A 72,089-nucleotide genomic window follows, 5' to 3' on the forward strand; every position below is an offset into this window, starting at 1 on the left:
GATGTTTATGTTATAAATATCTTCTTTGTATTATTATAATTGTTTTTTTTTATATAAAATCTCAGGAGTTTGACAGTATGACAAGGGAAGGCTCTGCATAAAAAAATGTTCTCTAATTATGATGTATCGTGGTGATTTTACCTGGGGCATGCATTTTGTCCTATGCACGACGTGCCTACCTGACAATTTTGCCAAACACTTTTAAATAATGCTACTGTGACTGGATGTGCCCTCGCTGCCTGTGCCAAGTGATCACAGATTTGGTTTGGGTTTCATGGGACCTGGCCAATAGGGGATTCCTTCTTACCACCAGTAACCACCTGTTACTGACCGCACCCACTGTGCAGTGGGCAGGTGTTTTGCTGCCACCACCAGGCTCCTGCCATCAGCACCTGGAAGCGCGTTTCTGCTCAGACTCCTACCATCAGTGGCACTTCCTGCTTTGTATGCGTGGACACACTGCTGACCACCTCCTGACTGGCGTCTGTTGCCCCCACTGCCTGCTGACCATTGACCAGGCTCTGTATCGATAGCTGGCAGAGGACAGAGCTTGGAGATGCTGGGTTCACTCCAGGACAGGCAGAGAATCAGCATGCATTTGTCACATTCCTGGTAGTCGCACGATAAAGGCAGTTGTCTTGAGACCCCATGTTTGTTGATCACAGTCTTAAAAAAGACCCTTCCCTTTTGGAAGAGGAATACAAGATACAATATGTTATAGCAGTTCCACACTTCAAGATGTCACAGAAGATGTTCACATTCTGAGGCTCGCAGGCCTCCTTTTATCCTCATCCAACACACAGTACCACAGGGGGTAGTTCCGTCTTTACCCAATCAAGTTAAGTGCATGTTCCATGCATGCGCAAAGCATAATCACCTTTAACATTGTCCCTTACGGACAGTGGGGGGTGGTCATTCCTCTGTGCCTTGGCCCACCTGGGGTGTTAGGCACAACCTGGTGCCGTCAGGTCTAGAATGAGGAAAAAAGGTTCCCTCCAAAAATACTTCCAGGAACCTGCTCAGAGACCAAGCCTGCTACCTCTAGCATGAACCTGAGCTCCAACATGGGTAGACAAGATCTCCAGGCCACCAAGTGGGAGCTCTTTGGAGCTGGCTGGGATGCTGAGCTGTTCCTCTGGCTAGGGATGGCCATTCACCATCGATGATTCAAAATCATTGGTGGTCTATGGCCGATGTCAAATACTTTAGCCATCGATGGCAGAGAACCACATGGTTTCCTGCCATCGATGGTAAAGACCAACCAAATCGTTTTTTTTTCCTCTTTACAATGTGTCTGGTCACGGAGCATAGCTCCACCCCCTGACACCACCGATGCCATCCCTACTTCTGGGGGCTGGGAAATCCAGTAACCCACACAGAGCTCTGGATTTCCCCAAGCAAAGAAGTAAGTGCACTTTTTCTTTACGTTTAAATACTTACAGTCACATATTTAAACATACACCATACCTCCCAACTTTCCCGATTTTGGTGGGACAGTCCCGTTTTTCTGGGACTGTCCCACCCACAGGTCGCAGTGTCCCGCAGTGGGAAGGGGGCAGTTGGAAGACCCTCTCTCACTCGCTGTGCGGTGTGCTGAATAGACACTGTGCGCATGTGTCTGTTCACTGGAAGAGAGTGACAGAGGGCATTCCAGCAGCTCAGAGAGCGAAAACAGGCGTGACCCTCAATCTCGGCACTTCTGCGAGACCACACCCTCTACACGTGAGGCCATGCCCCCTATTTTCAGGCGCGCACCTTCAGCGCACATCTGTGCCCCTCATCCCAACTTTCTAAAGTAGGGAGGTATGATACACTGAGCCTGTGCCCTGCAACATGCTTTTCACGGACCACAGAACAACAGGACTACTTTCCTGTCTGAAACATTGAAACATTTTTTATTATATTCGCTGCCCAGCGCTTACCGCTGAGCTTCCCTAGACCTGCAGTTTAGGACTTTTGGGGCTCTTTCCCTGTGCGGCAGGGGTTAATAGTATGCTGCCCGAGCGCCCCAGCCCTTGGACTCCAGGCTGCGGGTGATCTATACTGTCCTCTCTCCATACAAGGAATGTGTGGTGCTGGTCCTCTCCATCCCCTAGTGTGCAGCTACCCAGCTCTGTGGTATTTTAGTGGTGGCCACGACAATCTGTACCGCCTTGCTGGGAGCCGGTTTTCCTGGGCTCCCAGTGGGTGGCTCTCTGCACCAGGGGTTAACTCACTGTCTTGCCGGAGGAGACCCAGGGCTGCAGCGCAATATACAGCCCTGCCATGCTCCACTCTTTAGTTAATACGCCTCCTTGCTGTGGCCGTAGGAGGTGGTCTGGGGCCGCGGCACATCAAAGTACATTTTTAAATCCAGTGCCTAGCACCGATAATACATTTTAAAAAATGTTGAATAGCGCCAATTACATATATAAAATTGTCGCCTAGCCCCCATTTGTCCTTTCAAAGTTGGCACCGCAGCACAGGGTTTAATCCCTTCCATCAGCCACATGGGTTAGCGGGCTCCAGCCACAATTACGCAGCGGCTGCATATGACGTCACGCAGCCGCTGTAGCCCGCCCCCCGTTCAGTCCGGCCATGCCTGCGTTGGCCGGCCCGCGCCTATGAAACAACTGCCGAATGCCGCTGTTTCGCCCCCGCTTGCCCATCGATCGCCTCTAGCAGCGAGCGAACGGGTCGGAATGACTCCCATAAACGGGTAGTTATGAACATAATAAACAACAATTGTTCTGTGCTGCCAGTTTTACAAAATTTATTTTTTGCTGTGTATTAGCGAGTACCATAGTCACAGGAGGTGCTATTCATGTAAAAGTGCATTAAATACTAAATACTGAAACAGTGTTAAATTGTTCTCTTTCAAAACAAAAAACATTGCTAAAACTTTTTACAATGGACAAAATACATTTTGCCAGGATGTAAGTATTTACCCACCCTATGGACCCTATGATTTGTAACTAGACATTTTGGTGCCCTGTACCAGAAAGGGAATTGGGCCTCCCCCATCCCCCATACTCAAAATAGGGACAATGCGCAACAAAGCCATGTAACAAAAATGTAGGGGCGTAGCTTCATGGGGAAGGAGCGTGGCCACATAATAGTACCAATTCACATTACACCACACAGTAGTGCCACTTGCACACATTGCGCCAGGTAGAGCACCTATATACATTGTGCCAGGTAGAGACCCTTAGGCACTTTGCACCAGGTAGAGCCTCTTAGGCAATCTGTACGAGGTAGAGCCCCTTAGACACACTGCGCCAGGTAGAGCCCCTTATACAATCTGCACCAGGTAGAGCCCCTTAGACACACTGAGGCAGGTAGGGCCCCTCAGCTTCACTGCCCCAGGTAGAGCCTCTTAGACAATCTGTACGAGGTAGAGCCCCTTAGACACACTGCGGCAGGTAGAGCCCTTAGACACCATACCAGTTAGAGGAGGGGCGGTGGTGTGTGCATGTTTGTTACCTTGCAGGGAGAGCCTAGAGCATAACAGCGGGGGAACCCGAATAGACTCAGCTGCACAGCAGGAGTGCCGCCACTTGTCGGGAAAAACCACCACCAGCTTCATGATGCAGTGGTCTGGTGCCTTAGCGGGGTCACACGCCACGCCAGTAACAGAGTGCCACAGCAGAGGAGACCAGCAGAGACTGAACGTGCAGCCAACAAGCCGCAGCGCTCATTTACCAATCTATGTGACACACTAACAAAGATGCCGGGCGCTGTAAAACTTGTGCTGTGCGGCCCTATGTGTGTAACAGCAGATGCGCCCCCAGTGTAGATGTGCTGTGTGCAACGCACCACTGGCACACACCTAATTACGGCTGTGCGTGTAACTAAAAGCAACACAGGATGGGACCTAATATGCATAATTATAGATTTTAACCAACAAGTAAAATGGTGGCTGAAATATTAAACCTATTTCTTTTATGGGACTCCTAAGGCAGTGACTTTATGGAAAAAAATCTGCTACAAAACAGTTGGCAACACTGCAATCGTGCAGCATCTCAGGCACATTGGGAGCAACAACGCAGAACATGTCCTGCACATCCACAGTCCACCCGCCATCGGGGTTGTACGCAATCGTGTTCGTGTGCAACTCTGAATCAAAGGAAGATTATAGCAAATTTAATTGTTTATAAAGGGACATTTTAACTTAATTTGTCTCGGTAATTAGGGCTCTTTTTTAGTAAATACAAACACCTCTTTTCTACAAAATTTCTGCTGGAGAAAATACGTTTCATCACTTCTCCCAACAGTATTTATAGAAGAGCATAGGGCAACGTGGGTGGGTTCCAGTTGCCCGGAAACCTCCCCCCTCCTTTTGGCAAGTTGCTCAAATTATGACAACAATAACAATGGTATATAGGTCCTAATTATGCGTCGCTCATTACTTACTCCTCCAGTGCGAAGAAATCAGGCTGATCGGGGCTGGAGCTGACGTCACACACCCTCCCTGAAAACGCTTGGGAAAGCCTGCATTTTTCCAGACACTCCCAGAAAATGCTCAGTTACCAACCTCAAAATCCTCTTCCTGTCAATCACCTTGCAAACACCTGTGCGATAGAAATTTTTGCACCATCCTTTCACTGTTTGGGGACGTGCGTGTGCATTGCGGTGCATATGCATGCGCAGTAGTTCGATAATCACCCACTGTGTGAAAAACGCCCAGCAGCAATTAGGTCTGAATCGGGCCCATAATACTATTACTAGAGCTACCGCTACATAATGCAGTTTAAGGTACAGAGCAGAGCTGTTGCACATGCCCAGCAGTAGCAGCTTCTTCTACCAAGTTTGCTGTGTGTGTGCTTCTGAGTCCTCAATCCGTGCACTGGACCAGAGAGTAGCTACCAGGAAGAAGAGACAGACTCCTTACCATGAGGTGGGAGAATGTGTGCTTAGAAATACAGTACTGGTTCTATTATGTTTGTGTATTTATATACAGGTTGAGTATCCCATATCCAAATATTCCGAAATACGGAATATTCCGATATACAGACTTTTTTGAACGAGAGTGAGATAGTGAAACCTTTGTTTTTTGATGACTCAATGTACACAAACTTTGTTTAATACACAAAGTTATTAAAAATATTGTATTAAATGACCTTCAGGTTGTGTGTATAAGTTGTATATGAAACATAAATTAATTGTGTGAATGTACACACACTTTGTTTAATGCACAAAGTTATAAAAAATAAGAATTTACTCACCGGTAATTCTATTTCTCGTAGTCCGTAGTGGATGCTGGGACTCCGTCAGGACCATGGGGAATAGCGGCTCCGCAGGAGACAGGGCACAAAAGTAAAGCTTTAGGATCAGGTGGTGTGTACTGGCTCCTCCCCCTATGACCCTCCTCCAAGCCTCAGTTAGGATACTGTGCCCGGACGAGCGTACACAATAAGGAAGGATTTTGAATCCCGGGTAAGACTCATACCAGCCACACCAATCACACCATATAACCTGTGATCTGAACCCAGTTAACAGTATGATAACAGAGGAGCCTCTGAAAAGACGGCTTCCAACAATAACAACCCGATTTTGTAACAATAATTATGTACAAGTATTGCAGACAATCCGCACTTGGGATGGGCGCCCAGCATCCACTACGGACTACGAGAAATAGAATTACCGGTGAGTAAATTCTTATTTTCTCTGACGTCCTAAGTGGATGCTGGGACTCCGTCAGGACCATGGGGATTATACCAAAGCTCCCAAACGGGCGGGAGAGTGCGGATGACTCTGCAGCACCGAATGAGAGAACTCCAGGTCCTCCTTAGCCAGGGTATCAAATTTGTAGAATTTTAAAAACGTGTTCTGCCCTGACCACGTAGCTGCTCGGCAAAGTTGTAACGCCGAGACCCCTCGGGCAGCCGCCCAAGATGAGCCCACCTTCCTGGTGGAATGGGCATTTACAGATTTAGGCTGTGGCAGGCCTGCCACAGAATGTGCAAGTTGAATAGTGCTACAAATCCAACGAGCAATCGTCTGCTTAGAAGCAGGAGCACCCAGCTTGTTGGGTGCATACAGTATAAACAGCGAGTCAGATTTTCTGACTCCAGCCGTCCTAGAAATATATATTTTTAGAGCTCTGACAACGTCTAGCAACTTGGAGTCCTCCAATTCGCTAGTAGCCGCAGGCACCACAATAGGCTGGTTCAAATGAAATGCTGAAACCACCTTAGGGAGAAATTGAGGACGCGTCCGCAGTTCTGCCCTGTCCAAATGGAAGATCAGATATGGGCTTTTGTACGACAAAGCCGCCAATTCTGATACTCTCCTGGCTGAAGCCAGCGCCAGTAACATGGTTACTTTCCATGTAAGATATTTTAAATCCACCGATTTGAGCGGCTCAAACCAATGGGATTTGAGAAACTCCAAAACTACATTGAGATCCCACGGTGCCACTGGAGGCACCACCGGGGGCTGTATATGTAGTACTCCTTTGACAAACGTCTGGACTTCAGGAACTGAAGCCAATTCTTTTTGGAAGAAAATCGACAGGGCCGAAATTTGAACCTTAATGGACCCCAATTTGAGGCCCATAGACAATCCTGTTTGCAGGAAATTCAGGAAACGACCCAGTTGAAATTCCTCCGTTGGGGCCTTTCTGGCCTCACACCACGCAACATCTTTTCTCCAAATGCGGTGATAATGTTGTGCGGTCACTTCCTTTCTGGCCTTAATTAGGGTAGGAATGACTTCCTCTGGAATGCCTTTTTCCCTTGGGATCCGGCGTTCAACCGCCATGCCGTCAAACGCAACCGCGGTAAGTCTTGAAATAGACAGGGTCCCTGCTGAAGCAGATCCCTTCTTCGAGGTAGAGGCCACGGATCTTCCGTGAGCATCTCCTGAAGTTCCGGGTACCAAGTTCTTCTTGGCCAATCCGGAGCCACTAGTATTGTTCTTACTCCCCTTTGCCGTATAATTCTCAGTACCTTTGGTATGAGAGGCAGAGGCGGAAACACATACACTGATTGGTACACCCACGGTGTCACCAGAGCGTCCACAGCTATTGCCTGAGGGTCTCTTGACCTGGCGCAATACCTGCTCAGTTTTTTGTTGAGGCGGGACGCCATCATGTCCACCTTTGGTTTTTCCCAACGGTTCACAATCGTGTGGAAGACTTCTGGATGAAGTCCCCACTCTCCCGGGTGTAGATCGTGTCTGCTGAGGAAGTCTGCTTCCCAGTTGTCCACTCCCGGAATGAACACTGCTGACAGTGCTATTACATGATCTTCCGCCCAGCGAAGAATCCTTGCAGCTTCTGCCATTGCCCTCCTGCTTCTTGTGCCGCCCTGTCTGTTTACGTGGGCGACTGCCGTGATGTTGTCCGACTGGATCAACACCGGCTGACCCTGAAGCAGGGGTTTTGCCAGGCTTAGAGCATTGTAAATCGCTCTTAGCTCCAGTATATTTATGTGAAGAGACATCTCCAGGGTTGACCACACACCCTGGAAGTTTCTTCCCTGTGTGACTGCTCCCCAGCCTCTCAGACTGGCATCCGTTGTCACCAGGACCCAATTCTGTATGCCGAATCTGCGTCCCTCTAACAGATGAGCACTCTGCAACCACCACAGAAGAGACACCCTTGTCCTTGGCGACAGGGTTATCCGCTGATGCATCTGCAGATGCGATCCGGACCATTTGTCCAGCAGATCCCACTGAAAAGTTCGTGCGTGGAATCTGCCGAATGGAATCGCTTCGTAAGAAGCCACCATCTTTCCCAGGACTCTTGTGCATTGATGCACAGACACTTTTCCTGGTTTTAGGAGGTTCCTGACAAGTTCGGATAACTCCCTGGCTTTCTCCTCCGGAAGAAACACCTTTTTCTGAACCATGTCCAGAATCATTCCCAGGAACAGCAGACGTGTCGTCGGGGTCAATTGAGATTTTGGAAAATTCAGAATCCACCCGTGCTGTTGCGGCACTACTTGAGTTAGTGCTACTCCGTCCTCCAGCTGTTCTCTGGACCTTGCCCTTATCAGGAGATCGTCCAAGTAAGGGATAATTAATACGCCTCTTCTTCGCAGAAGAATCATAATTTCGGCCATTACCTTGGTAAAGACCCGAGGTGCCGTGGACAATCCAAACGGCAGTGTCTGAAACTGATAATGACAGTTTTGCACCACGAACCTGAGGTACCCTTGATGTGAAGGGCAAATTGGGACATGCAGGTAAGCATCCTTTATGTCCAGGGACACCATAAAGTCCCCTTCTTCCAGATTCGCTATCACTGCTCTGAGTGACTCCATCTTGAACTTTAATTTTTGTATGTACAGGTTCAAAGATTTCAGATTTAGAATAGGTCTTACCGAGCCGTCCGGCTTCGGTACCACAAATAGCGTGGAGTAATACCCCTTTCCCTGTTGTAGGAGGGGTACCTTGACTATCACCTGCTGAGAAAACAGCTTGTGAATGGCTTCCAATACCGTCGCCCTGTCTGAGGGAGACGTTGGCAAAGCAGACTTTAGGAACCGGCGAGGGGGAGACTTCTCGAATTCCAACCTGTAACCCTGAGATTCTACCTGCAGGATCCAGGGGTCCACCTGTGAGCAAGCCCACTGCGCGCTGAAATTCTTGAGTCGACCCCCCACCGCTCCTGAGTCCGCTTGTAAAGCCCCAGCGTCATGCTGAGGGCTTTGCAGAACCTGGGGAGAGGGCTTCTGTTCCTGGGAAGGAGCTGCTTGCTGCCCTCTCTTACCCTTTCCTTTGCCTCGGGGCAGATATGACTGTCCTTTTGCCCGCTTGTTCTTATAGGACCGAAAGGACTGCGGCTGAAAAGACGGTGTCTTTTTCTGTTGGGAGGGGGCCTGAGGTAAAAAGGTGGATTTCCCGGCAGTTGCCGTGGCCACCAAATCCGATAGACCGACGCCAAATAATTCCTCCCCTTTATACGGCAATACTTCCATATGCCGTTTGGAATCCGCATCACCTGACCACTGTCGCGTCCATAAACTTCTTCTGGCAGATATGGACATCGCACTTACTCTCGATGCCAGAGTGCAAATATCCCTCTGCGCATCTCGCATATAAAGAAAAGCATCCTTTAATTGCTCTAAAGTCAATAAAATACTGTCCCTATCCAGGGTATCAATATTTTCAGTCAGGGAATCCGACCAGACCACCCCAGCACTGCACATCCAGGCTGAGGCGATGGCTGGTCGCAGTATAACACCAGTATGTGTGTATATACTTTTTAGGGTAGTTTCCAGCCTCCTATCAGCTGGATCCTTGAGGGCGGCCGTATCAGGAGACGGTAACGCCACTTGTTTTGATAAGCGTGTGAGCGCCTTATCCACCCTAGGGGGTGTTTCCCAGCGTGCCCTAACCTCTGGCGGGAAAGGGTATAATGCCAATAACTTTTTTGAAATTAGCACTTTTCTATCTGGGTTAACCCACGCTTCATCACATACATCATTCAATTCCTCTGATTCAGGAAAAACTACAGGTAGTTTTTTCACACCCCACATAATACCCTTTTTTGTGGTACTTGCAGTATCAGAGATATGTAAAGTCTCCTTCATTGCCGTGATCATATAACGTGTGGCCCTACTGGAAAATACGTTTGTTTCTTCACCGTCGACACTAGATTCAGTGTCCGTGTCTGGGTCTGTGTCGACCGACTGAGGTAAGGGGCGTTTTACAGCCCCTGACGGTGTCTGAGACGCCTGGGCAGGTACTAACTGGTTTGCCGGCCGTCTCATGTCGTCAACTGATTTTTGTAATGTGCTGACATTATCACGTAATTCCATAAACAAAGCCATCCATTCCGGTGTCGACTCCCTGGGGGGTGACATCACCATTACCGGCAATTGCTCCGCCTCCACACCAACATCGTCCTCATACATGTCGACACACACGTACCGACACACAGCAGACACACAGGGAATGCTCTATTGAAGACAGGACCCCACTAGCCCTTTGGGGAGACAGAGGGAGAGTTTGCCAGCACACACCCAAGCGCTATAATATATATGGGAACAACCCTATATAAGTGTTGTATCCTTATAGCAGCTCAAATATAGTAATATCGCCAAAAAAAGTGCCCCCCCTCTCTGTTTTACCCTGTTTCTGTAGTGCAGTGCAGGGTAGAGTCCTGGGAGCCTTCCTCACAGCGGAGCTGAGCAGGAAAATGGCGCTGTGTGCTGAGGAGAATAAGCCCCGCCCCCTATTTCGGCGGGCTCTTCTCCCGGAGTTTGTGAGATCTGGCAGGGGTTAAATACATCCATATAGCCTCAAGGGCTATATGTGATGTATTTTTCGCCATAAGAAAGGTATTATACATTGCTGCCTAGGGCGCCCCCCCCCAGCGCACTGCACCCTCAGTGACCGCTGTGTGAAGTGTGCTGACAACAATGGCGCACAGCTGCAGTGCTGTGCGCTACCTCATGAAGACTGAAAAGTCTTCTGCAGCCTGTTTCTGGACCTCTTCAATCTTCGGCATCTGCAAGGGGGGTCGGCGGCGCGGCTCCGGGACCGGAATCCATGGCTGGGCCTGTGTTCGATCCCTCTGGAGCTAATGGTGTCCAGTAGCCTAAGAAGCCAATCCATCCTGCACGCAGGTGAGTTCACTTCTCTCCCCTAAGTCCCTCGATGCAGTGAGCCTGTTGCCAGCAGGACTCACTGAAAATAAAAAACCTAAAAACTTTTTCTAAGCAACTCTTTAGGAGAGCCACCTAGATTGCACCCTGCTCGGACGGGCACAAAAACCTAACTGAGGCTTGGAGGAGGGTCATAGGGGGAGGAGCCAGTACACACCACCTGATCCTAAAGCTTTACTTTTGTGCCCTGTCTCCTGCAGAGCCGCTATTCCCCATGGTCCTGACGGAGTCCCAGCATCCACTTAGGACGTCAGAGAAAATATTGGCTAAAATTGCCTTCAGGCTGTGTGTATAAGGTGTATATGTAACATAAATACATTCTGTGCTTAGATTTATATCCCATCACCATGATATCTCATTATGGTATGCAATTATTCCAAAATACGGAAAAATCCGATATCCAAAATACGTCTGGTCCCAAGCATTTTGGATAAGGGCTACTCAACCTGTATACGGAATTTACCCTGTATTATGGAATGTTTAACCTTTTCCTGAGCACTTATATTATATTATTTAAATATGTTTACAGCTTATACAAGAGACCATCTACAGTGTTAAATATTAATACCGTATTACATACAGTATACTGTGTATAAAAAGACCATTATGTACATTAATGGGTTCCCCAGTGGGAGATTGGGGATTGCATTTGGAAAGCCCCCTCTAGAAATCCTGGGATGTAGTTATGTGACCGGCAGTCATAAGACTGCCGGTCACAATACCGACCACTACATCCTGACCCCTGAAAATCCTGACAGTCGGCATGCCGACTAACAGGGACTGTTCCCACTCGTGGGTGTCCACGACACCCATAGAGTAGGAGACCACCCAGCCTGCAAGGGGCTTCACTGTGCTCGCCCTCACTGTTGGCAATCTGCAGCTGGGATCCCAGCGTCGGGATGCTGATCGCCGTTAACGCAGCCCCAACCCGAAATCCTACGTTTGCCACTGAAGTGAAATCTGCAGTGAAGTCGACAATTCAGAATTTTCTCTTCTCTTTTCACTGACTCAAGTATCTTCCCCACAGCCAGAGCCATTTTAACAGTCTAGTACTGTAGGTACTGGGCAAAGCAATGCACTGGGACTCTTACACGTCCATTCACAGGAACTAATAAATAAAAAAAATAATACTGTAACTTACCCTTCCGGCGGTTCAGCGCCATCTCTCCACATGCATCCATGTAGTGACTGTCTCTCAGCTGCCAACAGCTATTCACTGTCTGCCCGCAATCTGTGAGGCAGGTTGACAATGCTGCCTGGTCGCTCTGATTGTGTGACCCCTGCTTGAAGACCCCTAGAATTGTGGTGCCCTGGGCAGCTGCCCAGTGTGCTTATACGTCATAAAGGCCCTGGCAAACTGTCCACAAATTCCTGGACAACAGCAGGCGGTATGTTTTGCTATTCTGCCTTACGTACAGTGACCAACTGCGACACTGAAAGAGGTTGAGTCAGTCTAAAGCGCCCCAGTCACTCCAGTTCATTCCAGAGGTTCTCAGTGGGGTTAAGATCTGGACTCTGAGCTGGTCAATCCATCCGGGTTTACTGAATTTCTCTGTATGCCAGTTCCGCGTCGCCCTGGAAACAGGACATCTTGCGGCCTTTGATGATCCCCTTCTCAAACTCTATTAGCTCCTACCAGCAGGCCATTTCGTTAGTAAATGATCTAATCAGTGCCCCTCTATCCATTTTATACCTTTACAAACACGTCTGCTGCAGGAGCACACCATTTTGCTTGCGTGGGGGGGCGGGGTGTCCAATAACTTTTATCTACAGTTTATATGGGTCAGGTTCGAAATCCCAACAGTTAGGAGGCTGACAGCTAGAACCCTGACATATCCTGGCAATTATTTATCCCTAATCCTAACCTTCCCTTCATGCAGCCTAACCCCACTGCTGCAGCTTTTATATATATATATATATATATATATATATACCTCGGCACTCCCGCAAATCCATCCGGTGCCCTCCTAAGGAAATTGCACCCCTGCATATGCACAATAGTGCTGAGATAGGGGGGGGAAAGGGTGCGAATAACCCGGGCCCAAGTCTGATGGAGGGGCCAAGTGAGGGTCTGGTAGGGGCCCGGGCACCCTCCACCTTACCTCTTCTCCTCAGCCTTGCACACACTGCTGTGTGTTAGCCTGCATTGTGGCCATGGAGGCGCTTAAAATAAAATAAATCAGTATTTTTTTCTAAGGGTGCATGACCATGCCGCCTGTGATTAGGTCACACCCCCTAAAAAGTACCTGGGCCCAGCCTGGCTCTCTACTGCCCTGCATATGCATAGACTGGGAGAAAGGCTGCACTCAAGAGGCTTGAAGAAGCATATAACAAACAAAACGTTCTGTAATCCAGGTCAACCTGGATTAAAGCACATTTTGTTTGTTATATGTTGTTTCAAGCCTCTTGAGTGCCATCTCTCCCCCAGTCTATGTATATTTACTATTTATTTATTTATTTATTAACAGTTTCTTATATAGCGCAGCATATTCCGTTGCGTTTTACAATTAGAACAACAATAATAGAACAAAACTGGGTTAAAACAGACAGACATACAGTAGGTAGTATTAGGAACGTTAGGGACCCATGTGATGAAGTCACCTGGCCGCAGTACATGGGCCCGCATATTTGCGCAAATGTGTGCTAAGAACTTCAATTATACTCCATGTTAATTGTGGGGGTTTATTTAAATTATTTTTACTATCAGTGTTCTTAGTGCTAAGAGTGTGCATCTGCATCTCTCTTCTTCCAGCATAGTATTAGAAGCCTCAGCATAATAGCACCTCTTGATATCTTTAGTAATAGGAAGTGCAGTCCAGGTGTCCCCCCCCCTTTTTTTTCCACTATAGAGGTAAGAAGGCCCTGCTCGCAAGCTTACAATCTATAGGGAAATAGGCATTGATACACAAGGATAGATGCTACCTATTGCATAATGGTCCACCAGATTGCTAGGTTCTTAATGGATTGTATGATATGATCACCCAGCAAAGTTGGCCAAGGGTCAGGAGGGAGTGAGAGTAAAGAAAGACAAGATATGTGAGGTTATGTATACTGTACAGAGAAGATGTAATTAGATAGGGAAGCACTGAAGGTTATGTGGGTGGGTCTGGAATTTGATAGGCTTCTGGGGCCTGGGACTCACAAATCATCAGCCTCACGCTCCTCCTGCGATACCTCCGGATGGCTCACAGTGTAAACGCTGTACGGCTGGTAGCAGCGGCGGCTGCTGCTCCAGGTCTCTCGCTAGCAGAACGCTTGTCTGCAGTGTATTAAAGCATTTCCCGGCCTCAGATCTTCGCTCTCCACGGACACAGACTATAACCTCTGTCAGCTTCAGTACACAGGCCACGTCCAACCGGTTTCGTCAGGATGCCGATACCGGAGGTATCGCAGGAGAAGCGTGAGACTGAGGATTTCTTTCTTAGATGTATGTGAACCTTTTACTGTGTCATTAAATCTTTGATACTTTTATACTCACCTGGTGCGCCCCTCACTGTCTGTCATTTACATGTGTCCGATGAACCTGTGGTAAGGTTCAAACCAGAGGAGGCAGCACTAAACATCTATATTGAGGACAAAGAACTTGCGTTGGAAGCTATAATAAGGACCTGAGTGGACTCTACGCAACATATTTCTTTGCATATATATATAGAGAGAGAGAGAGAGAGATTAATAAATATATATTTATTTATTAAGTTTCTTATATAGCACAGCAATTTCCGTTGTGTTTATATATATATATATATATATATATATATATATATATACACATATATACAGGGCCGAAACGAGGGTTTCTGTCACCCGGGGCAAGACAGTCATTTGGCGCCCCCCTCTTCAAATAAAATCTTTATCAAAAAATAAAACCCATTGCATCCAAAAATGTATAAAGTGCATGTAGAAAGAAACTTGGCAAAATCAGATTAGGTGGCATATACATACCAGCATCGTAGACTGTATTAAACCATAATTCCAACCCCTACCTGTTTAAAATTAGTTGTCATTATTATAGAACAAGTCATGCATGGAACAGACCAGCTGGAGAAGAAGACTACTCTGAGACAGACACAACTAGGTACAGTAAGTAATACAATAAGTAAGGGGCGGAGTGGGTAGGGGGCCCCATGGGGCAGAGTAGGTGATATGCCAGGTCCATTTACTAATAAATAAAAAATTCAAAGACTTGAAACAGGTACTGCAAAGCTGACACTGCCTGATGAGTCTACAAAGAGGTAGGGGAACACTTGATACATAAGGTGGACAAATGTGTGTTAAATATTATTATTTACGGTAAAATGATATCCCCAGATCTCAAATGACCATTGGTGGCCAAACAATCACAAATAATGTCACTATGCTTTTTGAAATAATTAACCTATACATTTTGATCTCCTCATATGTGTAAATGTATAGGAAGCACCACTGAATACCTATTTTACAGTATCCTTATCTCACAATATATTTTCAGTATATTATCCATTGAAATAGATAGAGTAATTTGATGTCAGATAGCACAGTATAAATATTGGCCATGCGCTGATGACGTCACATCTCCTGCTCTCAGTGCTGGCGCCATCACACATTCAGATATAATAGCCTCCATGGATGGACAACTTCAAACACAGTGTTACAAGTCAATGTCAACAGAAGGAGTAACATCACCAAAGATGGAGCAGTACGCCCCAGTCTACTTTCCTTCTCTGTATGACAAGAGTGTCTCCACATCTCCTGATAAACATTTTAACATCTGGAAGAGTCTTGGGATAACTTTGAAAGACCAGCCTGAGCCTGAACTTAAGAATCAAGCAGAGGAGATCTCCCATTGGCCATCAGTTCTGGCTGATATGTCAAATGAACCACTGTATTTTTACTCTACACCTCTCTGGGGAAACTTTAAACCCCAACCAAGCCCCTATGATGAGTTGTGTGAGCTGGAGATCCAAATCAAGGAGATGGAGCTGTTAATGATCTTAGGGAATGATCTTGATGCCCAAAAATGTGAGTAATTGTCATATATTTTTACCAGTTCTCACTAATATATAAATTAGAGTGGTACTACTTACGTATTAAAGGGACTACCTCATTGGACCACCTGACAACTTTCAACTGCCTCTTCTCCCTCATGGCTAACTGACCAGTTACCTGACCTTAGCATGAATACTGAATTTCTGGTTCCCAGGGTGGATGGTGTTAAGGGTAAGGCTTTAACAAAAGTCCACATTTTTCTTTACATCCAAGACTCATTTTCATATAGACAACCAACCTCGTCAGCTGCCAATTAGCTGAAACTGCCAGATTGGAGGCCCTAAAGCTGTATTTGGAAGATAGGGTGGTAAGCAATGTATACAACTTATTTGATTAGTAATGTGCACCTATTGGGAAAACATATAAGAGTAACGTTTTACACTTTTTAATGTCTTGATGTTTATTTTCATACTTCTGGAAGACATGTTAGTTGAAGTATTGGTATCCAATGTACTACAGGGTATTAGGGTATGGGACTAGCATAGAAAGTTGGGGAAGTCACATTAATCCAGGAATGATGGAAAGATTACTTGCCGGTGTCTTTTATATTTACTGTACACACATCCACTTCTGATACGCTGTTCCATACACCCAATAGTCTTGATGTTATTGGTGGCAGGGGCACGGCCTATCAAAAAAAGTCTCTGTCCTCTGGAACGTAGATTTGGTTTGCAGTTTAAGATGGGGGTTTGGGTGGATTGTGTATAGCGATTATTTAGATCCAGATTGGTAGATAATTTATATTGTTAATAATGATATATTAAGTTCTACTGTACATGTGCTTAATACTTACTGATTTTAATGTATCCATATACAGTCGATCATATAAATTTGCAATATTAATATATGTTACATAAAATTAGATTTCATGATTAAAAAAAAAATCACCTACTATGCAAATTTGCTGCATCCCAAAATATAATTATGTTGCATATCTGTAGTATACACATAATAGGCTTGTGAGGGTGAGTGGCAAGGGGCGTGGCCTATTGATCAGGCATGACCAGTACAGATCATATGTACCTACTTTTTCAGTCTCCTCACTGGGAGAAGCCTTGAGAGGAGATGCTGCTGGCAACTTCAGGGGGTTGAGCCAGGCTACCATGTCATTAGGATCCTCTCCCATCTCGGGAAAATGCAGCAATTTGCAGGTCTGCGGAGAGGGGAGGGGCTAAAATCCCACTACGTAGTGGGTGGGATGTGGGAGATATGCCTACTGTTGTGGAGGATGTGATTACACCAAAAATCGTGACTCTAACACAACTTCCAGGACAGCTGGCAAGTATGATACGGGTTGAGGGGGGATCCGGTCTGAAGATCGACACTGTCTAAGTCGACAATGTTTAGGTCGACCACTATCGGTCGACAGTCACTAGGTCGACAGGGTCTGAAGGTCGACAGGGTTTCTAGGTCGACATGTTCTAGGTCGGCAGGTCAAAAGATCGACATGAGTTTTTCACATTTTTTCTTTTTTTTAAACTTTTTCATACTTAACGATCCACGTGGACTATGATTGGAATGGTAATCCATGCGAAGCAGTAGCGGAGCGAGGCGCGTTGCCCGAAGCATGGCGAGCGAAGCGAGCCATGTGAGGGTATACGGTGCACTAATTGGGCTTCCCAGTCACTGTACAGAGAAAACGACAACAAAAAAACATGAAAAACTCATGTCGACCTTTTGACCTGTCGACCTAGCACATGTCGACCTAGAAACCCTGTCGACCTTCAGATCCTGTCGACCTAGTGACTGTCGACCTATAGTGGTCAACCTAAACATTGTCGACCTAGACACTGTCGATTTGATGATCCACACCCGGTTGAGGGTATGGATGGGCAGATTGAGTACTTGGTTATGGTGTATAGGGTGTGTGCAGCAGGGACAAGTTGGGGAGATGCTCTCATTATTAACTTACTACTGTTTCAGTTACATTCAGGGTATGGAAGACAGTTTTTAAAGCTGTTGCAGTAGTATGTCAAGAGAAAGAAATGTTGAAATTTATATTTGTGGGATATGACTGTACAATGCCTTATTGTTCTTACATTTATTAGGGCAGTGTGGAGGGAAATTGCAGTAGTTGGCTCATAGGAACATTCACTGCACGTGTATATACCAAACTCATTTATTATATGCAGTAACAAACATACCACCTTTCCCAAATAGCGATATGGGATTTATGGTAATTACCTCTAAAGTGTGAGGTCGGCCCCATATAAATCCTTTGCAGTTTGGAACAAATGGGTTAAGTTAGCATAACATTACAGCAGTTCAGTAAGTGTGTACAGATGATGCCCAATATACAGTATCTTCTGATATACAGATGGGTCCATATTTATCTTGACTTCTTTGCTGCACCTAGGCACACCATGGTTTATTAACATAAACTCTTCATCTATTGTTCTCAGCTCCAATACAAAACAGAGAACAATACATCAAGGGATTAAGTTATTACAGCAGGGGATTAAGTCTGATTGACCTGGCTCAATTAATCTTATTAAAGGCCAAGATAAACGTGGACCCATCTGTATGGGCGCATCTGGCTGTGCATACAGGCATGTCTGCAGGGACCGCTGGTGACTGACATCTCAACTGGACAGGCACATTTAAATGCCTGCCCAGTTATGACGGCAGGCACGACACATGAGGCGGATGATTGGTAAGTATATATGCACTCACCAATTATTAGATAGGTCGGTGGATGTGGGATCTGTCGGTCAGGTGTGCAACCAGAGACCTAACCGAAGCCTCCTTAATACTTTCAAGATCTTCTAGGGAACAACTGACCTCACTGAGACCTGCTGAAATTATTACCCAAGAGTTTTTATGCACCAGTGAACAGACTGAGACCTAGGTCATGTATTCCCCAAGGTCACCTAGTAGCCATTGACCTCACTGAGACATGCCTCCTTTATACCCCAAGGTCACCTAGAAACCCGTGAACTAATTCAGATATGCCTGTTGCATTTCCCAAGGTCACCTAGGAACCAGTGCCTCCTGTATTCTCACAGGGTTACCTAGGAGCCAGTGACCTCACTGAGACATGCCTCCTGTATTCCCACAGGGTCACCTTGGAACCAGTGACCTTCTCTGAGACATGGGTCATGTATTCCCCAAGGTCATCTAGGAACTAATTGTTAGAAGTGGAGTGCGCTCAATGGATGCTTCAATTCTCTTACCAAGATGTTCAGAAGCAAATGTGTCCAACTTTAACATATTTTTACATTAACCTAATGTATATGCAGTTAACAGTTTTACTCTTTATGTTGAAAGAGGAGTGCACTACTGTGTAGACTTCAGTCTTCCTGTTCTCCAGGGAGGCTTCATGCTCTATCCCAAGATGGTTAGTGAGACCTCTACTGAGCAAGTGCAAGACTATGTAATGTGATAAGGTGGGCGACAGATGTCTCCTGCCTAGCTCTTATGAGAGACCTGATTAATACCTGCTATTAAGTTGTTTCCGCATCCCTGCACAACTGCCTGATTGCAGTATATATTCACTGGCTGGTGAGCTGTATAAAACTCCACTCCACACCAGGGCCGGTGCTAGGGTGTTCGGCGCCCCCCTGCAAACTATAAATTTGCGTCCTCCCATATTCCTTTGTCACGCGCCGGGAAAAGGGGTGTGGTCTCACAAGTAAGGGGCATAGCCACACAATAGTACCCCCATTCAAAATTACGCCACAATGTAGCACAATCTTATTCATCTTATACGTAATGCCCCACCCGTAGTAGTAGCGTCCTTATATGTAATGCCCCCCAGTAGTAGTAGCGTCCTTATACATAGTGCACCCCCAGTAGTAGTAGCATCCTTATGCATAATGCCCCCCCAGTAGTAGTAGCATTCTTATGCATAATGCCCCCCAATAGTAGAGGCATCCTTATGCATAATGCCCCCCAGTAGTAGTAGCATCCTTATGCATAATGCCCCCCCAGTAGGAGTAGCATCCTTATGCATAATGCCCCCCCAGTAGGAGTAGCATCCTTATACATAATGCCCCCCCCAGTAGTAGTAGCATCCTTATACATAATGCCCCCCAGTAGTAGTAGCATCCTTATACGTAATGCCCCCTCCAGTTGTAGTAGCGTCCTTATACGTAGTGCACCCCCAGTAGTAGAAGCGTCCTTATACGTAATTCCCCCTAGTAGTAGTAGCGTTCTTATACGTAATGCCCCCTCCAGTTGTAGTAGCGTCCTTATACGTAGTGCACCCCCAGTAGTAGAAGCGTCCTTATACGTAATGCGCTCCCAGTAGTAGTACCGTCCTTATAGATAATGCCCCCCCCCCAGTAGTAGCATCCTTATACGTAATGCCCTCCCCCCAGTAGTAGTATTGTTATACGTAATGCCCCCCCAGTAATAGTAGCATCCTATGCATAATGCCCCCAAGTAGTAGTATCGTCCTTATACGTAATGACCCCCCAGTAGTGGCGTCGTTACACGCAATTGCCCCCATTAGTAGCGTCATTACATGTAATGCCCCCACTGTAGTAGTAGCATCCTTAAAGCACACATAAACGCACACAGACATACCACACACACACACACACAATACACTAAGACACAATACACACACACACACACACACACACACACACATTTCCCTCTCACACTTCACTTACCTAAGCCAGTCTCCCTACACTACAGCAGCCTGGTCCGTGTAGCTCCGCCCCTTCTGTCCCATTTAGACCGCCCCTTCCGCCCGCTTAGCCCCACCCCCTTCTGTCCCGTACACAGCGCTGTCCTGTCACATAGGGGAGGGGAGGGGAGGGAGGAGGATTTTTATGCTGCAGGCGCGGCAGCCAGTGCCTGTCATACAGTGACAGGCACAGCAGTAGCAGGGGGGACAGGACGGCGCAGCAGGGAAGGAATGCAGAGCAGGGGGAGCGCCTCTCAGTCCCAGCGCCTCCCTGCACTGCATCCCTTCGCTGAGCGGGTAGCGCCGGGCCTGCTCCGCACCATCACCAGTGTACATGTAACAGTGAGTATGGCTGTACCTGCTATCCATCAATAAACCAACACCACTGGTTAAGTAACTGGGCTGTTCATAGCTGAGTCATCCGCTGATGTGTGCTTATGTAACTCTGCAATATCAACACCTGAACACAGGGGCGTAACTAGAACTTTGTGGGCCACATAGCAGAATTTTGAAAGGAGCCCCCTTCTACAGAGAAGGGAGGTACAGGGTGACACACACACAGGTAAAGTGTGTTTGTGATGTCTTATACCCCATAAGACATCACAAACACACACACACACACACACACACACACACACACACACACACACACACAGGTATAGGGGGGTACAAGGTGTCACACACACAGTGGTAAAGGGTGTACAGTTTGTCATACATGGTGGTAGGGGGGTACTGGATGTGTCACACACACACACACACACACACACACACACTGGTAGGGGGGTGTATACTGTGTCACACACGGAGGGGAGGGGGTTACAGGGTGTCACACACACAGATATGGGGTGTACATTGTGTTATTCATGGGGGGAATAGGGTGTCACTAATACACAGGGGTAGTGTGTGTACACTGTCATACACATGGGGGGTATAGGGTGTCACACACACAGGGACAGGGGATGTACAGGGAGTCACAAACACACAGTGGTAGGGGGTGTACCAGGGTTTAAAGTGGTGGAACTCATTAAAACTGCCAGCCCCAGTACCTGAGGAAGGGGGAGGTGGCTGCAGCTCATAAGTAACACTAGCGCTGCCTGCATCATTGATTGACGTGGGTGATGGGGCTGGTTTTTCTGTTGGACTTACTGTATAGGGCAATGGAGGAGGTGGAACTAGTTCCCCCTACCATTAGAGGTGGTGGAAATCAGTAGTTCCACCCTGTTCTCCCCCCTCCCCCCCCCCCTCACACACACACACACACACACACACACACACACACACACACACACACACACACACACACACACACACACTTTAACCCCTGGGGTGTACACTGTGTCACACACAGATAAGGAGTGTGTAGTATGCATAGTTGCCTACTCTCCCTCATTCTGCAGGAGACTCCCTGAAATAGCAGCAATCTCCCTCACTCCCTGAAAAGTCCATCAATCTCCCTCATTCTTGGGGGAAAAATAAATCAGAGATACAAACATTCAAATGGGATCCTTAGTGCCATTTCCCTGCATTGGTTATAAGGCACAATGATCCCTATGGCCACTTACAGTATATTGAACCTCTTGTAAGACACAATACACAAACAAATCCTGCAAAATATCAGTGTCTTTTCTTCAACAAATAGATCTTACTAACTTTGGGGCTCATTTACATTTGGATGTAAGTCATTTTCATGACACGCCTCCACGATGTAGTAGTACTCGCCTGCGCTGATAGGTGTTACTTTCACAATCTCCCTGAAATGCTTTTTCAAAAGTAGGCAAGTATGGTAGTATGTCATACATGGGGTACAGGGTGTCACACATATGGCAGGGGATGTACAGTGTGTCATACACAGCTGTGTCACTGCCTATGCGAGCAGCAGGGATGTATTGCGATGCCTTATTTGGAAGTAATTATGGACTTACATGACTTCTGTAGCGCTGTAGAACAATGTAAAATAAAGAAGTGCAGTGAGATCATGTGACCGTGGCTGTGAATAGTAACAGACTGCAGACAAACACATGTACCACCAAGGCACTTCCTACAGTCTGAGGAGGCGGCCCTGGACACTCAATAACAGAGTGGCCCGGGGGGCACATGCCACTTTGCCTCCTAGCTCAGCCCGCCACTGCTCACACCTCACCGCTTTGTGAAGCCAGCAGGAAGACGGGAGGGGCAGCACTCCAATTTCCAGAGTGGGTCAGGAGCAGGTCGGGTGTGGGGAAGGTGCTGAAGGACCCGGTGAGTGTTAGGTGGCGGGAGTTCGCAGCACAGCTGGTGGGAGTTCACAGCATAGCTCCCGGATCCTGTGGCAGCAAGATCTGAGCCACTCTGGTGGCTTTGGGTCTGCAGTGGCAGCATCTCTGGCTGGTTTCGGGGAGCTGGTCCTCGAGAAACACTGGGCCCCCCAAGTGGAGTCTTGCACTGTGCTGCAGCTTGATTGGGTGCAGGGAAGCAGGTGCAGCAGCTTGATTGGGTGCTGGGAAGCAGGCCCTACAGGCATCCAGGGCCCCATTGCAGCCGCATCCTCTGCATCTATGGTAGTTACGCCACTCCCTGCACACACATCATTCCCAACACTTTATTTAACAAAACAGATACTGTAACTCTACCACTTTATTTTGAATACATATATTGTTCAGATTAAAAAACAAAATGGGTTTCAACTATTTCCCTTTAATTATAGTTTCAGGTTAAAACTACTGTAGACCTTAGTTAAATACTTTTTGATTAGGAAGAAACATGATCTCTGACAATGTCAAATAGGGATTTCCAAATGCAGGGCCGGTGCAAGGTTTCCCAGCACCCTAGGCAAATCATCAGCAACCTCCCCCCCCCCCCCAAAAAAAAATAAATAATTATATATATATATATATATATATATATATATACAAAAAAAGTCCTGGACTCGCATCATAATTTTCAGGGTGGGTGCTATCCCAACAGAACAAGTCCGCTGAATCTATAGGTGTCCACGAAGGTGGCGGGCGCACTCTCACACATATAAATGTTCACAAACTTTGTTTAATATCCAATGATCTTTATGACAGCCTTCATATATCGACGTTTCGATCCTTCCACAGGATCTTTTTCAAGAAAGGCGGTACGATATTATATTTCACAATGTACAATCGTTAAACAATGCCTAAAAAATACAAAAGAGAGAAAAGACTCAGCCTCCCAGGCCCCTTAATAATGGCAGGTGAACTATGTAGACCGGGCTTCAATTACCCAGTGCACATAGTGACTCTAGTCAATCTGATTCAAAAATGCTAGATGTAATGCCTCCAACCAAAGTTTAAAACACCCATGTGTTGAAGACAGCCATATTAGTCCCAAAAGATACTAGGATTAGTGTGACCACAAATATCTCAATCCACCCTGTGACACACCAGTGTAAATGTTATACACAAAACTTGCATAGTAGACTCACATGGAACCAGCGGTTATAGTGGGTGCAGCTTTAAACGGATTAACAATGTTCAAAGAAGACATGCCAGCTTCATAGATGATCCAAAAGTTACTGCATATATGTGATAACAATAATTAAACAATGATGGAACAACTCCCTCGTTCCAAGCAAAAACGTGGGCAACATAAACATCAATGAAGCTGTTACCTATAACATCACACTCAAGATGTACTGTATCCTGAGGTCATGGAAGTCAGCTGCTCAGCTGCTCAGCCCGACCTGCTGGAACAATGATAACTTTTAAGAGTGTGGACTCTCAACATCAAAACAAAGTGTGTCCAGAGGATATGCAAAAAGTGTGAACAAACGGGTATGAGCATGGAGATGCACAACCCAAAAACGAGGCTTACCATGTGTGGAAATCTACCGCATGTTCCCAGGATGCATGTTCAACCTAGCTCTGTCCCAGAGCCTTATGAACCCCTTAACCGGAAGTGCGCCCGTTCTAAGTGCACCAACTCACGGATGTCAAAAATCAAATTTCAGCATCCACTCTCCACTGATACTCTGCTAGGCTGATCCGCGCCGCTGACACTTAGAAAAGCCTGTGGTACGGGCCCAAACAGTTCATGTGAAGCCACTGTATGCCGATCCGGACATGGAACGCAATGCGTTCCATCATACCGGAAGAGGAAGTGATGCGCGGTGGAACGAGGCCAAGCGTGGAACGCTCTGCGTTTCAAAACTCCGGAAGTAGAGCGCATACCATACATTGGAGCCAAAGGAGGAGTGCCACCTCGTTCAGTGATCCGGACAGGGAACGCAAATGCGTTCCAAAGAACGGAAATCGGGGTGCTCGAGGTCCACAGTGCAAGCCTGAGAAGTTAAATAGAATCAAATACCATCTGGCGTTACTATCACCCACAGAGAGTACTGAAAGCTACAAGGAAGGGCACAACTTCTCACAGATATTAGTGCTTCTGATTCAACTGGCATGTCTCAGGTGGCCAGTGTGTGATCCTAATGTGATTATATTAGGCACTACTACCTGGCTATTCATTCCGAACACTCAAAATGTCTCAGTGAGGACATACTAGCCTTATGCAATTTCAAATAATCCTAACTTGATCATAATAATTTAAATCCATGCCATCAGGGACCTGAGAGAATGGGCTAACACAAATAACACACTAACAACAAAATATTTACAATCAACACACAAACATAATAAATACAACACATTTGTCTAAGACACATATTTCACAGGAACACTCCGTAGGGGTTATTTTCGTTTAATCCTCTCGGTGATACCGTATCCAAGCGGCTGATCCAATAGCACTCCCTTTGTTTCAGCCTCTTGGTCCGGTCTCCACCGGTGACACTGGGGGGTACCCAGTCGATGATTTTGCACTTTAAACTAGCGACCTGATGACGGGCTTCAATAAAGTGGCGTGCCACCGGCTTATCAGATTTGCCGCTGTTTAAGGCAACATGAATAGATGAACGCAAATATCATTTGCATTGTAGATCTGACTTTGTCATCTATATCTTGAAATGCCCTTGCGGACTGTTTTATGTGGGGCTTACGACGCGAAATTTCAGAGACCGAATGGCGAACCACCGTTCATCTATTCATGTTGCCTTAAACAGCGGCAAATCTGATAAGCCGGTGGCACGCCACTTTATTGAAGCCCGTCATCAGGTCGCTAGTTTAAAGTGCAAAATCATCGACTGGGTACCCCCCAGTGTCACCGGTGGAGACCGGACCAAGAGGCTGAAACAAAGGGAGTGCTATTGGATCAGCCGCTTGGATACGGTATCACCGAGAGGATTAAACGAAAATAACCCCTACGGAGTGTTCCTGTGAAATATGTGTCTTAGACAAATGTGTTGTATTTATTATGTTTGTGTGTTGATTGTAAATATTTTGTTGTTAGTGTGTTATTTGTGTTAGCCCATTCTCTCAGGTCCCTGATGGCATGGATTTAAATTATTATGATCAAGTTAGGATTATTTGAAATTGCATAAGGCTAGTATGTCCTCACTGAGACATTTTGAGTGTTCGGAATGAATAGCCAGGTAGTAGTGCCTAATATAATCACATTAGGATCACACACTGGCCACCTGAGACATGCCAGTTGAATCAGAAGCACTAATATCTGTGAGAAGTTGTGCCCTTCCTTGTAGCTTTCAGTACTCTCTGTGGGTGATAGTAACGCCAGATGGTATTTGATTCTATTTAACTTCTCAGGCTTGCACTGTGGACCTCGAGCACCCCGATTTCCGTTCTTTGGAACGCATTTGCGTTCCCTGTCCGGATCACTGAACGAGGTGGCACTCCTCCTTTGGCTCCAATGTATGGTATGCGCTCTACTTCCGGAGTTTTGAAACGCAGAGCGTTCCACGCTTGGCCTCGTTCCACCGCGCATCACTTCCTCTTCCGGTATGATGGAACGCATTGCGTTCCATGTCCGGATCGGCATACAGTGGCTTCACATGAACTGTTTGGGCCCGTACCACGGGCTTTTCTAAGTGTCAGCGGCGCGGATCAGCCTAGCAGAGTATCAGTGGAGAGTGGATGCTGAAATTTGATTTTTGACATCCGTGAGTTGGTGCACTTAGAACGGGCGCACTTCCGGTTAAGGGGTTCATAAGGCTCTGGGACAGAGCTAGGTTGAACATGCATCCTGGGAACATGCGGTAGATTTCCACACATGGTAAGCCTCGTTTTTGGGTTGTGCATCTCCATGCTCATACCCGTTTGTTCACACTTTTTGCATATCCTCTGGACACACTTTGTTTTGATGTTGAGAGTCCACACTCTTAAAAGTTATCATTGTTCCAGCAGGTCGGGCTGAGCAGCTGAGCAGCTGACTTCCATGACCTCAGGATACAGTACATCTTGAGTGTGATGTTATAGGTAACAGCTTCATTGATGTTTATGTTGCCCACGTTTTTGCTTGGAACGAGGGAGTTGTTCCATCATTGTTTAATTATTGTTATCACATATATGCAGTAACTTTTGGATCATCTATGAAGCTGGCATGTCTTCTTTGAACATTGTTAATCCGTTTAAAGCTGCACCCACTATAACCGCTGGTTCCATGTGAGTCTACTATGCAAGTTTTGTGTATAACATTTACACTGGTGTGTCACAGGGTGGATTGAGATATTTGTGGTCACACTAATCCTAGTATCTTTTGGGACTAATATGGCTGTCTTCAACACATGGGTGTTTTAAACTTTGGTTGGAGGCATTACATCTAGCATTTTTGAATCAGATTGACTAGAGTCACTATGTGCACTGGGTAATTGAAGCCCGGTCTACATAGTTCACCTGCCATTATTAAGGGGCCTGGGAGGCTGAGTCTTTTCTCTCTTTTGTATTTTTTAGGCATTGTTTAACGATTGTACATTGTGAAATATAATATCGTACCGCCTTTCTTGAAAAAGATCCTGTGGAAGGATCGAAACGTCGATATATGAAGGCTGTCATAAAGATCATTGGATATTAAACAAAGTTTGTGAACATTTATATGTGTGAGAGTGCGCCCGCCACCTTCGTGGACACCTATATATATATATATATATATATATATATATATCAGAGGCGTAACTAGGGATTTTGGAGCCCAGGGCAATATCATTAATGCCCCCCCCCCCCCCCCCCCAAAAAAAAAAGCGAAGGTTAAAATCATGCGCGCGCGCTCCGGAAGAGGGGCCACTAAACAGGGGGCATATCCCTCGGTGTAGTAATACCCCTTATACTCTCTAGTACTGGTGCCCCTTTCACCTTGTAACACACTGAATGAGCAGACATTCACCTTGTAGCACACTGAATGAGCCGAAATTCACATTGTAGCACACTGAATGAGCCGAAATTCACCTTGTAGCACACTGAATGAGCCGAAATTCACATTGTAGCACACTGAATGAGCAGAAATTCACATTGTAGCACACTGAATGAGCCGAAATTCACATTGTAGCACACTGAATGAGCCGACATTCACATTGTAGCACACTGAATGAGCCGAAACTCACATTGTAGCACACTGAATGAGCTGAAATTCACCTTGTAGCACACTGAATGAGCCGACATTCACATTCTACCACACTGAATGAGCCGAAGTTCACATTGTAGCACACTGAATGAGCCGGAATTCACCTTGTAGCACACTGAATGAGCCGGAATTCACCTTGTAGCACACTGAATGAGCCGACATTCACATTATAGCACACTGAATGAGCCGAAACTCACATTGTAGCACACTGAGGGGTCTATTCATGTATAACACGAAAACATAATTGCTACTTATCACTATACATCGCATCTCTTCGATGAGATGTATAGCTGTGATAAGTAGCAATTCATGTATACTCACCCTTCCGACGATGCGCTGCGGTGTCTGGGGCTCCTGCGGTGAAGTCTTCTCCGGCGGTCCCTCCCTGCGATGCGCGGAGTCCAGCGACGGTCCCTTTGCGCATGCGCAGCTTGATGACCTCCCGGCAGGCCGCAGTGGTCGCTGGGAGGTCGGGGGGCGGAGCCAGCACGAGGTGCCGAGCAGCGATCAGGGAAGCATTGAGCTTCCCTGACGTCTCCGCACCGCAGTTCAGGTTACGCCGTCCTCAGATGGCGAACCTGAACTCCATGGAGAAGCGGAAAGCAGAGCTTTCCGCACCTTCATTAATCGCACTCACCATACAAAGGTATGGTGATGCGATTCAGGCACAGAGCGGGGGTGCCGCTGGAGAAGTCAGAGACTTCTCCACGGTAACCGGCTCTGTGAATTGCGGTAAGCAGAGAAAAGCCCTGTTTACCGCAAAACAGGGCTTTTCTCTGCTGCATGAATAGACCCCTGAATGAGCCGAAATTCACCTTGTAGCACACTGAATGAGCCGACATTCACATTGTAGCACACTGAATGAGCCGAAATTCACATTGTAGCACACTGAATGATTCGACATTCACATTGTAGCACACTGAATGAGCCGACATTCACATTGTAGCACACTGAATGAGCCGAAATTCACATTGTAGCACACTGAATGAGCCGAAATTCACCTTGTAGCACACTGAATGAGCCGAAATTCACATTGTAGCACACTGAATGAGCCGACATTCACATTATAGCACACTGAATGAGCCGACATTCACATTATAGCACACTGAATGAGCCGAAATTCACATTGTAGCACACTGAATGAGCCGAAATTCACATTGTAGCACACTGACTGAGCCAAAATTCACATTGTAGCACACTGAATGAGCCGACATTCACATTGTACCACACTGAATGAGCCGAAATTCACCTTGTAGCACACTGAAAGAGCCGACATTCACATTATAGCACACTGAATGAGCCGACATTCACATTATAGCACACTGAATGAGCCGAAATTCACATTGTAGCACACTGAATGAGCCGAAATTCACATTATAGCACACTGAATGAGCCGAAATTCACCTTGTAGCACACTGACTGAGCCAAAATTCACATTGTAGCACACTGAATGAGCCGAAATTCACATTGTAGCACACTGAATGAGCCGAAATTCACCTTGTAGCACACTGACTGAGCCAAAATTCATATTGTAGCACACTGAATGAGCCGAAATTCACATTGTAGCACACTGAATGAGCCGAAATTCACCTTGTAGCACACTGACTGAGCCAAAATTCACATTGTAACACACTGAATGAGCCGACATTCACATTGTAGCACACTGAATGAGCCGACATTCATATTGTAGCACACTGAATGAGCCGAAATTCACATTATAGCACACTGAATGAGACGAAATTCACCTTGTAGCACACTGACTGAGCCAAAATTCACATTGTAGCACACTGAATGAGCCGAAATTCACATTGTAGCACACTGAATGAGCCGAAATTCACCTTGTAGCACACTGACTGAGCCAAAATTCACATTGTAACACAATGAATGAGCCGACATTCACATTGTAGCACACTGAATGAGCCGACATTCACATTGTAGCACACTGAATGAGCCGAAATTCACATTGTAGCACACTGAATGAGCCCAAATTCACATTGTAGCACACTGAATGAGCCGAAATTCACATTGTAGCACACTGAATGAGCCCAAATTCACATTGTAGCACACTGAATGAGCCGACAGTCACATTGTAACACACTGAATGAGCCGACATTCACATTGTAGCACACTGAATGAGCCGAAATTCACATTGTAGCACACTGAATGAGCCCAAATTCACATTGTAGCACACTGAATGAGCCGACAGTCACATTGTAACACACTGAATGAGCCGACATTCACATTGTAGCACACTGAATGAGCCGAAATTCACATTGTAGCACACTGAATGAGCCCAAATTCACATTGTAGCACACTGAATGAGCCGACAGTCACATTGTAACACACTGAATGAGCCGACATTCACCTTGTAGCACACTGAATGAGCCGACATTCACCTTGTAGCACACTGAATGAGCCGACATTCACATTATAGCACACTGAATGAGCCGACATTCACATTATAGCACACTGAATGAGCCGAAATTCACATTGTAGCACACTGACTGAGCCAAAATTCACCTTGTAGCACACTGACTGAGCCGACATTCACATTATAGCACACTGAATGAGCCGACATTCACATTATAGCACACTGAATGAGCCGAAATTCACATTGTAGCACACTGACTGAGCCAAAATTCACCTTGTAGCACACTGAATGAGCCGAAATTCACATTGTAGGACACAGTGTGAACTGAAATTCAGATTCTAGGCCTGAAGAGAGATGGGGCATTAAGAGGGAGAGAGGAGGGGGGCTTGGCATGAGGAGAAAGAGGCATATGGGGGGAGAGAGCGCAAGGGAGAGAGGCAATGTGGAGAGATTTCAGCAGAGGAGAGGTGCTCTGGACAGCAGTTACACATCCAGACTGTACCTTCAGGTGGGGAGGCAGCTCTGTGGTGTCACATCATGCTGGGCGATCCAGTATTTGCAGTGCTCAAATTCTTCTGGACCCCGCAGCCCAGCAAAACATTATGCGGCCATGGGGGGGATATAAAATAAGCGGGAGGAGACGCAGAAGGCAGGAGGAGGCAATGCGGGAGATTAACGGGGATAGGCAGAGTTGCGCAGCGGCTGATCCAGGAGTCCAGGACAGACTCTTCAGACTTATACTGTCCTGGACTCCTGGTTCAGCCGCTGCGCAACTCTGCCTATCCCCGTGAAGTGAAGAGGAGCCGAGCCCGCTTGCCTGTGTACAACTCCGGGAGCGTGACGCTGTCACTGCGGTCACGCTCCCGGCTCCCAGCACCAGCACACACATGACGGAGGCAGCATAGTGCGCCAGCGCGGTGCGGCGCTATAGTAACGGGCGGCAGTGGCGGGGGCGGGCGGTGTCGGATGTGCCTTTCCTCCCTGGGTGAATGTGCCGCCCCCGGACATCGGGGCGGGTATGATAAGGGAGGGGGAGTTAGCGACGCGGTGGCCTTACATTTTTTTTTTTCTCTGACGTCCTAAGTGGATGCTGGGGACTCCGTCAGGACCATGGGGATTAGCGGCTCCGCAGGAGACAGGGCACAAAAAGTAAAGCTTTTAGGATCACATGGTGTGTACTGGCTCCTCCCCCTATGACCCTCCTCCAAGCCTCAGTTAGGATACTGTGCCCGGACGAGCGTACACAATAAGGAAGGATATTGAATCCCGGGTAAGACTCATACCAGCCACACCAATCACACCGTACAACTTGTGATTTGAACCTAGTTAACAGTATGATAACAGAGAAGCCTCTGAACAGATGGCTTCCAACAATAACAACCCGATTTGTTTGTAACAATAACTATATACAAGTATTGCAGACAATCCGCACTTGGGATGGGCGCCCAGCATCCACTACGGACTACGAGAAATAGAATTATCGGTAAGTAAATTCTTATTTTCTCTGACGTCCTAAGTGGATGCTGGGGACTCCGTCAGGACCATGGGGATTATACCAAAGCTCCCAAACGGGCGGGAGAGTGCGGATGACTCTGCAGCACCGAATGAGAGAACTCCAGGTCCTCTTTAGCCAGGGTATCAAATTTGTAGAATTTTACAAACGTGTTTTCCCCCGACCACGTAGCTGCTCGGCAGAGTTGTAATGACGAGACCCCTCGGGCAGCCGCCCAGGATGAGCCCACCTTCCTTGTGGAATGGGCCTTGACAGATTTAGGCTGTGGCATGCCTGCCACAGAATGTGCAAGTTGAATTGTGCTACAAATCCAACGAGCAATCGTCTGCTTAGAAGCAGGAGCACCCAGCTTGTTGGGCGGTGCTGAGTTAAAAAAATAAGAATTTACTTACCGATAATTCTATTTCTCGTAGTCCGTAGTGGATGCTGGGGACTCCGTCAGGACCATGGGGATTAGCGGCTCCGCAGGAGACAGGGCACAAAAAGTAAAGCTTTTAGGATCACATGGTGTGTACTGGCTCCTCCCCCTATGACCCTCCTCCAAGCCTCAGTTAGGTTTTTGTGCCCGTCCGAGCAGGGTGCAATCTAGGTGGCTCTCCTAAAGAGCTGCTTAGAGAAAGTTTAATTAGGTTTTTTTCTTTCAGTGAGACCTGCTGGCAACAGGCTCACTGCTACGAGGGACTTAGGGGAGAAGAAGTAAACTCACCTGCGTGCAGGATGGATTTGCTTCTTAGGCTACTGGATACCATTAGCTCCAGAGGGATCGAACACAGGCCCAGCCATGGAGTCCGGTCCCGGAGCCGCGCCGCCGGCCCCCTTGCAGATGCTGAAGTATGAAGAGGTCCAGAGGTCCAGAAATCGGCGGCAGAAGACTTTCAGTCTTCAGAGAGGTAGCGCACAGCACTGCAGCTGTGCGCCATTGTTGTCACACACTTCACACCGGCGGTCACGGAGGGTGCAGGGCGCTGGGGGGGGCGCCCTGGGCAGCAATGTAAATACCTTTTCTGGCAAAATGAATACATCACATATAGTCCCTGGGGCTATATGGATGTATTTAACCCCTGCCAGGTCTCAGCAATAACGGGAGAAAAGCCCGCCGAAATAGGGGGCGGGGCCTATTCTCCTCAGCACACAGCGCCATTTTCCTGCTCAGCTCCGCTGTGAGGAAGGCTCCCAGACTCTCCCCTGCACTGCACTACAGAAACAGGGTAAAACAGAGAGGGGGGGCATTTTTTGGCGATATTTATATATATTTAAGCGCATATAACAGAAACAACACTTTTATAGGGTTGTTTATATATATTTTTATAGCGCTTGGGTGTGTGCTGGCAAACTCTCCCTCTGTCTCCCCAAAGGGCTAGTGGGGTCCTGTCTTCGATAAGAGCATTCCCTGTGTGTCTGCTGTGTGTCGGTACGTGTGTGTCGACATGTATGAGGACGATGTTGGTGTGGAGGCGGAGCAATTGCCGGTAATGGTAATGTCACCCCCTAGGGAGTCGACACCGGAATGGATGGCTTTATTTATGGAATTACGTGATAATGTCAGCACGCTGCAAAAGTCGGTTGACGACATGAGACGGCCGGCAAATCAGTTAGTACCTGTTCAGGCGTCTCAGGCACCGTCAGGGGCTGTAAAACGCCCCTTACCTCAGTCAGTCGACACAGGTACCGACACGGGCGAATCTAGTGTCGACGGTGAAGAAACAAACGTATTTTTCAGTAGGGCCACACGTTATATGATCACGGCAATGAAGGAGGCTTTGCATATCTCTGATACTGCAGGTACCTCAAAAGGGGGTATTATGTGGGGTGTGAAAAAACTACCTGTAGCTTTTCCCGAATCAGAGGAATTGAATGACGTGTGTGATGAAGCGTGGGTTACCCCCGATAGAAAACTGCTAATTTCAAAGAAGTTATTGGCATTATACCCTTTCCCGCCAGAGGTTAGGGCGCGCTGGGAAACACCCCCTAGGGTGGATAAGGCGCTCACACGTTTATCAAAACAAGTGGCGTTACCGTCTCCAGATACGGCCGCCCTCAAAGATCCAGCTGATAGGAGGCTGGAAACTACACTGAAGAGTATATACACACATACTGGTGTTATACTGCGACCAGCAATAGCCTCAGCCTGGATGTGCAGTGCTGGGGTGGTGTGGTCGGATTCCCTGACTGAAAATATTGATACCCTGGATAGGGACAGTATTTTATTGACAATAGAGCAATTAAAGGATGCGTTCCTTTATATGCGGGATGCTCAGAGGGATATTTGCACTCTGGCATCGAGAGTAAGTGCGATGTCCATATCTGCCAGAAGAAGTTTATGGACACGACAGTGGTCAGGTGATGCGGATTCCAAACGGCATATGGAAGTATTGCCGTATAAAGGGGAGGAATTGTTTGGCGTCGGTCTATCGGATCTGGTGGCCACGGCAACTGCCGGGAAATCCACCTTTTTACCTCAGACCCCCTCCCAACAGAAAAAGACACCGTCTTTTCAGCCGCAGTCCTTTCGGTCCTATAAGAACAAGCGGGCAAAAGGACAGTCATATCTGCCCCGAGGCAGAGGAAAGGGTAAGAGAGGGCAGCAAGCAGCTCCTTCCCAGGAACAGAAGCCCTCCCCGGGTTCTGCAAAAGCCTCAGCATGACGCTGGGGCTTTACAAGCGGACTCAGGAGCGGTGGGGGGTCGACTCAAGAATTTCAGCGCGCAGTGGGCTTGCTCACAGGTGGACCCCTGGATCCTGCAGGTAGTATCTCAGGGTTACAGGTTGGAATTCGAGAAATCTCCCCCTCGCCGGTTCCTACAGTCTGCTTTGCCAACGTCTCCCTCAGACAGGGCGACGGTGTTGGAAGCCATTCACAAGCTGTTTTCTCAGCAGGTGATAGTCAAAGTACCCCTCCTACAACAGGGAAAGGGGTATTACTCCACGCTATTTGTGGTATCGAAGCCGGACGGCTCGGTAAGACCTATTCTAAATCTGAAATCTTTGAACCTGTACATACAAAAATTCAAGTTCAAGATGGAATCACTCAGAGCAGTGATAGCGAATCTGGAAGAAGGGGACTTTATGGTGTCCCTGGACATAAAGGATGCTTACCTGCATGTCCCAATTTGCCCTTCACATCAAGGGTACCTCAGGTTCGTGGTGCAAAACTGTCATTATCAGTTTCAGACGCTGCCGTTTGGGTTGTCCACGGCACCTCGGGTCTTTACCAAGGTAATGGCCGAAATGATGATTCTTCTGCGAAGAAGAGGCGTATTAATTATCCCTTACTTGGACGATCTCCTGATAAGGGCAAGGTCCAGAGAACAGCTGGAGGACGGAGTAGCACTAACCCAAGTAGTGTTGCAACAACACGGGTGGATTCTGAATTTTCCAAAATCTCAGTTGACCCCGACAACACGTCTGCTGTTCCTGGGAATGATTCTGGACACGGTTCAGAAAAAGGTGTTTCTTCCGGAGGAAAAAGCCATGGAGTTATCCGAATTGGTCAGGGACCTCCTAAAACCAGGAAAAGTGTCTGTGCATCAATGCACAAGAGTCCTGGGAAAGATGGTGGCTTCTTACGAAGCAATTCCATTCGGCAGATTCCACGCACGAACTTTTCAGTGGGATCTGCTGGACAAATGGTCCGGATCGCATCTGCAGATGCATCAGCGGATAACCTTATCACCACGGACAAGGGTGTCTCTTCTGTGGTGGTTGCAGAGTGCTCATCTGTTAGAGGGCCGCAGATTCGGCATACAGGACTGGGTCCTGGTGACCACGGATGCCAGTCTGAGAGGCTGGGGAGCGGTCACAAAGGGAAGAAACTTCCAGGGAGTATGGTCAAGCCTGGAGATGTCTCTTCACATAAATATACTGGAGCTAAGAGCGATTTACAATGCTCTAAGCCTGGCAAAACCCCTGCTTCAGGGTCAGTCGGTGTTGATCCAGTCGGACAACATCACGGCAGTCGCCCACGTAAACAGACAGGGCGGCACAAGAAGCAGGAGAGCAATGGCAGAAGCTGCAAGGATTCTTCGCTGGGCGGAAGATCATGTGATAGCACTGTCAGCAGTGTTCATTCCGGGAGTAGACAACTGGGAAGCAGACTTCCTCAGCAGACACGATCTACACCCGGGAGAGTGGGGACTTCACCCAGAAGTCTTCCAAATGATTGTGAACCATTGGGAAAAACCAAAGGTGGATATGATGGCGTCACACCTCAACAAAAAACTGGACAGGTATTGCGCCAGGTCAAGAGACCCTCAGGCAATAGCTGTGGACGCTCTGGTAACACCGTGGGTGTACCAGTCAGTGTATGTGTTTCCTCCTCTGCCTCTCATACCCAAAGTACTGAGAATTATACGGCAAGGGGGAGTAAGAACGATATTCGTGGCTCCGGATTGGCCAAGAAGAACTTGGTACCCGGAACTTCAGCAGATGCTCACGGAAAATCCGTGGCCTCTACCTCTAAGAAGGGACCTGCTTCAGCAGGGACCGTGTCTATTCCAAGACTTACCGCGGCTGCGTTTGACGGCATGGCGGTTGAACGCCGAATTCTAAAGGAAAAAGGCATTCCAGAAGAGGTCATTCCTACGCTGGTTAAAGCCAGGAAGGAGGTGACTGCACAACATTATCACCGTATTTGGAGAAAATATGTTGCGTGGTGTGAGGCCAGGAAGGCCCCCACGGAGGAATTTCAACTGGGTCGATTCCTACATTTCCTGCAAACAGGATTGTTTATGGGCCTCAAATTGGGGTCTATTAAGGTTCAAATTTCGGCCCTGTCGATTTTCTTCCAAAAAGAATTGGCTTCAGTTCCTGAAGTCCAGACTTTTGTAAAAGGAGTACTACATATACAGCCCCCGGTTGTGCCCCCAGTGGCTCCGTGGGACCTTAATGTAGTTTTGGATTTTCTCAAATCCCATTGGTTTGAGCCACTCAAATCGGTGGATTTTAAATATCTTACATGGAAAGTAACCATGCTACTGGCCCTGGCTTCAGCCAGGAGAGTGTCAGAATTGGCGGCTTTATCGTATAAAAGCCCATATCTGATTTTCCATTCGGACAGGGCAGAACTGCGGACGCGTCCTCAGTTTCTGCCTAAGGTGGTTTCAGCGTTTCACCTGAACCAGCCTATTGTGGTGCCTGCGGCTACTAGCGATTTGGAGGATTCCAAGTTGCTGGACGTTGTCAGGGCATTGAAAATATATATTTCAAGGACGCCTGGAGTCAGAAAATCTGACTCGCTGTTTATACTGTATGCACCCAACAAGCTGGGTGCTCCTGCTTCTAAGCAGACGATTGCTCGTTGGATTTGTAGCACAATTCAACTTGCACATTCTGTGGCAGGCATGCCACAGCCTAAATCTGTCAAGGCCCATTCCACAAGGAAGGTGGGCTCATCCTGGGCGGCTGCCCGAGGGGTCTCGTCATTACAACTCTGCCGAGCAGCTACGTGGTCGGGGGAAAACACGTTTGTAAAATTCTACAAATTTGATACCCTGGCTAAAGAGGACCTGGAGTTCTCTCATTCGGTGCTGCAGAGTCATCCGCACTCTCCCGCCCGTTTGGGAGCTTTGGTATAATCCCCATGGTCCTGACGGAGTCCCCAGCATCCACTTAGGACGTCAGAGAAAATAAGAATTTACTTACCGATAATTCTATTTCTCGTAGTCCGTAGTGGATGCTGGGCGCCCATCCCAAGTGCGGATTGTCTGCAATACTTGTATATAGTTATTGTTACAAACAAATCGGGTTGTTATTGTTGGAAGCCATCTGTTCAGAGGCTTCTCTGTTATCATACTGTTAACTAGGTTCAAATCACAAGTTGTACGGTGTGATTGGTGTGGCTGGTATCAGTCTTACCCGGGATTCAATATCCTTCCTTATTGTGTACGCTCGTCCGGGCACAGTATCCTAACTGAGGCTTGGAGGAGGGTCATAGGGGGAGGAGCCAGTACACACCATGTGATCCTAAAAGCTTTACTTTTTGTGCCCTGTCTCCTGCGGAGCCGCTAATCCCCATGGTCCTGACGGAGTCCCCAGCATCAACTACGGACTACGAGAAATAGAATTATCGGTAAGTAAATTCTTATTTTTTTAACTCAGCACCGCCCTTAAAGTGCCGGCGCCCATAGGCAGCTGCCTAAAGCTGCCTAGTGGTAGCGCCGGCCCTGTCCAAATGTCTGGCGCAGCATATTACATTGTCTGATACTGTAATCAGAGTAAGGTTAGGAAATTCATGTATAATTTGTTAAATTATATAATGGACCCTCTGGATTGCAACGCTATTGGTAATTTTTGTCTTTTTCAGATGATTGTTTGATGACTGAAAAAGAGAAGATGTTGCGGCATATGAAAGCTACAAAGGACTGCAAAAAAACTAAACGTTCTACATAAAACCTGGCATATAATAAAACACTTTTTTTTTTTTTTTTACTTTCTTATTGGAACCTTGAAGTACACCTACTTGGCTTCTTGCAGTTGATTGTACATTAAATATTTTGTAGCATCAGATTATTATTTCCTGTCTGTTCATATTTGTGCACATTATTAGTATTCGGAAACACGCCGGGACATGATGCATGCAGAGCCAGCAACAGAAATCTTGGGGTCCAGTACAGTGATATTTCTGGGGACCCCTCAGATTATGATTTATATAATAAGATTTTACTCACCGGTAAATCTATTTCTCGTAGTCCGTAGTGGATGCTGGGAACTCCGAAAGGACCATGGGGAATAGCGGCTCCGCAGGAGACTGGGCACAACTAAAGACAGCTTTAGGTCACCTGGTGTGCACTGGCTCCTCCCACTATGACCCTCCTCCAAGCCTCAGTTAGGATACTGTGCCCGGACGAGCTGACATAATAAGGAAGGATTTTGAATCCCGGGTAAGACTCATACCAGCCACACCAATCACACTGTATAACTCGTGATACTATACCCAGTTTAACAGTATGAAATACAACTGAGCCTCTCAACAGATGGCTCAACAATAACCCTTTAGTTAACAATAACTATGTACAAGTATTGCAGACAATCCGCACTTGGGATGGGCGCCCAGCATCCACTACGGACTACGAGAAATAGATTTACCGGTGAGTAAAATCTTATTTTCTCTGACGTCCTAGTGGATGCTGGGAACTCCGAAAGGACCATGGGGATTATACCAAAGCTCCCAAACGGGCGGGAGAGTGCGGATGACTCTGCAGCACCGAATGAGAGAACTCCAGGTCCTCCTCAGCCAGGGTATCAATTTTGTAGAATTTAGCAAACGTGTTTGCCCCTGACCAAGTAGCAGCTCGGCAAAGTTGTAAAGCCGAGACCCCTCGGGCAGCCGCCCAAGATGAGCCCACTTTCCTCGTGGAGTGGGCTTTTACTGATTTAGGATGCGGCAGTCCAGCCGCAGAATGCGCCAGCTGAATTGTGCTACAAATCCAGCGAGCAATAGTCTGCTTAGAAGCAGGAGCACCCAGTTTGTTGGGTGCATACAGGATAAACAGCGAGTCAGTTTTCCTGACTCCAGCCGTCCTGGAAACAAATTTTCAAGGCCCTGACTACGTCCAGTAACTTGGAATCCTCCAAGTCCCTAGTAGCCGCAGTTACTACAATAGGTTGGTTCAAGTGAAAAGCTGATACCACCTTAGGGAGAAACTGGGGACGAGTCCTCAATTCTGCCCTATCCATATGGAAAATCAGATAAGGGCTTTTATATGACAAAGCCGCCAATTCTGATACACGCCTGGCTGAAGCCAAGGCCAATAACATGACCACTTTCCACGTGAGATATTTTAGATCCACGGTTTTTAGTGGCTCAAACCAATGTGATTTTCAGAAACTCAACACCACGTTGAGATCCCAAGGTGCCACTGGAGGCACAAACGGGGGCTGAATATGCAGCACTCCTTTTACAAATGTCTGAACTTCAGGTAGTGAAGCTAGTTCTTTCTGGAAGAAAATCGACAGAGCCGAGATCTGTATCTTAATGGAGCCTACTTTTAGGCCCATAGTCACTCCTGCTTGTAGGAAATGCAGAAATTGACCTAGTTGAAATTCCTCTGTTGGGGCCTTTCTGGCCTCACACCAAGCAACATATTTCCGCCATATGCGGTGATAATGTTTTGCAGTTACATCTTTCCTGGCTTTAATCAGCGTAGGAATGACTTCCTCTGGAATGCCCTTTTCCTTTAGGATCCGGCGTTCAAACGCCATGCCGTCAAACACAGCCGCGGTAAGTCTTGGCACAGACAGGGCCCCTGCTGCAGCAGGTCCTGTCTGAGCGGCAGAGGCCATGGGTCCTCTGATATAATTTCTTGAAGTTCTGGGTACCAAGCTCTTCTTGGCCAATCTGGAAACACGAGTATTGTTCTTACTCCTCGCCTTCTTATTATTCTCAGTACCTTTGGTATGAGAGGCAGAGGGGGGAACACATAAACCGACTGGTACACCCACGGTGTCACTAGAGCGTCCACAGCTATTGCCTGAGGGTCTCTTGACCTGGCGCAATATTTCTCTAGTTTTTTTGTTTAAGCGGGACGCCATCATGTCCACCTGTGGTCTTTCCCAACGGTTTACCATCAGTTGGAAGACTTCTGGATGAAGTCCCCACTCTCCCGGGTGGAGGTCGTGCCTGCTGAGGAAGTCTGCTTCCCAGTTATCCACTCCAGGAATGAACACTGCTGACAGTGCCAACACGTGATTTTTCGCCCATAGGAGAATCCTTGTGGCTTCTGCCATCGCCATCCTGCTTCTTGTGCCGCCCTGTCGGTTTACATGGGCGACTGCCGTGATGTTGTCTGATTGGATCAGTACCGGCTGGTTTTGAAGCCTTGCCTGACTCAGGGCATTGTAAATGGCCCTCAGTTCCAGAATATTTATGTGTAGGGTAGTCTCCTGACTTGACCAAAGTCCCTGGAAGTTTCTTCCCTGTGTGACTGCCCCCCAGCCTCAAAGGCTGGCATCCATGGTCACCAGGACTTAGTCCTGTATGCCGAACCTGCGGCCCTCTTGAAGATGGGCACTCTGCAGCCACCACAGTAGAGATACCCTGGTCCTTGGAGACAGGGTTATCAGCCGATGCATCTGAAGATGTGATCCAGACCACTTGTCCAACAGGTCCCACTGAAAAGTTCTTGCATGGAACCTGCCGAATGGGATTGCTTCGTAGGAAGCTACTATTTTTCCCAGGACTCGCGTGCAATGATGCACCGATACCTGTTTTGGCTTCAGGAGGTCTCTGACTAGAGATGACAGCTCCTTGGCTTTCTCCTCCGGGAGAAACACTTTTTTCTGGTCTGTGTCCAGAACCATCCCCAGGAACAGTAGACGTGTCGTAGGAACCAGCTGTGACTTTGGACTGTTTAGAATCCAACCGTGCTGTTGTAGCACTTTCCAAAATAGTGCTACCCCGACTAACAACTGCTCCTTGGACCTCGCCTTTATAAGGAGATTGTCCAAGTACGGGATAATTAAAACTCCCTTTTTTCGAAGGAGTATCATCATTACCTTGGTAAACACCCTCGGTGCCATGTACAGTCCAAACGGCAGTGTCTGGACTTGGTAATGGCAATCCTGTACCACAAATCTGAGGTACTCCTGGTGAGGATGGTAAATGGGGACATGCAGGTAAGCATCCTTGATGTCCAGGGATACCATGTAATCCCCCTCGTCCAGGCTTGCAATAACCGCCCTGAGCGATTCCATCTTGAACTTGAATTTTTTTATGTATGTGTTCAAGAATTTTAAATATAAAATGGGTCACACCGAACCATGCGGTTTCGGTACCCCAAACAGTGTGGAATAGTAACCCCGTCCTTGTTGAAGTAGGGGCACCTTGAGTATTACCTGCTGGGAATACAGCTTATTAATTGCCTCTAGCACAGCCTCCCTGCCTGAGGGAGTTGTCGGCAAGGCAGATTTGAGGAAACGGCAGGGGGGAGACATGTCGAATTCCAGCTTGTACCCCTGAAATACTACTTGAATGAAACAGGGATCCACCTGTGAGCGAGCCCACTGATCGCTGAAATTTTGAGGCGGCCCCCCACCGTACCTGGCTACACCTGTGGAGCCCCCGTGTCATGCTGTGGACTCAGAGGAAGCGGGAGAAGAATTTTGATTCTTGAACTGGCTGACTGGTGCAGTTTTTTCCCTCTTCCCTTGTCTCTGTGCAGAAAGGAAGCGCCTTTGACCCGCTTGCTTTTCTGAAGCCGAAAGGACTGTACCTGATAATACAGTGCTTTCTTAGTCTGTGAGGAAACCTGAGGTAAAAATATTTCTTCCCAGCTGTTGCTGTGGATACGAGGTCCCAGAGACCATCCCCAAATAATTCCTCACCCTTATAAGGCAGAATCTCTATGCGCCTTTTAAAGTCAGCATCACCTGTCCAGTGACAGGTCTCTAATACCCTCCTGACAGAATGGACATTACATTCATTTTGGATGCCAGCCGGCAAAATATCCCTCTGTGCATCCCTCATATATAAGACGACGTCTTTAATATGTTCTCATGTTAGCAAACTAGTATGTTTGACAGGGTCACCGACCACGCTGCAGCAGCACGATCTGCAGGTCTCAGTCTAGTACCTGAGTGTGTAAATACAGACTTCAGGATAGCCTCCTGCTTTTTATCAACAGGTACCTTCAAAGTGGCCGTTCCTAAGACGGCAGTGCCACCTTTTTTGACAACCGTGTGAGCACCTTATCCACCCTAGGGGATATCTCCCAGCGTAACTTATCCTCTGGCGGGAAAGAGTACGCCATCAGTAACTTTTTAGAAATTACCAGTTTCTTATCGGGGGAACCCACACTTTTCACACACTTCATTCATTCATCTGATGGGGGAACAAAACACTGCCTGCTTTTTCTCCCTAAACATAAAACCCATTTTTAGAGGTACTTGGGTTGATGTCAGAAATGTGTAACACATTTTTTATTGCCGAGATCAAGTCACGGATGTTCCTAGTGGATTGTGTATATGTCTCAACCTTGTCGACACTGAGTCAGACTCCGTGTCGACATCTGTGTCTGCCATCTGAGGGAGCGGGCGTTTTTGAGCCCCTGATGGCCTTTGAGACGCCTGGGCAGGCGCGGGCTGAGAAGCCGGCTGTCCCACAGCTGTTACGTCATCCACCCTTTTATGTAAGGAGTTGACACTGTCGGTTAATACCTTCCACCTATCCATCCACTCTGGTGTCGGCCCCACAGGGGGCGACATCACATTTATCGGCATCTGCTCCGTCACCATATAAGCCTCCTCATCAAACATGTCGACACAGCCGTACCGACACACCGCACACACACAGGGAATGCTCTGACTGAGGACAGGACCCCACAAAGCCCTTTGGGGAGACAGAGAGAGAGTATGCCAGCACACACCAGAGCTATATATAATGTGGGGATTAACACTATAACTGAGTGAATTTTCCCCAATAGCTGCTTGTATATCCAATATTGCGCCTAAATTTAGTGCCCCCCCTCTCTTTTTAACCCTTTGAGCCTGAAAACTACAGGGGAGAGCCTGGGGAGCTTTCTTCCAGCTGCACTGTGAAGAGAAAATGGCGCCAGTGTGCTGAGGGAGATAGCTCCGCCCCTTTTTCGCTGACTTTTCTCCAGCTTTTTTATGGATTCTGGCAGGGGTATTTATCACATATATAGCCTCTGGGGCTATATATTGTGATTGTTTTGCCAGCCAAGGTGTTTTTATTGCTTCTCAGGGCGCCCCCCCCCCAGCGCCCTGCACCCTCAGTGACCGGAGTGTGAAGTGTGTATGAGGAGCAATGGCGCACAGCTGCAGTGCTGTGCGCTACCTTGGTGAAGACTGATGTCTTCTGCCGCCGATTTTCCGGACCTCTTCTTGCTTCTGGCTCTGTAAGGGGGACGGCGGCGCGGCTCCGGGACCGAACACCAAGGCCAGTTCCATTCGGTCGATCCCTCTGGAGCTAATGGTGTCCAGTAGCCTAAGAAGCCCAAGCTAGCTGCAAGCAGGTAGGTTCGCTTCTTCTCCCCTTAGTCCGGTGCAGTGAGCCTGTTGCCAGCAGGTCTCACTGTAAAATAAAAAACCTAATATATATACTTTCTTTTTATAAGCTCAGGAGAGCCACTAGTGTGCACCCTTCTCGGCCGGGCACAAAAATCTAACTGAGGCTTGGAGGAGGGTCATAGTGGGAGGAGCCAGTGCACACCAGGTGACCTAAAGCTTTCTTTAGTTGTGCCCAGTCTCCTGCGGAGCCGCTATTCCCCATGGTCCTTTCGGAGTTCCCAGCATCCACTAGGACGTCAGAGAAATATATATATATATATATATATATATATATATGCAACAAAACTTTACTGTGCTAGAAACTGTTAATATATATTTTTACTTATACACATATATTAATATCTATATCTCTCCCTCACACACCACAGTCTGTTTCTCCCCAATTACTCCATGCTGAATTCCCAGCTCCCCCATCCCAAAGCCCTGTATTAACTCACTAATCCACTGTTACCCCAGGGAGAAACTAACCTGCGCTGCACTCCCCATTACCCAGACCCGAACACAGCACAGCAGGTACCATGCGGCCCTCAGACCCCGCCAGAAGAGACCGGCAAAAGGTATGGGAATCCTGGCCAGCAGAGCTGCTGCCATGTTCTGTAACTGCCCGCAACCGAGCTGGAAGAGCCAGTGCACACTCATGTCGCACAGTCACTGTGTGTGAGTGGCTCCTGTCACTCTAAGCCTGTGCCCACACCACCTACACCTCGGTGCCCTATTAGGACAAGACAGCTCACATCCCTGCCGTGCACTAAGCGGTGTATCCTTGGGCCCCTCTGATCCTTGGGGCCCAGTACAGGTGTCCCCTTTGACACCCCCCCCCCCTCAATGTCGCCAGCCCTAGCTGCACTAGTGATCCTCGTAACAGGCCAGGAAATCAATGTCCAGCAAGACATTTTTATTTATTATCAGCCCAGGTGATTCAAAGGGAGAAAATAATTGATGGTGAAAGCAGAACCTTATCAGACTGTGAAATGAGACAGTGCAAGCAGAACACGTGCTATAACCCATAGTAATCAATGAAATAATAGCTTTCATTACTGTGATTGTTACAAGCTGATATATGATTGGTTGCTTTTGGTTATATCATAGTTCTTTGCACCTGGGGGGTCGTTCCGACCCGTTCGCATGCAGTGGTTTTTCGCTGCGGTACGAACGGGTGCGGAATGTGCATGCAAGGGGGGCCGCTGTGCGCGTGTGCGTTGTTGCGTCACGGCTACCGACAGAAGTAGGCGCTAAGTTATTTAACACAAAACTTAGTAGATTTGCTGGTGTTCGTGCAGTGCTTTTCAGTCGCACTGCAGATCAGTGAGTAATTGACAGGAAAGGGGCGTTTCTGGGAGGTAACTGAGCGTTTTTCGAAAGTGTGCTAAAAAACGCAGGCGTGCCAGGGAAAAAACGCAGGAGTGACTGGAGAAACGGGGGAGTGGCTGGCCGAACGCAGGGCGTGTTTGAGACGCCAAAGCAGGAACTAAACGGACTGAGGTGATCGCAATCTAGGAGTAGGTCTGGAGCTACTCAGAAACTGCAGGGAATTATTTAGTAGCAATTCTGCTAATCTTTTGTTCGCTATTCTGCTAAGCTAAGATACACTCCCAGAGGGCGGCGGCCTAGCGTTTGCAATGCTGCTAAAAGCAGCTAGCGAGTAAACAACTCGGAATGAGGGCCTATGTCTTATGTTCAAGTGAATGATGCAGGAAGTAGGAATTTGTGCAGATATAGTTGTGTTTAGGTGACTGTCACTTATTGGCCTGCACGTGTCCTTATGGAAACTATATACATTGCTTTTCCTGTGTGACTTCTCTGTGCTTTTCAGTCATGTGTCATATCATGAACACATGGAGTTGTCTGTTTTTATTGAAGTGAATCTAGTATTTTATAATATAGGGACAGGGGGTGGTAACACTGATAATACAGGGATGGGTGGTAACACTGATAATGCTTACCATCAATGGTGAAACTAAGTGGCCATCGATGGAAACAAACGATTCTATGGTAGACCATTGATAGTTTCACCCACACATGGTCTGCCCTGTTCTTTCACTGAATAGCCTGTAGGCCAATCACAGTCTGGGGGTGGGGCTTCATGGTGTTGGGGTGGAGCTATGCTTCGTGTCCCAGGACTCATAGGAAAAAAAATCTGTTGCTTTTATACCATCGACGGTGGGAAACAATTTGGTTCTCCCCCATCGATGGCAAAAGTGTTCGGCATCAGGCATAGACCATCGATGAATTTGAAGATGGTTGATGGACATCCCTAGTGATAATAAAGGGACAGGGGATGGTAAACACAGGGACAGGGGTGGTAATTTTGTCCATCTCTGTTGGCATAAAGGTGTACACACGGTGAGATAAATCTGTAAGATTTTGACTATATAGTCAAAATCTTATGAAAAGTTAGTGCATATCTCAAGGTGTTAGGCAGTTTGCAATACAGATTCGATCCCGATGCTTGCACCCGTGGGGTCGGTATTGTAAGGCTAGATAGACTGTGCAGGCAAGTCAATCTTGACTATCTATTGTACTAACTGGTACAAAGTATAGTCAAAATTGGCACTTAGTCAATATCTGTACTATCTGTGCTATCTGAGCTCTGGGGGAGTTCAAGGGAAATCTTATAGTCAAAATTGAACATAGCTACTCCACCTAATGCTAAATCTGCCCCTGGAAAAGACTGGAGACAGACGCTCCTACCAGCCACATAGATCACACCGGTTGTAATGGGAAATAATAATACAGTAATAAATGTATACTCCTTTTATCTAGGTAAATAACCTGTAACACTATCTGTATAGGATATTAGTAACTTACCAGATGTAAATACAGAAGGCCCCCTGCACTGCAATGGTCATCAGGAAGAATGTAAAAGCCGCTATCAGCAATCCTTCAGTCACATGGCGATTATGGGGAAATATGAAAGAGAGAAACAGGTAACATGAATAAACGTCATGTCATTTACAGCCATGTTACACATACTATATCTCATTCCTTATATGTAACCATGATGGAAACAACATTGTATTACATGGCTCCCAGTTGTGCATTAGAATGCTCTCATTACATTGTGCTCTGTGCACATAACAATCGGCTGCCTCACATAGAGTGTAATAGGAGTATGGGAGCAGCGGCCGTCGTCTGATCTAGAGCAGCCCAATGGTGTGTTACAGTCCCATGTATATTGTAATCTCCGCCACTACCCTGGGAACGCCCCACACTGTGCACTCTGCACCTGCTGCTATATTATACACTGCAACACAAAGCTGACTTATGCATATGGGCACAATACTAGGTAAATGACGCCACCATCAGTAGAACGTCACTGCCAGCTGCAGATGTATCTTACACCCACCCTCAGATGCCGCCCTTGTGGCCACTAACCCCTATTACTGACACATTGCACATATATGCTGTAACTTGCATCACTATAACCTACCTGTGTCCTTAGCAGTGTTGGGGTCCTTGGTCCTCGGGGGACTGCCAGGGGCTGATGTAAGGCCATGGAGAGAATAGAGAAGATAAAGCAATGTTTAGAGTAAAGTATAAATAATGAGCAATATTGTCTTCCCCAAGTGACCCTGACATGAGATTCCCTGTGTGTTATGGATGTGCTGCTGTCTCTTGTTACACAGGTATACGAGTAGTGTGATGTAAATAACATGGGTGCCCACCTTGGTATATTCTCCCCGTTACTTAGCACTCATTCCGTGTGACACATCAATGTGGGGCTCACCAATAGCAGCCATCGCCCATCATGTGTGGCATTGCAGCCACTGTGGAACTAACCATTCCGGTATGTCCTGCCACAGTTTTGCTGTTAAGGCATGCTAAAACTGTGGCAGGGCATGCTGGGATGTGTAGTTCCACATTGGATGGTGTCCCACACGTTGCTTACACCTGCTATAGATACAGGTGAGTAGGAACCCAAAAGCCAAATATTTCCCCCAATACTATTGTCACACAATGTATTCAGTGTAATAGCACTCAGTGTATAACTAGTGCTGTGTAGTGTGTGTTATAATGTATAGTATGCTGTGTATTATGTATGCTGTGTCCTTATATCCGCTGAGGTATACAGGTGAGGTATACATGTGTCTATGGCTCTATTGTGGCAAATAATATAATATATTTCTCCTTAGTTACAGTTCTTACATTAATGAAGATGACACTTACCGTCAGTAGTTGGTATTGGCGCACCTTTGCCAGGTGTTATAATCAGGCATATTAGTAAAAAATGTTTTTACGCACTCGACACACGAGCTTCTCATTTTCACTTCCATCTCCTCTGAAAACGATCTATCAAAAGGCTGGAACTGTAACAGTCTGTGATATCACCCTGGCTCAGCTGCATTGTGATGCGTCTGTGATGTCATAGTCGCAGGAAGTGGCCGGAACCTCATTAGGGACATTCTGTGCAGGGAAATTATAATCTGATGTGTTTCAAAAATAAGTGCTAGAAATTATAATAATATCACTAATATTAATGTGCTGTTAGCTCACAGATGCTATTTCACACAGCTAATCATTACTAGTGTCTCTCTTTATTTATATATGGTCTACATCAGCGGTCTTATCCTTTTGATTAGGACACATATTATGGGTATAATATTATATAGGGAGGGTAGTTATGATCCCCTTTTTCCGAATGGCTTTTGTACTACCAAATAAGTGACACGTATTAGTAGTCCTATGGATAGAGCCCTCCTCACTATGTATATTAAAATAAAATGGGAGAAATAAAACAGGGTTCCCCATGAGCTGACTTGCTGTGGAGATGTACGCATTATATAATGCACTGTCTGCTGCAGTGCCGTAGCTAGACATTTTAGCGCTGTGTGCAAGATTCAGCATTGACGCCCCCCCCCCCCCCCCCCCCAGGTCATGTTTTGAAATTAATTTTATCCCCCCCCCCCCCCATCAATCACAAAAAGCTAATTCTGTGCACCAAAAATTAGGGATGTGGCTTCATGGGGAGTCCATTAGTCCTATTACACCGCACAGTAGCACCCATCAGTCCTATTACACCGCACAGTAGCACCCGTCAGTCACATTACACCGCACAGTAGCACCCGTCAGTCACATTACACAGCACAGTAGCACCCATCAGTCACATTACACCGCACAGTAGCACCCGTCAGTCACATTACACAGCACGGTAGCACCCGTCAGTCACATTACACAGCACGGTAGCATCCATCAGTCACATTACACAGCACGGTAGCGTCCATTAGTCACAATACACAGCGCAGTAGCACCAGTCAGTCACATTACACCGCACAGTAGCACCCGTCAGTCACATTACAGAGCACGGTAGCGGCCATTAGTCACATTACACCGCACAGTAGCACCCGTCAGTCACATTACACAGCACGGTAGCGTCCATTCGTCACAATACACAGCGCAGTAGCACCCATCAGTCACATTACACAGCACGGTAGCACCCGTCAGTCACATTACACAGCACGGTAGCACCCATTAGTCACAATACACAGCGCAGTAGCACCCGTCAGTCACATTACACAGCACGATAGCATCCATTAGTCACAATACACAGCGCAGTAGCGTCCATTAGTCACATTGGTAGCATCCATCAGTCACATTATATTGCACAGTAGCGTCCGTCAGTCACATGTCTGTCAGTCACGTTACAAAGCATGGTAGCACCATACTTACCTACTCTCCCGAATTCTGCGGGAGACACCCGGTTTCTTGGGTAGTCCCCCCACAGCCCCAGAAGAGTGGACACCCCTCCTGCATTCTGCCCACTTCCAAGGGAAGTGGGCAGAATGGGTAGCTAAATAGGGCAAAATAGCGGACCTGGTGGAGGGGGCAGGGCTTAATGACGCGATTATATGAAAAATGTGTCATTGAAGCTCCTCCCCTATGCAAATACAGACCAATCGTGGTATTTTCTCATGCAGTGGGTGGGACCTGATGATGCCATTGGCTCGGTCCCACCCCCGTCGCCGTCCTCCTGCTTCTCCTCTCCGGGTATTTCCTAGAGAGGAGAAAAGAAATGCAGGTAAGTAAGGGTAGCGCCCGTTAGTCACATCACACCGCACAGCAGCATCCATCAGTCACATTACACTGCACAGTAGTACTCCTTTCACTTATATATATATATAACATTTTATTTATATAGCACTCTTTCTCCAATAGGATGCAAGGCGCTTGATAGATACATGGCATAATATAGTACAGAAAATGATAAAGTACAGAAAAGTTTTTCATAAAATACAGAAGCATGTAGATACTAAAGGGACATTATGGAAAAGCTTGAGTAAACAGGAAAGTCTTGACTCTACTTTTGAAGGATTCTATAGTTGGGGCCTCTCGCACTGTGTCGGGAAGTGAGTTCCATAGAGTCAGAGCCGCATGACTAAAAGCTCGACCCCCAGATGAATTACGGGAGATTCTAGGTACTGCTAAAAGTCCTTCATCTACAGATTGCAGTAATCGAGTGGGGCAATATGGAATCAGAAGCTGCTTCAGGTACCTTGGGCCCTGGTCATGTAATGCTTTGAAACTCAGTAAGCCAATCTTGAAGATGATTCGCCATCTTACAGGCAGCCAGTGAAGGAAGTAGAGTATGGGTGTTATGTGGCTAGAACGGGGCTGGTCGGTTAACAGCCTGGCAGCTGTGTTTTGCACTATGGGGGTCATTCCAAGTTGATCGCTCGCTAGCTAGTTTTAGCAGCCTTGCAAAAGCTATGCCGCCGTCCACTGGGGAGTGTATTTTAGCTTAGCTGAAGTGCAAACGCATGTGCAGCCGAGCTCTGCAAAAACAGTTTGTGCAGTTTCAGAGTAGCTCTGAACCTACGCGGCACTTGCGATCACTTCAGCCTATTTGTGTCTGGATTTGACGTCATACACCCGCCCAGCGAATGCCCAGCCATGCCTGCATTTTTTCAGACACACCTGCGTTTTTACAAACACTCCCTGAAAACGGTCAGATGACACCCAGAAATGCCCCCTTTCTGTCAATCTTCTTGCAGCCGTCAGTGCGAAGAAAACTTTGCTAGAACCTGTGCACAACCAAACCGGCTTTGTAATAAGATTCAACACAGACAAGTGTAAGGTAATGCACTGTGGGGGCAAGACCAAAAGTAACACCTACATACTAAATGGGGTAATATAAGGGGATTCTGTACTGGAAAAAGACTTAGGGGTTCACATAGATAACAAATTAAGCAGCAGTACCCAAAGTAGGAGTGCATCAAAGAAGGCTAATAAGATATTAGAAAAGCAATTAGGTTGCGCTAGATTGTTTACATAAGACAACAATAATATCTGATAATTCAATATTTAGTTAAAAGTAGGTATATTTAATATAGGAATATAAACCATCAATGGTAGTTCCAAATAATAACATTAAAAAGTACACATGATAGAATCAATAAAATCAGGGTTACCCATAGGCAAGGATTTTTGATGAAATGGAATAAAAAAAGTCCGTTCCAAATTTGTTCCCCTAGTGGTTTGGTATATCCAGCAGCTACAGATTTTAGGAGGTGTATATATATCCAAAATTATGGCTTTTACCGCTAGAGGATGTGTTGCTCCAAGATGGTAAATGGTGAGCTCCTCATGCAGTGCGGTGAACAAAGTTCGACAGTTCAGCCAAGTAGTGGACACCTTCCGGTATGGATCTTTGTGCTGGAATGTGGTAGGGGATGGTCCGGACGTATTGGACAAAGTTCCTGGCGTGGGTCCCAGTAGCCTGACGCGTTTCGCTGCACTAGAATGGCAGCTTTTTCAAAGGTGTTCATTGGTAAGACATGTGGTGTTTATATACCCATTTCAATATGGTGGCTAATTAGCACCTGGAACTGTTTTGACAACATTTATCAGATAATGGACAAATAATAAGGTATATTTGTAAAGAAGACAGACCTACTTCGTTCATAGTGGGAAAACACAGGTTAAGTTGTATTTTTGATCATATTTTATAAGATTTTAATAATCACATCTAATTATAGTCACTGAAGAGACCAGGAAGTACAGAGATTGATAGCCAATCAGGGACTTTGTTGAGACTTAGATTGCTATGGAAACCTTTCTTTAGACACTTTGATTGGGTGGGGACAGTATAGGAAACACACTTGATTTCCCCTATCAGAATATGTGTGTCAAAGCCCGGTCATGTGACTAACATCATGTCACATGATCGGAGCTATAACCAATACAATGTCCCGTAATAGGGACCAATATCATAGGTGGTAAGTAAATGGTGAAGAGTCCGGTCATGTGACCTCGATCATACCACGTGATCGGCCGTGTCTATCATGAGGAACGGGGCGGGTGACGGGGCGGGTCACTTCCGCCCTTTAGCGCACGTCACTTCCGCCCCCTTAGTGTATACACAAAAAAACTTATTTAAGAGAATCAGACCGGCCGATCACGTGGCATGCGTCCCGTCACGTGAGCGGCATTTTTTCGGCACCAGATTATAGATGAACATAGAAGGGGTCACTTCCGCCCTCAGTACGGCAGTGTTTTTGCCTTCAGTATATTTCTAAGGAAGGGGGGGATATTAGAGTATTATTTTAATAATACTTCTTCCCTCATTATTGGAGATTTTGAATATTGACCTTATACATATGTTAAATCAAAAAAAATTTTTATAGTGATGAGAACAAACAAAATATAATGGATAATAACAATAATCAGTTGACTATATCTTCCAACATTAATACAGAAAAATAATAATCTAACAGTGAGAAATAAAGTTATTTCCTTCAAAAAAAATAAAAAAACATTTTTAAAGAAATATATAGAGTAATGTATCTTCTAGTTAGTCCAGAGAGAGGGAAAATTATGATTTTACCTAAATAGACAATAATGTAAAGCAAAACATATATGTATATATATATATACATATATGTTTTGCTTTACATTATTGTTTTTTTCTTTTTTTTGAAGGTCAATATTCAAAATCTCCAATAATGAGGGAAGAAGTATTATTAAAATAATACTCTAATATCCCCCCCTTCCTTAGTCATATACTGAGGGCAAAAACACTGCCGTACTGAGGGCGGAAGTGACCCCTTCTATGTTCATCTATAATCTGGTGCCGAAAAAATGGCGCTCACGTGACGGGACGCATGCCACGTGATCGGCCGGTCTGATTCTCTTAAATAAGTTTTTTTGTGTATACACTAAGGGCGGAAGTGACGTGCGCTAAAGGGCGGAAGTGACCCGCCCCGTCACCCGCCCCGTTCCTCATGATAGACACGGCCGATCACGTGGTATGATCGAGGTCACATGACCGGACTCTTCACCATTTACTTACCACCTATGATATATTACGGGACATTGTATTGGTTATAGCTCCGATCATGTGACATGATGTTAGTCACATGACCGGGCTTTGACACACATATTCTGATAGGGGAAATCAAGTGTGTTTCCTATACTGTCCCCACCCAATCAAAGTGTCTAAAGAAAGGTTTCCATAGCAATCTAAGTCTCAACAAAGTCCCTGATTGGCTATCAATCTCTGTACTTCCTGGTCTCTTCAGTGACTATAATTAGATGTGATTATTAAAATCTTATAAAATATGATCAAAAATACAACTTAACCTGTGTTTTCCCACTATGAACGAAGTAGGTCTGTCTTCTTTACAAATATACCTTATTATTTGTCCATTATCTGATAAATGTTGTCAAAACAGTTCCAGGTGCTAATTAGCCACCATATTGAAATGGGTATATAAACCCCACATGTCTTACCAATGAACACCTTTGAAAAAGCTGCCATTCTAGTGCAGCGAAACGCGTCAGGCTACTGGGACCCACGCCAGGAACTTTGTCCAATACGTCCGGACCATCCCCTACCACATTCCAGCACAAAGATCCATACCGGAAGGTGTCCACTACTTGGCTGAACTGTCGAACTTTGTTCACCGCACTGCATGAGGAGCTCACCATTTACCATCTTGGAGCAACACATCCTCTAGCGGTAAAAGCCATAATTTTGGATATATATACACCTCCTAAAATCTGTAGCTGCTGGATATACCAAACCACTAGGGGAACAAATTTGGAACGGACTTTTTTTATTCCATTTCATCAAAAATCCTTGCCTATGGGTAACCCTGATTTTATTGATTCTATCATGTGTACTTTTTAATGTTATTATTTGGAACTACCATTGATGGTTTATATTCCTATATTAAATATACCTACTTTTAACTAAATATTGAATTATCAGATATTATTGTTGTCTTATGTAAACAATCTAGCGCAACCTAATTGCTTTTCTTGTATATCTTCTGTGGGAGTGACTTCCTGTTTTTTTTGTGGTTGCTGCTTGACAGAGCACCCCATATCTAAGCGCCCGAGAACTTTGGAGTATTCCTCTCTTCTACACATAATAAGATATTAGCATGCATAAAACGGGGAATTGATGCTAGGGACGAGAGTATTATACTCCCATTATATAAATCACTAGTGAGACCTCATCTTGAATACTGTGTGCAATTCTTGGCACCATATTATAAAAAGGATATCCTGGAGCTAGAAAAGGTTCAGAGGCGGGCAACCAAACTAATCAAGGGTATGGAGACGCTAGAATATGAGGAAAGGCTTGCAAGGCTAGGCATGTTTATATTGGAAAAGAGGAGACTAAGAGGGGATATGATCAACATCTACAAATATATAAGGGGTCAATACACAGAGCTTGGGAGGGACCTGTTTTCTATAAGATCAGCACAGAGGACACGTGGTCACTCGCTTAGGTTAGAGGAGAGGAGTTTCCGCACATTGAGGCAAAAATGTTTTTTCACGGTAAGGACAATACGTGTCTGGAATTCCCTGCCTGAGAGAGTAGTAACTGCGGACTCAGTCAACGCCTTTAAGAATGGGTTAGATAAATTCCTATTGGATAAAGATATTCAGGGTTATGGTGCGTAGGCACGCATTATAGTTAATATAACTAGTCCTAACAGAAAAATAACTAGTCCTATAAGACTGCAATTGTCGATGGACAATTGTCTTCTTTCAACCTTAGTTACTATGTTAACCATATGACGAACGTGCGCATTGCGGCCCATACGCATGCACATTCATGCTGTTTTTTCACCTGATCGCTGTGCTGCGAAATCGGCAGCGAGCGATCAATTCGGAATGACCCCACATAGCAGAAGGATTACATTAATTTATCTAAAAAGTCCCAGAGAGGCAGAATGACCAACCACATGGAAAGTCATTCTTAATGTTATTTATTTTCCTGAAATAAGTACAAAGAACACACATACCAACATAATAAGCAGCACTTTCATTATTAGAATCTGCAAGAGGGGTGGAGAGAGGGAGAGACTTCACTTGTGTTCAGCAGCAGCAGTTGTCTCCTCTCCAGGACCCGGAAGCAAAGGCGGAGCGTGTAGCCATGGCACCCGGAGCAAGCTCATGTTGTGGTGCCTCCCCATATAAACTCAAAACATACCCATCACCTTCCTCAGCCCCTAGACCCTCATCTTCCTCAGCCACAGCTCCATCTTCAGCCCCATCACCTTCCTCAGACCCCAGATCCATCACCTTCCCTGCAGCAGCAACCTGAATTATGCCAAGTTAGAGCCTCTTACATGCATAACACCTCAGTAGCGCCTCTCATACACATTGCGGCAGGTTGTCCTATATACACATCGCAGCAGGAAGCTCCATATACACATTGCGGCAGGTTGTCCCATATACACATCGCAGCAGGAAGCTCCATATACACATTGCGGCAGGTTGTCCCATATACACATCGCAGCAGGTAGCTCCATATACACATTGCTGTGGGCCCACCATCTCGCAGACTGAGCGGCCGATCCAGGTAAGTATAGGCACTTACTGATCGGCCACTTGATGTATCGGTCAGGACATCCAGCTGTGCAGACATTGAATTTGACCATCCATACACACTGCCAGATACACAGCTAGCATGACATAAGGATGTGAGTGTTAGCTGGTCTGCATGATGTAAGCGTGTGTGTTAGTGGTCTGCATGACATAAGCATGTTAGTGTTAGCGGCTCTGCATGACATAAGCATGTTAATGTTAGTGGGTCGCATGATGTAAGCATGTGTGTGTTAGTGACCTGCATGACATAAGCATGTTACTGTTAGCAGGTCTGCATGATGTAAGCATGTGTGTGTGTTAGCAGTCTGCATGACATAAGCAAGGGAAAATACTTATCTTAGTTGTATGTATGTAAACGCCAGAAGCATTACTGGTAAAAAGGGTGAACTAGAAATACTTGCAGCAAGCAAACAGTATGATATTATAGGCATTACTGAAACTTGGTGGGATGAATCTCATGATTGGACAGTCAATCTAGATGGCTATACACTGTTTAGGAGAGACGAAGAGAGTATTGACTGCATAGGAGAGGAAAGGGTTAAACATCTGGGGAGGGGTGGACCTAGCTGTAAGCAAAGTTCAGCCTTTAAGGGGGAGGGCTTGATATATATAGGGAAGGTGAAGCCATTTTAAGTCTCTTGGTGACTCGGTTTTGGTTTGGTGAGTGCTGCAGTAGCAGCAAAAAACTTTTGTCCCTTGCTCTTGCTGTACGCATTTTGTTTAGTCAAGATCCGTTGGCTGCTCTTCCCCCCTATTCATACCCTCTCACCTGGTCTGCCTGCTGTCATGGCTGCTAGGCCAAGGCGCGTGTTAAGGGCCCCGGCTCGTTTCAGCAGCTCGGATGTCCGAGCGGGCCCTGAGGAGGCGGTGGGTGGCCTGAGGGACGGGGCTCCGTCCTCTAGGGCCTCTTCAACCACGGGCGAAGGCAGCGCAGTCGGGGGCCGGGCGGGCTCTCCGCCGGGGGCCGGGAGCACTTCGGCAGTACGAGGGCGGCGTGGGGGACCGGTGGTCCCTTCAAGCCACCCGAGGTCCGGTGGGCGGCGGCCGTCCCCTCCGGGAGCCTCCGTACCCGGGAGCAGGTCGGGCGCCCGCGCGCTGCGGTGAGCGCCCGGCAACGGCAGAGAACATCTCTCCTTCCTCGCCGCGGCCGAGTGTTCGTGCCGGGCGGGGGGGGAGGGCAGGTGCGGGTGCAGGCGGTCGCCGCACGGGGCCTATGCAGGAGCCCCGCGCGGCGGCTGAGGAGGTAACTCATGGCGGGAGGCCATGTGCGGGAGGCCGTGGGACGCGCGCCCGAGGCGCGCGCGCGCCCACGCTCGTTCCACAAGCTGCAGGCCGCGCACGTGCGCGCGCAGCTGGGGTCACTGCAGACACATCAGCCTCTCCTTCTCCCCGTATGCCGGCTAACGGCAGGGGGAAGGAACACATGAGGGGGGTGCAGCGTATGCCTCAAGTAGGCAACGCTGGGCACACGGTGGCTACTAGGGGCAGTAGGGGAGCAACACCAGCGGCAAGGGCTGGCCGGGGCCAGCGGGCGGGTGCGCCCGCCACGGGCCCGGTGGCACGGGGGAGAGCACGCGCGGGGGGGCAGCAGTGCCCCGTGGATACCGCGGATCGCAGCAGGCCCCGCGGCAGGAAGGAGGACAGGGAGTGGGTCAGCGGCCGCAGGGCCGCGGCACGGGACGCTGAGCCCGACAGTGGGTCCTCCGCGGGGTCAGGGGATTTTTCCGTTTCCCCAGACAGGGAGGAAGCAGGCTCTGAAATGGAGAGTAGCGGAGCCGTCAGCGGTGCCCTGGATTTCGGTTTAGAGCACGACGAGCTTTATCCCCGGGGCGCATCAAGCGGTCAGCGGGCGCGGACGCGCGCCCAACCAAGGACCGGCCACCCATCGGACGGCGGTTCCGCGCGTCGCCCCGCGCGCTATGGTGATCAGTCTGCGGGACGCAAGGGGTCTGGCGACCGCAGAGCATCAGCGGCACAGCGAATAGCGCGGGCCTGCCGAGAGCTGGGGGCCGCCGCGGCGGAGCTGGAACTAGGACCAAGAAGGGAGCGGGGGCGCACAGTCGCCGCGCATTCCGCACGGGGTGCCCGGCGTGCGCCACAAGCGGGGGCCGGGCCCTCTTCCTCTTTTTTGTCTTCCACAGAGGGCCGAAGTGAAAGAGATGGGGCGGACTCCGTGGTGAATGAGGATTGGCTGGAGGATTACGAAGGATCCGGGTCGGAGAGGTCGATAGCATCCGGTGAGTTGTTGCACTCTATATCGGTTTCCACCACGAGCTCGAGTTCGCGAAGCTCTTCTTCCTCCGCGTCCTCATCTTCTTTAGCGTCGCAGGCGTCCGACGCAGATAGCACTGCTAGGGCAAGGCGGGAGGCCGAGAAACTTGCCAAAAGAGCGGCAAGGCAGCAGAAGAGGCGCAAGCGACGCAGGCGAATGAGCATAGAGGAGCGTAGGGCAAAGAAGCGGCGCGATCTGCCGGGGGTAGTGCGCTGCGAATACACCGCAGTTATGAGGGGGCTGCGAGATAGCTGCCGCAAGAAAATATGTAGGGGCGACTTCGTGGATCTATTCGTCTTGACGAGGGCCATGAAGAGGGATTACAAAGCGGCGGCCACTAAGACAGGCATGGGTACTGAAGCTTTCCGGTCTTTTGATAATTGGCTGGCCGGTTTTTGGGTGTTTGCGGCATGCTATTTGGAGGATAGGCCGGAAGAGCACATGAATATCATCCGGTACCTACACCTAGTGCATGACATGCAGCGCACTTCCGCTGGCTCGGAATGGCGCCAGTACGACCAAGAGTTTCGGGAGAAACAGGATGGGCTGCGGGTCATGGATTTTGGCTTCAAAGACGTGGAGGTATGGCTCAAGGTGACCCGGGCATCACAACAAGAGGCGGAGCCCCAGAAACAGGGGACAGGGGTGCGTCGCGCGGGGGCACCGGCCCAGGGGGCGGCCGCGGACGGAGGTATGGCCAGGACAGGCGGGCTGGCCGCTCGCGGGGGCGGGCGGTCTGCTACTCGTGGGAAATGCTTCGCTTTTAACAGCGGAACATGTTCCTATGGCAAGCAGTGTCGGTTTCGTCACTCCTGCCACCATTGTGGGGGAGCCCACCCAGCCTCCTCCTGTTTCAAAGGGGGGCGACAGGGAAGCAAGGGGAAGCAGCCTTACTCTAAGCAGGCCACGAGCGGGACCGCTCAGCAGAGCCCCAACGCCAGTTAAGTTGTTAACAATGGGCAAATGGCTGAATATGTATCCAAATAGAGAGGATGCTAAGTTTTTGTTAGACGGTTTTAAGTTTGGTTTTCGCTTGCCTGTTGCAAGCGAGGTATCAGTGCGGGCGCAGAGAAACCTACAGTCAGCACGGGCATTGCCGACCGTCCTGCGGGAGAAAGTAGATAAGGAGGTCAGGTTGGGCAGGATGGAGGGGCCTTTTAGATCACCCCCGGTGGATGACTTGGTCATCTCCCCGGTCGGGGTGGTTCCGAAGAAGACCCCGGGCGCTTTTCGGCTCATACAGCATCTGTCTTACCCGCCGGGGGCTTCGGTCAACGACGCAATACCACCGGCCTTTTGTTCGGTGGTGTATCAGTCATTTGACGAGGCGCTAGAGATGGTCCGCAGCTACGGGAGCGGGGCCCTCATGGCTAAGATCGATGTTGAGTCAGCCTTTAGATTATTGCCTTTGCATCCTGACTCATTCCGTTTCATGGGTTTCCGGATTGGGACGGAGTATTTCATCGACAAATGTTTGCCGATGGGATGTTCCGTTTCATGCTCATTTTTCGAGCGCTTTAGCACTTTTCTTCATTGGTGTGTGGAGTCGACGTCAGGCGGCCACGGGGTTGCACATTACCTCGATGACTTCCTATGCGCAGGTCCGGCGAACGACACGAGGTGCGGCGATTTGTTGTTTAGCACCCAGGCTCTCTTTTACCACTTCGGTGTTCCTGTAGCCGAGGACAAAACGGAAGGTCCTGACTCCTGTTTATCGTTCTTGGGGATTGAAATCGACACAGTGGCGGGGGAGTGTCGCTTGCCTCAGGACAAGGTGTCGAAGCTCCGCGAAACCATTTGCCGGTTCAAAGGCTCGCGTAAAGTCACGTTGCGTCAGGCGCAGTCCTTGCTGGGCATGCTTAACTTTGCTTGTCGGGTAATTCCGATGGGCAGGGTTTTCTGCCGGAAGCTTGAAAGGGCAACGGCGGGGTGTGCCAGGCCTCATCATTTCGTTCGATTGTCCTCTGAATTAAAAAGGGATCTGGCCGTATGGGCTTCGTTCCTGGAGGATTTTAACGGTGTGAGCATATGGCAAGCGCCAGCCGTAGACAGCGACCGGTTGCAGCTGTTTACCGACGCCGCAGGGGCCTATGGATTTGGTTGTTTTTTGGAGGGATCGTGGTGCGTGGCATCTTGGCCGGAAAGCTGGCATAGTGAGGGTCTTACAAGGGATCTGTTACTACTGGAACTTTTTCCCATTATGGTAGCCCTGGAAGTTTGGGGTGACCGTTTGGCTAATCGCAGCATAGTGTTTAGATGCGACAATCTGGGCGTAGTGCATGCGATTAATAACCAGAGGGCGAAATCGCTAGTGGTTCTGAGGGTGCTTGGGCACTTGCTTTTGACGTGCTTGCGTAGGAACCTATGGTTCCGGGCGCAGCATGTTCCCGGCTTGGAGAACGAAATCGCAGATGCATTGTCGCGGGGACAGTGGGAGAGGTTTTGGGTTTTGGCACCCGAGGCCGAAAAGCAGGGTTTTCACTGTCCTGATTATGTTTGGCAGGTGATCGGGCCGGATTGGAAGGTCTAGCGTTGCGGTCGGTAGCGCCGGCCACGCTCAAGGCGTACGGACAAGCGTGGAGCGAGTGGGAGGCGTTTGTTCAGAGTCGTCAACATCAAGGTAAGAGCAAGCATCGGCTGATGCTCTCTTTTATGTGGCAGCTCTACGTTTCTGGTAGGTCGCGAGCGGTGGTGGCCCGGTACTTGGCTGGCGTCTCATTCTTTTGCAAGCTGCGAGGCGTCTCGGATGTAACAAAAAGCGAGGTTTTGCGGAAGGCTATGAAAGGGTGGGCGCGAGTTGCGCCGACGCCGCCGGATAGGAGGCGGCCCATCGATGCGGCTTTGTTGCCGGCCGTCATCGAGGCGGTGGGGCGAGTAGCGTCGTCCAGGTTTGAGGCGCGTTTGTTCCGTTTAGCCTTCTCTATGGCTTACCACGGGGCTTTTCGAGTTTCTGAGTTGGTAGCGCCTTCCAAGAGGTCGGAATCGCGCATGCTGGTCGGGGACGTGGTAGTGGGTGAGAGGTCCTTGCTGTGCAGATTGCGGCGATCCAAGACGGATCAAGTGGGCAGAGGGCGCTGGGTTACGATGGTTCCGGCGATAGAGGTAAGCGTCTGCCCAGTGGGTCTGGCAATGCAATATCTGGGAGTACGACCCGCTAAGGAGGGGTCATGGCTATTGCACTATGACGGGCTGCCAGTCACAAAATACCAGTTCCGGTGGATGCTGGGCCGCTGTCTGACGGGCTTGGGCCTCTCGCCTGCTGCTTTCGGTACCCATTCCTTTCGGATAGGCGCGGCGACGTCGGCAGCTGTGGCGGGTTTCTCCAGAACTGAGATCCAGGCGGTAGGGCGATGGAAGTCGTCCAGTTATAAGCGATATATTCGCCCTGTCACTTGAGAGGGCGCCCGGCGCTGGGGGCATTGTTAATTGCAATTCGTTATGCTGTTTCAGTTCTGTGTTTTCATGAAGTTGTGCGTTTGTTATGTTTGTTCCCCCGTTTTGTTATCCTACTCAGGGATTAGCTACTCGCCGTTGCTGGCATGAGTCGGCAGCGGGGGTCTGGAGTTATTTGCGATTTTTTGCCTGACTTGACGGACTGAATTCTAATCTATAATTCGGCTAATTTGGTCTAATCAGAGTCCCTCAGCAGGTCTTTACGTTCACCTCCAGCTGAGTTATTACATGTGTTTCCCATTTTATACCCCCCCTCCCCCCCCCCCCCCCCTTTTTTATTTCGTTTGTTTTATTTGATCTTTCCCCTTTGTGTCTTTAATTGCGCTTTAAATTGGCAACGGAACATGGTGCAGTCGGCTAGGCCGTGACTGCTGCAATGGCGAGATCTAAAGTTTTTCTTTTTTGGCAGATCCTTCAGTATAAACATTAAATAAGCCTCTTAGTAATCAATTCTACCCCTCTTTTTCCCTTCAGGATGGTTCGAAGACTGTTTGCCCATTTGGGTGGTTGGCCACTCTTACATTTACTGGGCGGCCAGGTTTGTGGCCTCGGAAGGGTCTCAGGCATTGTTTGGAACTCAGGGTGTCAGATGGCTCGGCTGGCGAGGAATGATGTGGGGTGAGCTGAGGAGTAGGTTAGTGAGTCAGGCCAGAGAGCATGGAGTCCCTAGGGTTTTGGTTGTCCATCTAGGTGGCAACGACTTGGGGAAGAGGACATCCTTGGAGCTGCGGTGGGCCATGATACAGGATCTGGCAAGTGTGACCGCGCAATGGACCAATTGTGTGTTGGTTTTTTCCATGATGGTGCCGAGATTGTGTTGGAGGGGTGTGGCGGATGGTCGCCGGATTGATGAGGCCCGGAAAAAGGTGAACGGAGCTGTGGCAAAGTGGGTGCTGTCCCACGGTGGGAGGGTGGTTCGCCACCCGAGGATACGGTTCAGAGACAGCCACCTTTTCCGGCGCGATGGAGTACATCTATCCAATGAGGGGATGATGTTGTTTCTGGAGGATCTAGGTTTCGCTTTGCAGGAGTTAGGGTAGGTTTATGGTGGCGGTGCGAAAGATTTTGGGGATGAGTCTTTCGCTGTTGGCGGAAAAGAACGGCAGTTTCGTATGGTAGAGAAAACTGTAGTGTTTTACAGTTTGTTGTGGTTTAGGTGCACTCACCTCCATCGACTTATGGCCGCTTGACCACCCATCCGGGAAGGCAGCGGCAGGGCACCCAGGAGCGGTGGGTAGTCACTGTGGGGGTTGAGTTGTCACCTATTACCGGTTTATGGTAAGCTTTTAGTTAATTTATAGGATTCAGTTATTTAAGTTAATTTAGATTAAGGAGCCGTTCTTTTGGGCCGCCACCATATGCCAGCTGGAGCGGCATATTAAATTAATCTCTTTTATTACAGGTTTCCCAATGGTTAGGGACAAATAAATAGCTAGCAATTTTCTGCCAAATTCAAGTCTCAGTGTCGTTATTTCTGGTTATGGTTATGAATGCTTTACTTTCAAAGAAAGGGGTCCACCAATTATCACTAAGATGTTTAGAAGAGAGTATTGACTGCATAGGAGAGGAAAGGGTTAAACATCTGGGGAGGGGTGGACCTAGCTGTAAGGAAAGTTCAGCCTTTAAGGGGGAGGGCTTGATATATATAGGGAAGGTGAAGCCATTTTAAGTCTCTTGGTGACTCGGTTTCCCACCCACCCGCCCTGGTAGTTGGAAATAGTGGCACGTGGTGCTGTGGCTCTAAGTTGTTGGCTGTTTTATCGTTGGCTATTTATTGGCGGAAAAGAACGGCAGTTTCGTATGGTAGAGAAAACTGTAGTGTTTTACAGTTTGTTGTGGTTTAGGTGCACTCACCTCCATCGACTTATGGCCGCTTGACCACCCATCCGGGAAGGCAGCGGCAGGGCACCCAGGAGCGGTGGGTAGTCACTGTGGGGGTTGAGTTGTCACCTATTACCGGTTTATGGTAAGCTTTTAGTTAATTTATAGGATTCAGTTATTTAAGTTAATTTAGATTAAGGAGCCGTTCTTTTGGGCCGCCACCATATGCCAGCTGGAGCGGCATATTAAATTAATCTCTTTTATTACAGGTTTCCCAATGGTTAGGGACAAATAAATAGCTAGCAATTTTCTGCCAAATTCAAGTCTCAGTGTCGTTATTTCTGGTTATGGTTATGAATGCTTTACTTTCAAAGAAAGGGGTCCACCAATTATCACTAAGATGTTTAAGACTAAATAAAAAGGGTGGAGGGGTGTGTCTGTACGTAAAGCCGTTTTTAAAACCTAATATATGGGAAGATATTCAGGAGGGGACTGTAGACACTGTTGAGACATTATGGGTAGAAATTGCATGCGGGAAAAAAGGAATAAAAAAGTTAGTATTGGGTGTATGCTATAGGCCGCCTGGTATCAATGCATCTGATGATGAATTGTTACTAAAGCAAATTGAAAGAGCAGCAGGAGTAGGAGACATAGTAGTGATGGGAGATTTTAACTATCCAGAGATAAACTGGAAAAACTATTCATGTGACACTGCTAGGGGCAATATGTTTTTAAACACACTAAATGATAACTACTTAGTCCAACTAATTGAGGAACCAACTAGGTACAATGCAATCTTAGACCTGGTATTAACAAACAATCAGGATTTGGTATCGGGTATTATAGTAGGGGAACCCATAGGAAACAGGGACCACAATATGGTCACATTCAATATCAGTTTCTATAAACAGCCCTATACTGGCTCAACTAGGACTTTAAACTTTAGCAAAGCAAATTTTGAAAAGATGAGGGTATTTTTCAGGGATATTGAATGGGAAGGTTTGTTTTTAGGAAAAAATACTACGGAGAAATGGGAGGTACTAAAATTCCTGCTAGCTAAAAATACACTCAAATATATTCCTATGAGTAGCAAAAAAGGGAATAAAAATCATACACCGATGTGGCTTAACAAAAAGATTAAGGAACTTATGGGCAAGAAAAGGCGAGCATTTAAAAAATACAAATCTGACGGGGAAGCAGAGTCATTTCAGCACTATAAGGAATGTAACAAAAATTGCAAAAAGGAAATAAGAGCGGCTAAAGTAGAAACTGAAAAACTAGTAGTAAAGGAAAGCAAAGCGAATCCCAAAAAATTCTTTAAATACATTAATAGCAAGAGATTAGAAAAGGAGAGTATAGGCCCTTTAAAAGACAAGTTGGGAGTCTTAAGCAAAAATGATAATGACATAGCGGACACACTAAATGAGTTTTTTTCAACAGTATTCACTAGAGAGGACCCAATTCAGGGACTGACACACAATCTTAATAATGAGAATATCACACTGATAGGTACTTATTTAAGCGAGGAAGTAGTCTGTGACCGATTAAAACATTTAAAGATTAATAAATCACCAGGGCCCGATGGTATTCATCCAAGGGTTCTAATGGAGCTTCACTCTGAACTGGCAAAACCGCTATCTTTGATCTTTGAGGATTCAGTTATATCAGGTATGGTTCCCAAAGACTGGCGTATAGCGGAAGTAGTGCCTATATTCAAAAAGGGAAGTAAAGCTGAACCAGGTAATTATAGACCAGTTAGTCTTACATCTATAGTGGGGAAAGTATTGGAAGGTAAATTTCTAAGAGATAGTATTCAGAAGTTCCTTGAAACCATTAAGGTCATTAAAAGGAATCAACATGGGTTTATGAAGGACAGATCCTGTCAAACCAACTTACTTGGCTTTTATGAAACAGTAAGCGCAAACCTAGATCAGGGTAAAGACGTGGATGTAATCTTTTTATACTTTGCCAAAGCGTTCGATACTGTACCACACATGAGACTTATCTACAAGCTACAAGAATCAGGGCTAAGAAGCACAATATGCACTTGGGTCAAAAACTGGTTAGATAATAGGAAGCAGCGCGTTGTGGTTAATGGATCTTTTTCAACTTGGAATGAAGTGCTAAGTGGTGTGCCGCAAGGCTCAGTATTAGGACCGCTATTGTTCAATATTTTCATTAACGACCTAACAGAAGGTCTCGAGAGCATGGTGTCAATTTTTGCAGATGATACTAAATTGTGTAAGGCTATAAATACAGAGGAGGATGCCGAGTCTCTTCAGAACGACTTAGTTAAATTAGAAGCATGGGCAGCCAAATGGAGAATGCACTTCAACACAGACAAGTGTAAGGTAATGCACTGTGGTAACAAGAACAAAAATTACACCTACCTACTAAATGGGGTAAAATTAGGGGATTCTGTACTGGAAAAGGACTTAGGTGTCCTCATAGATAGCAAGCTAAGCAGTAGTACCCAAAGTAGGACTGCAGCAAAGAAGGCTAATAAGATATTAGCATGCATAAAACGGGGTATTGATGCTAGGGACGAGAGTATTATACTCCCGTTATATAAATCACTAGTGAGGCCACACCTTGAATACTGTGTACAATTCTGGGCACCGTACTACAAAAAGGATATCCTGGAGCTTGAAAAGGTACAGAGGAGGGCGACCAAACTAATTAAGGGTATGGAGACGATGGAATACAAGGAAAGGCTTGAAAGACTAGGCATGTTTACATTGGAAAAGCGGAGACTAAGAGGGGATATGATCAATATCTACAAATATATAAGGGGACAATACACAGAGCTTGCGCTGGACCTGTTTTTGGTTAGATCAACACAGAGGACTCGTGGACACTCGCTCAGGTTAGAGGAGAGGAGATTCCGCACAATACGGCGTAAAGGCTTTTTCACGGTAAGGACAATACGTGTTTGGAATTCCCTGCCCGAGGGAGTTGTAATGGCGGAATCTGTCAACACCTTTAAGAATGGGTTAGATCAGGCCTGGCCAACCTGTGGCTCTCCAGCTGTTGTAAAACTACAAGTCCCATCATGCTTTGCCACAGTTTTGCTATTAGGGAATGCTAAAACTGTGGCAAGGCATGCTGTGATGTGTAGTTTCACAACATCTGGAGAGCCACTGGTTGGCCAGGCCTGGGTTAGATAAATTCCTATTGGATAAGGATATCCAGGGGTATGGTGCATAGTCATGCATTATAGTTACTATAAATAGGGATAAAATGCAATGGCTGACAGCAGCATCAGTCAGAAATTTTAGTCAAATCATCATGCATAGGACACCACAAATAGGTTGAACTCGATGGACAATTGTCTTTTTTCAACCTCAGATACTATGTTACTATGTTACTATGTTACTGTTAGCGGGTCTGCATGACATAAGCATGTGTGTATTAGTGGGACTGCATGACATAAGTGTGTGTGTATGTTAGCGGGTCTGCATGACGTAAGCGTGTGTGTATATTAGCGGGGCTGCATGACGTGTGTGTTTTAGTGGTCTGCATGACATAAGCATGTTAGTGTTAGCAGGTCTGCATGACATAAGCGTGTGTGTGTTAGCAGGTCTGCATGATGTAAGCGTGCGTGTGTTAGCGGGTCTGCATGACGTATGTGTGTATATATTAGTGGGTCTGCATAACGTGTGTGTTTTAGTGGTCTGCATTACATAAGCATGTTACTGTTAGTGGGTCTGCATGACATAAGCGTGTGTGTGTTAGTGGGACTGCATGACATAAGCGTGTATATGTTAGCGGGTCTGCATGACGTCAGTGTGTGTGTGTTAGTGGGACTGCATGACATCAGAATGTGTGTGTTAGCTGGTCTGCATGACGTAAGCGTGTGTGTTAGCAGGTCTGCATGACGTAAGCGTGTATATATTAGCGGGCCTGCATGATGTGTGTGTTTTAGTGGTCTGCATGACATAAGCATGTTAGTGTTAGCGGGTCTGCATGACATAAGCGTGTGTGTGTTAGCAGGTCTGCATGACATAAGGGTTTGAGTGTTGGCAGGCCTGCATTACAGGGCCGGATTAACAATGGGGCAGATGGAGCTGCAGCTCCAGGCCCCCCATGGAAATAGGCCCACACCAAGAGCCAGATTACCTACTAGGGAATCCACCTGCTGCAACTACCGTTAGTTCTGTAAGTAGCTGGACATCTCTTTCAGTCAGATTCACATACTGTATTATTGATGCAACAAGCAGCACACAGGTTATGAATGAGAGACTTACTGCACGGATCCATTATTCAGCCTGCTTCAGACCACTGCAGCCGAGTGCTGCTCACAGAGTTCTGCCAGCAAGGAAGTGACAAGTGCCCAGCTCTTTTTTTTCCACTCTTTATGAACATGGGGGACTTACATCTTAAGAGTGAGTGCATCTGCCTTATAATTTACAGCTTTTTCTGAAAGTGAACTTTATGGGCTATGATCGTTTATCATGAAAGCTGGATTTACTGCAGCAATACTTAAGCACTAACCTTTTGCAAATAGGCATATTATGTTAACTGGCTTAAATGTGTTTTTTTCAATATTAAGGTTGTATACTGTATCCATATAAATCAGGTATCTGGTTTGGCAGCCAGACATTATATGGGATGCTGTCCGCATTCTCGCACACTGGATGCTGGCCGACAGCATCCCGAAAGTGAGTATTTAGGTGAGGGTTAGGGTTACGGTTAGGGCCCGGGGATGGGGTTGGGGTTGAGGTTAGGGCAGGCACTACAGGTGGGGGAGAGGAGGAGGAGGAGAGAGGAGGTTAGCCTAAAGTGACCATATTATCCCTTTTACCTGGGACGCTCATGGATTACACAGGTTCTGTGGCTGGCTGAATTCAAGCCTGCATTTCAGCTGGTTGTAATCAGCCACAAAACCTGTGTAATCCATGAGTGTCCCAGGTAAAAGGGGTAATATGGTCAATCTAGGCTAGCCGTACCTACCAACCCCCAAGTTTTAGCCCTAGTCGCCACCCCCTGTAATTAGCCGTAACCAACAACCCCCACTATCTTAGCCCTAGTCGCCACCCCAGGCGGGTAGGGGGATGGGTAAATTATTTACATTCTAAAAGTACGGAAGCCGCGGTCAGTCTTGTGACCGCCGGCATCCCGACCATCGGTATAGCATATCACATCCCATTAAATAAATATATATTTCTCTTACGTCCTAGAGGATGCTGGGGACTCCAAAAGGACCATGGGGTATATACGGGATCCGCAGGAGACATGGGCACACTATAAGACTTTGAATGGGTGTGAACTGGCTCCTCCCTTTATGCCCCTCCTCCAGGCCTCAGTTAGATTCTGCGCCCAGAGAGACTGGACGCACACTAGGGGAGCTCTCCTGAGTTTCTCTGAAAATACTTTATGTTAGGTTTTTTATTTTCAGGGAGACCTGCTGGCTACAGGCTTTCTGCTTCGTGGGATTGAGGGGAGAGAAGCAGCCCTACTTCTTCTTAGTTAAGGGCTCTGCTTCTCGGCTACTGGACACCATTAGCTGCAGAGGGTTCGATCACTTGGTGCGCCTAGCTGCTTGTTCCCGGAGCCGCGCCGTCATCCCCCTCACAGAAGCCAGAAGAAAGAAGCCGGGTGAGTATACAGAAGAAAGAAGACTTCAGTGACGGCAGAAGACTTCAGTAACGGAGGTACAGCGCAGTGGTCGCGCTGCGCGCCATGCTCCCACACATACACCAACGGCACTCACAGGGTGCAGGGCGCTGGGGGGACGCCCTGGGCAGCAGGTTACTGATGTTTTTACACTGGCAAAAGAGCATATTATGAGTGCCTAGGCACAAAATATAAGACCCCCGCCAGTATAATTATTTGAAATTGAGCGGGACTACAGCGCGCCGGGAGGGATGTGGCTTAGCCCTCACAGCTTACCAGCGCCATTTTCTCTCTTCACAGATATTGCAGAGACGCTGGCCCGGACCTCCACTCTCCTTAGCTAGTATAGGGAGCAAAACGGGGGGGGGGGGGGGGGGGGGCACAGTCAGTTGGTGCTATTTAAACAGTGCAGTGATCATATATTATTTTTCAGTAGTATATGGGCGCTGGGGTGTGAGCTGGTATACTCCCTCCGTGTTCTCTTTAACAGACTTCCCTGTGGATCTGTCCCCTATTGCCAGTGTGAGTGTGTGTGTGTCGGTACAGTGTGTCGACATGTATGAGGCTGTGTGCTCCTCCCCGGAGGGAGTTACTGGGGGCGCAGAGAAGGATTTGGGAGTGACTCTGTCGGCACCGCCGACTGCTGATTGGGTGAATATGTTGAGTACACTGAATGCAAATGTGGCGTTATTGTCTAAGAGGCTGGATAAATCTGATTCTCAGACTCAAACGTGGAGAAAATCCATGGAGGACACTTTATCCCAGGTACAGGCCCCCTCAGGGTCACAAAAGCGTTCATTCACCCAGATGGCGGATTCTGATACCGACACGGACTCTGATTCCAGTGTCGACTTTAGTGAGGCCAGTTTACATCCAAAATTGGTTAAGAGTATTCAGTACATGATTGTCGCAATTAAAGATGTTTTACATATTTCTGAAGTGCCTGCTGTTCCAGATATGAGGGTTTGTTTGTATAAGGGAAAAAAGCCTGAGGTGACGTTTCCCCCCTCTCATGAACTGAACGCTCTTTGTGAAAAAGCTTGGGAGTCGGCTGACAAAAGGTGGCTGATTCCCAAGAGAATTTTTATGGCATATCCTTTCCCCTCTGACGACAGGGAAAAGTGGGAGTCATCTCCCAATGTGGACAAGGCTCTGTCCCGGCTGTCCAAGAAGGTGGCGCTTCCGTCTCCCGACACTGCTGCCCTCAAGGATCCTGCGGATCGTAAGCAGGAAACGACATTAAAGGCCATTTATGTCACTACGGGTGCACTCCTCAGACCTGCCGTCGGCATGGGTGAGTCGTGCTATTGCTAAGTGGGCTGATAATTTGGCATCTGACATGGATACCCTCGATAGGGATAACATTCTTTTGACTATCGGTTATATCAGGGATGCTGCAGCTTACCTAAAGGATACGGCAAGGGATATTGGCTTCTTGGGATCAAGGGCCAATGCCATGGCAGTCTCGGCCAGGAGAGCGCTGTGGATTCATCAATGGAATGCTGATGCCGACTCCAAGAAAGCTATGGAAGCTCTCCCTTATAAAGGTACTGTAATGTCTTGTTTGGTGACAGCCTCCCTGACCTGGTGTCTACGGCTACAGCGGGTAAGTCATCTTTTCTTCCTTATGTTCACGCACAACAGAAAAAGGGACCCCATTATCAGACGCAGTCCTTTCGGCCTAATAAATACAAAAAAGGAAGAGGCTCGTCCTTCCTTGCTTCAAAAGGTAGAGGAAGGGGAAAAAGGTTGCCTGCTGTGTCAGGCTCCCAGGACCAAAAGTCCTCCCCGGCCTCTGCCAAGTCCACCGCATGACGCTGGGGCTCCCCTATGGGAGGTTGTGCCGGTGGGGGCCCGTCTCCGACTCTTCAGTCAGGTCTGGTTTCACTCGGGCCTAGATCCTTGGGTCTTAGACATAGTGTCCCAATGGTACAAACTGGAGTTTCAGGAGATGCCCCCCCACCGATTTTTCAAATCAGCCTTGCCAGTTTCTATCCCAGAAAGGGAAGTAGTGAGTGCTGCGATACAAAAGCTGTGTCAACAGAGTGTCATTGTCCCGGTACTCCCGTCCCAACGTGGAGAAGGGTTCTATTCGAGCCTCTTTGTCGTGCCAAAGCCGGACGGCTCGGTCAGACCGATCCTGAACCTAAAATCCCTTAATCTCTATTTGAAAACTTTCAAGTTCAAGATGGAATCTCTTCGAGCAGTGATCTCCAGTCTAGAAGGGGGGGATTTTATGGCGTCAGTCGACATAAAAGATTCCTACATACACGTCCCGATATGTCCTCCTCATCAAGCTTTCCTGAGATTTGCGGTGCAAGATTCCCATTACCAGTTTCAGACGTTGCCGTTTGGGCTTTCCACGGCCCCGAGGGTCTTCACCAAAGTCATGGCGGAAATGATGGTACTCCTACGCAAGCAGGGTGTCACAATTATCCCGTACTTGGACGATCTCCTGATAAAGGCGAGATCGAAGGAGCAGTTGCTAAGAAATGTGGAGCTCTCCCTGACGGTTCTGCAACATCATGGTTGTATTCTAAATTTGCCAAAGTCTCAGTTGATTCCGACAACTCGTCTGACTTTCTTGGGCATGATCCTGGACACGGAACTGCAGAGAGTGTTTTTTCCGGCGGAAAAAGCTCTGGAAATCCAAGGCATGGTCAAAGTGATTCTGAAACCGGCAAGCGTGTCGATTCATCAATGCACTCAAGTGCTAGGGAAGATGGTTGCGGCGTACAAAGCCATTCCGTTTGGCAGGTTTCATACCCGGGTGTTTCAGTGGGACCTGCTGGACAAATGGTCCGTGTCTCACCTACACATGCACCGGAAAATAAGTCTATCTTCCAGGTCCAGAATTTCTCTCCTGTGGTGGCTGCAAAGTTCTCACCTTCTCAAGGGACGCAGGTTCGGGATCCAGGATTGGGTCCTGCTGACCACGGATGCAAGTCTCCGAGGCTGGGGAACAGTCACACAAGGAAGAAGTTTCCAGGGAAAATGGTCAAGCCAGGAAACTAGTCTCCACATAAATGTTCTGGAGTTAAGAGCCATTTACAACGGCCTCCTGCAAGCGGAAAACCTTCTTCGAGGTCTACCTGTCCTGATTCAGTCGGACAACGTAACAGCGGTGGCGTACATAAACCGCCGGACGGAACAAAGAGCAGAGCGGCGATGGCGGAGGCCACAAGAGTTCTCCGCTGGGCGGAAAAGCACGTGAGCGCTCTGTCAGCAGTATTCCTTCCGAGCGTGGACAACTGGGAAGCAGACTTCCTCAGCAGACACGATCTCCACCTAGGAGAGTGGGCTCTTCATCAAGAGGTATTTTCAGAAGTGACAAGGCGTTGGGGAATTCCTCAAATAAACATGATGGCGTCTCGCCTCAACAAGAAGCTTCCGAGGTATTGTTCCAGGTCAAGGGACCCCCAAACCAGTGCAGTGGACGCCCTGGTAACTCCGTGGGT

The 72,089-nt window shown here is 47.5% G+C and overlaps 1 protein-coding gene across 2 annotated transcripts; it reads left to right on the forward strand.

Annotated features, from left to right (window-relative positions):
* Nucleotides 1–15,125: 15,125 nt before the first annotated feature.
* Nucleotides 15,126–38,111, forward strand: C11H11orf91 (chromosome 11 C11orf91 homolog). 2 transcript variants are annotated; one of them, XM_063946104.1, is made up of 3 exons: nt 15,126–15,593; nt 15,850–15,927; nt 37,909–38,111. In XM_063946104.1, the coding sequence occupies exons 1-2, from the start codon at nt 15,197–15,199 to the stop codon at nt 15,879–15,881; spliced, it is 429 nt and encodes a 142-aa protein (XP_063802174.1). In that variant the 5' UTR covers nt 15,126–15,196; the 3' UTR covers nt 15,882–15,927; nt 37,909–38,111. The 2 variants fall into 2 exon arrangements, with proteins under 2 accessions (XP_063802174.1, XP_063802173.1); XM_063946103.1 differs by lacking the exon at nt 15,850–15,927 and having other exon boundaries at nt 15,127–15,593.
* Nucleotides 38,112–72,089: the final 33,978 nt, after the last annotated feature.

This window comes from Pseudophryne corroboree, chromosome 11, assembly GCF_028390025.1.
Source record: "Pseudophryne corroboree isolate aPseCor3 chromosome 11, aPseCor3.hap2, whole genome shotgun sequence".
In the NCBI taxonomy this organism is placed as follows: domain Eukaryota; kingdom Metazoa; phylum Chordata; class Amphibia; order Anura; family Myobatrachidae; genus Pseudophryne; species Pseudophryne corroboree.

What these genes read in the sequence shown, in the direction of transcription:
- C11H11orf91 (XM_063946103.1), top strand. Translation starts at nt 15,197, where the DNA reads ATGGATGGACAACTTCAAACACAGTGTTACAAGTCAATGTCAACAGAA. An exon ending in TGATCTTGATGCCCAAAAAT is followed by an intron (nt 15,594 to 37,908) that starts GTGAGTAATTGT and finishes TGTCTTTTTCAG; the next exon opens with ATGATTGTTTGATGACTGAA.